Here is a 72,089-nt window from a genome sequence, read left to right as displayed (position 1 = left end):
CTACCTCACAAGAAAGGTTAAAGGATTTCCTCCTGACAGAAACAAAATTTAAATATATTAAAGGCCAGAGTCTGTGACAAGCAGGAAGACCAAATGACCGGTCACCGTGAGGTGCATTGAGCACTTCGCAGTCCCTGCCCTGCACACCACAGGCTTCATTAGCAGCAAGGCAAGCGGTTGCAGGCGGGACAGCAGCATAGCGAGCAGCCACGGGAGGGCAAGTAGGTGGGGCTAGGAGTGCAGCGGGGCAGTGGGCAGGTGGACAGAGCTGCGAGCATGGCCGGTGGGTGGGCGGGGTGGTGAACGCAATGAGCAGCGCTGGGCCGGTGAGCAAGCCTGCAAGCAGCGGCGGGCTACCACACACGATTTCGCACTCTGGGCCTGTAGTATTTTAAATGAAAAAATTAAATTTTCTCTATGAAATGAAGAGCTTGAAAACTAGAATAAGGGAAAGTAAAATAGAATCTTTTTTTTTCTCATTTTAATTGCTCTAAAAGAAGTGACTAAGGCAATGATGGTAATGTTTACAATAAAGGAAAACAGATTGAATAATCTTATTTATTGTTTTGGTCAAGGATGTCTGCCTATACCTGTGTGCCACAGTAAATCAAATCCTGTTTGTGGGAATAAGTCATCGTCCAGAGCCTTTAACACTTGTATAGTTTTGGTTATACAGTAAAAAAGTCACAAGCATACCAAAGGAGTTTCAAATGACAAAAAACCATGAAAATAACAGAAATAGAAAGAGATTCAAGAAGATCTACATGTATTTAGCACAGTCTGTAAAAACAATTAGAACATTATTTCATAAAAGAGGTATATATTAATATCTAAAATAATTGGTATTGAGAATTCAAGAAATATTCATACAATAATTGAAAGAGGAAGAGGGGATTATGTACTGGAAAAATGGTTAGGAGAAATATCCAGAATTATTTTTATAGAAAGTGCACATAATACATATTCTTTACTATGGGACTTAGTAAAATAAAATCAGTCCTAGGACACAAAGAACAGAAAAACATAGGACAAAAGGTTTAGTTGAAAAGATAATTATTAGGAATTTTTAAAACTAATTAAATATATCAGAACATATATATAATAACACAAAATGAAAAATCTAGAATTCAATATTTAAATAAAATATTTATAATAAAATAAAGATGTGTAGCTCAAAAGTATATTGTAAACAGTTTTGTCATTAAAGAAAAATATCAGTTAGAAGGCAGCACAGCGATGCAAGAAGGGCAATTGTGAAAAATTAGATAAAATAAATGAATATTGATTTAATAGTAATGGTGTAAGAAGATAATAGATTCAGGAAGACTTTAAGATATGTAGAATTGAGCCGAGACCGGTTTGGCTCAGTGGATAGAGCATCGGCCTGCAGACTGAAGGGTCCCAGGTTCGATTCCGGTCAAGGGCATGTACCTTGGTTGCGGGCACATCCCCAGTGGGGAGTGTGCAGGAGGCAGCTGATCGATGTTTCTCTCTCATCGATGTTTCTAACTCTATCTCTCTCCTTTCCTCTCTGTAAAAACTCAATAAAATATATTTTAAAAAAAAGATATGTAGAATTGAAATGCACAACAATAATAACATAAGAAGAGATAAATTAAGCTAAAATATTCTAAGGTTTTAATAATCTGAAAACTAAGGTAACGCAGTAGCTGCCCCTGGTGGTCGGTGCACTCCTACTGGGGGAGCGCCGCTCAGCCAAAGGCCAGGCTCACGGCTGGCCGGCACAGGGGTGAGTGCAGCGACAGTGGCAGGAGCTTCTCCCGCTTCCGTTGCAGCACTAAGGATGTCCGACTGAAGGCTTAGGCCCATTGAGGTGGCCTAAGGCATCAGTCGGACATCACCTGAGAGTTCCCAGACTGTGAGAGGGTGCCCCCCCCCCCGCCACCCGAGTGTTAATTTTGTGTACTGGGCCACTAGTTGATACATAAAATTAACCATCTCAAGTCTAGACCTTGTCAATTTGACTCTCATAAACATTTTCTTAAACCTTACTTAGTCTCCAAATAAAGAAAATAACAAAGTCATAATTTCATATAACATAACTAGAGGCCCAGTGCACAAAAATTTGTGCACTCGGCGGGGGGAGAGGGGGTCTCTCAGCCCAGCCTGTGCCCTCTTGCAGTCTGGGACCCCTCGGGAGATAAATACCTGCTGGTTTAGGCCTGCTCCCGGGTGGCAGAGGGCAGGCCCAATCCCTAGGTGCAGCCCCTGGTCAGGCTCAGAGCAGGGCTGATTGGGGAGTTGGGGCGCCACGCCCTGTCATGCACAGAGCAGGGTGGATCGGGAGGTTGCGATGCCACCCGTAGTCACGCTCAGGGTAGGGCCGACTAGGGGGTTGGGGCATCGCCCCCTGTCACACTCAAGGCAGGGCCGATAGGGAGGTTGCGGCACCACCCCCTGTCATGCACAGAGCAGGGCCGATTAGGGGGTTGGGGCGCTGCCCACTATCACGCACAGAGCAGGGCCGATCATTGGGCTTGGTGCTCCGTACCCTGTCACTCACAGAGCAGGGCCGATAGGGGAGTTGGGGCACCGCCCCCTGTCACACACAGAGCCTCAGGGCAGTCAGGGTGTTGGGGCGCCGCCACTGTCACACTCAGGGCAGGGCTGATGGAGGGGGGTTGGAGCACCGCACCCTGTCACACACAGGTCTGCAGGGCGATCAGGGGGTTGAGGAGCTCCCCCCTGTCATGAACAGAGCAGGGCGGATAGGGAGGTTGTGGCCCCACCCCCTGTCACACACAGAGCCACAGGGCGATCAGAAGGTTTGGGCGCTGCCCCCTGTCATGATGATCCCGGTGCCAGGAGGCCTCGCTGCTCCCCTGACCCCAGTGCTGGGAGGTATATTACCCTTCTACTATATAGCCTGGTGCACTTGTGGGGGCTGGCTGGTTTGTCCTGAAGGGTGTCCTGGATCAGGGTGGGGGTCCTGCTTGGGTGCCTCGCCAGCCTGGGTGAGGGGATGATGGCTGTTTGCATCTGGTCACACCCCCTTTAGGGTGGGGGTCCCCACTGGGGTGCCTGGCCAGCCTGGGTGAAGGGCTGAGGGCCCTTTTCAGACTGGCGGGTGACTGAAGCTCCCAACCGCTCCTTTTTTTTTTTTTTTATTCTGGGCCAGCTTTAGCTCTGAGGCTCAACTCCAGCTATGAGACCTCCGCTGCCAAAAGCAGGTTTCTGGCCTTTGTTTACCTTCTGTATTTGAAACAATGTTGTGATCCTGCTGGCTGAAGCTCGGGGTTTTGTTTAGCTTCTATATTTGTTACAATGTTGCTTAGAGTGCAGCTGAGAGGCCAGCAAGGCAGTCGGGGAAGCTTGGCTTCCTCCGTCACTGAAGCAAGCAAGCCTCCCTGTTCGTGTCAGCTGCCTGGCTGCCGGCCGCCATCTTGGATGGCAGTTAATTTGCGTACCTCACTGATTAGCCAATGGGAAGGGTAGCGGCCATACAGCTAATTACCATGTTTCTCTTTTATTAGATAGGATAGTCGATCCTGTATACAATAAAAAACACTCTAACCCCAGCTAGCTCAGTGCATTTCTTCTAAGTGTTTAGAACACAAGTAATCTTAATCAATAAAACTTAATTATCTTAAGTGTCAGCTTAATTATATACATGCTCAGATTTATTATACTATAAACAAATACAGTCATGTGTCTCTTACAGGCAGGATACATTGTGAAAATGTTTTACATGATTTCATCAATATATGAATATCATAGAATGCACTTATACAAACCTAGATAGTATTGCCTATGACACACCTAAGATATATGGTACAGTCTACTGCTCCTAAACTACAAATTTGTACAGGATGTTACTGAACTCTATAGACAATTGTAGCATAATAATAATCTTTTGTGTATTTAAGCATCTAAACATAGAAAAAGTAAAGTAAACATACAGCATAAGAAATAAAACATGGTACACCTGTATATGGCACTTAGTCTGAATGGAACTTACAGGACTGGAAGTTGCTCTGAGTGAGTCAGTGAGTGAGTGAGCAGTGAATGTGAAGGCCTAGGACATGACTATACACTGCTGCAGACTTTATGAACACTGTACACTTAGGCCACACTAAATTTATAAAAATTATTTTTCTTTCTTCAGTAATAAATTAATCTATCTGTAATAGTATCAATAATCCTATGAAAAGCCTAATATGCTAAGTGTCCAGTTGTCAGGCCTTCCGTTCCACCAATCAAAGCGTAATATACTAATGATATGCTAAGGCCGCTCAACCGCTCGCTGTGAAATGCACTGACCACCAGGGGGCAATCAACCAGTTGACCAGTCACTATGATGTCCACTAACCACCATGGGGTAGATGCTCCAATGGGTAGGTTAGCTTGCTGCTGGGATCCAGCCAATCAGAACTGAGCGACATGGGCCAGACATGCCCTGGAACCCAATCAGGGCCCCTCCCTGGCTGGTCAACCTCCCGCATCCCTCCCCGGTCCCAATCGTGCACTGGTGGGGTCCTTCGGACTAGCCTGCACCCTATAGCAATCTGGGCTGAGGGACCTTCCCCCTGAGTGAATGAATTTTGTGCACTGGGCCTCTAGTAAAAATATATTTAAAAATAATGATAAATCTTAGCTTATTGTAATGTTTTTAATTTATAATCTTTTTTATGTTTAAAAAGCTTGTAAGCCAAAGATACACTATGAACATTCCGCCATATTAATGAAAAGCTTTTGGTGTTGTTTGGTTTTTAAATTTTATTAAATGTATTGGGGTGACATTTGTTAATATAATTATATGGGCTTCAAATGTACAATTCTTTGACACATCATATGTATATTTCATTGTGTGTTCACTACCCAAAAACAAATCTCCTTCTGTCACCATACATTTGAATACCTTTACCCTCTTCTTACCTCCATACCACCATTTCCCTCTGGTAAACACCATATTATTGTCTGTCTATAATTTTTGTTTGTTTGTTTGTCTTGTTTGTTCTTTTGTTGCTTTCAATTTTATATTTCACACATGAGTGAAGTCATATGGTTTTTTACTTTTTTCATCTGATTTATTTCTCTTATCATGTTGATGTCAAAATCCATCCATTTTGTCACAACAAATGACAGTATTTCACCTTGTCTAATGGCTAAGTAATATTTCATTGTACATACATACGTCTTTTTAAAAAATTCATTCAGCTTTATTAACAAAAACATATTCAGTTCACACATAGTCTAGTAAATAAAGCATTGCAAACCCCTGTATGATCATTTTTTAAAATACACATTACAAGCATTCAAGCATTCCTGTTGTCCTGATATAATGAGCTGAGAGCAGTGCTATTCTATGATTTTTAAGACTATGGTGAATTATTTGGTAAACATGAATCTACAATAATTTTATGCATTTAGGAATGAGTTGTCCATACTTTCTAAGATATTTCTAAAGATTTCGTTATTCTAACCACATCAGACAATATTCATGGCTTCTATCTGTAACTACTATGAAGATACATCAGGATTTTAATGAACTGCAACCTTATTTTTCATAAAATGTAAAATGTTCCTCTGTCTTACATTAATGCAAGGAACAATGCTCTGAATATCTACTTCATGGTGACTTACATTAACATCCTAAGTCAACCACAAACAGCATACCCATTTAGATTTTCTTCAGAGGTTGCACATCACATTGCCCTTAATCTTCAAGGGAATAGATGTGAGTGAATCCCCCCAACTCCCAAAATACAAGGGATCTCAGATTTCTGAGGCAGCAACAATCAACCCCGTGATTTCACAAATGCCCTATGGATAAAGACGTAGCATCAAGTGATTTCATAGTAAAATCACATTAATATTTTCTTTTAAAATAATTCCAAATAGCGTCAATATAAAAAGGATACATTGTAAGTAATTGCACCTGTCCAGATGACTGTCTAATACTTTGAAGCATACTAAAAATTACATAAGTTTTAAAACTTTGGATTATTCTCTATGTATTCAAATTTAGCATAATATCTGAAAAGTGTTATTGTTTTTAATGTGAATTCTCCCACATTTCAGATTGTATTTTCAATTAAATATTTCCCCACATTTTTTTAAAAAAAAACCTTTAAAGTCACTTCACAGCATGAATTCTATAGTGTTTTTCAAAGTGCATATTTTGGACAAAGATCTTTTATCATGTATTATGAGTATAGAATATCCCCTCAGTATCCATTCTCTGATATTGAGTGAGGCTATAGGTCCAGCAATAGGGTTTCCCATATTCTTTACACTTATAAGGTTTCCCTCCATTATGAATATTCATGTGTCGAGTAAACTGTGAATGGTGAATAAAGGCTTTTCCACATTTTCTATATTTGCAAGGCTTTTTTTTCTGGTATGAATTCTTCCATGTTGAGTAAGATGTGAATTCTAATTAAAGACTGGCCGGTTCTTCACATTTGTAAGGCTTCTCTCCAGTATGGATTTTCTTATATTTATTGTGACTGGATAATTGGGTAAAGACTTTCACACACACTGATTACATTTGTAAGCATCTTCCCTGGTATGAATACTTTTATAACCACTAAGATTTAAAGACTGGTTCAAAGATTTGTCACATTCACTACATTTGTTTGTCTTCTCTGCACTATGACTATTCTGATGTATACTAATACATTTGAGCTTTGACTAAAGACTTCCCACATTTATAATGGTTCTCTGGAAAGTGAGTTCTCAGACATTTATTAGGATTTGACCCTTCACGTTTTTCCAAGATTCATTGAATTGATTACTTCTCTCTCCATTACAAATAGGATGGTAATAAAAAGAAAGGCCATTAATTTCATTTAATGGGGGCTTTAATATCATTAAATGTGTACATGTATTACCAAATAACTATTCTATGATACCTATTGAATCATGATGGTGGTATAAAGACCTTCCCAAGTTTATAAAAATTATAGTCTTTGGAATAAGGAGGGCTTTTTTTTTCAGTAAAACAATAAGGAATCCCCTGTTAATAGATTCTCAAATCGATCACCTTTAGAATTTCTGTCTTTATGTTTAAATCTCTGTTTTTCAGAAATGTTTGACTCTTGTTTAATCTGATACTACATTTTAAGTGGTCAAAATGATTATTTGTAGCACAGACTAGATGACTTTTCAGATTTTCAAATGTTCCTTTAAGAGAATATGTATGTTTAAAAAAAAAAATGTTCTGGGTCTTTGCATTCAGAAACACAGTGTTTTGCTAATGTAACTCTTTTAAATGGATAGTTTCCCTAAAATGTTGTGTATCTTTGATCTCTTTGGCAATAAGGATTTTATTATTAGTAATTTTCCCAGCATGGCTTTGTCCATCATAGGATCTTTCTGTCCTTCAAAATTCCTGGCATTGGCAAATAAGCCCTGTGTTCACACCTTTGTTTCATTCCCACTAACTTGTGTTATTAGTTTGTTTGTTTTGTTTTGTTTTGCTAAATTCAATTCACTCTCCAGAGTTCAGGGAGCTTTCCCTTGCTCCAAAATGGAGATAATAATCAGGTCAGGAGGAGAAATTCCCAGGAAGAGCAGGTTTCTGTAGCTCTCCAGGATCACATCACTGTATAAGGCCCACTGAGCTGTGTCCAGTCTTTTTTACTCTTCCTGAAAAAATTCTATGACCTCATTCTTAAAAAATATATACATGTATTTATTGACTTTTAGAAAGAGAGGGAAGGAGAAGGAGAGAGAGATAGAAACATAACTGAGAGAAAAACAGCGATCAGCCGCTTCCTGCATACCCGCTACCCAAGCCTGTGCCCTGACCATGAAAAAAAACTAGAAATCTCTCAGTGCTTGAGTTGATGCTCAACCACTGAGTCACATTGGCCTGGCTATGACCACATTCTTGATTGTCACTCATCCCTGAGAAAGAGTCATTGTTGAACACTCTTTGCTTTTTCTTTCCCTTCATTCTGGAGAAATACTTGTGAAAGTCAGAGTCCAGGGAGAAAGGCTCACTAAAAGGCCAATATTTAAGTGGAAGATCATAGAATGTTCTTTTATTATAGGAGAAAAATGTTCCTCATCTTCCCCTATTGCTAGTGGGAGGGGAAGTTCTTGGGGCACTTTGGGAAGAGAATTTCTGGAGGCCACCATGGAGGATGAGATAAGATAAAGCTTTATTATTGTGGAATGATACCCCTTAGTTTCCAAAGTCCCATTTCCCTTAGTCCAATCTTAGAAGAAGTATCACTGGGGTTTCAGTAAAGCTAAAATCAGAGCCAGTGTCCAGAGCTTCCTTCATATGTTGGAGCTGGGCCCATTCAGCATCAAGCTAGTTACATTAGTCCATGTGTGTGGGGTCCACATGGCCATGTGCCATGTGAGCTGAACCAGAGAAGCCGGATAAAAAGAGCCCCACAAGCCCAGAGTCACATGAGTCCCAAGGGAGCCAGAGAGTTAACTCTTTTGTTAAGGGGGTTATGTGTCCCAAATCCTCATGCCTTTATAGGGACATTCTCATTCTGGCAAAAATCTCTGTCTCAAGGTATGATTGACAGCAAGCACATTCCAGGTGTCACCCCGATTTACTAGGCATGCATCTATCTTCCCTTTGTCCAGTCCCCTCCCCACAATGTTTTACAGGGAACATGCCTATAATGTCTGGCCTTTTCTCTGCTCCTTTCCTATTATTAATAACTTGCTAATTACAACAGTATCACTCTAACTCCCTCACACGTTACCACCTCACCAACAGAGGATCCAGGATAATAACAGTGAATTATAGTTGAAAGGCTGTAAGACTCAGGCTCTTACAAAAACACAAAGTCAAAAGGGGAAAGAAAAATAAGGACAGTAGAGGACGTAGAAGCCTCTGGCATGTATAGTTACAGAAACATCAAACACAGCTCAAGTCCTAGAGATAATAACATAAACCCTCACACTGAAGGCCTGTTTATCTCCATTCCTATTGTGACACGGAATGTCCAGCTTTTCTCAAAAGGCAAAAGTGCTAGGAGCAGAAATAGAATAGTGGAGACTGGCTATAATTATAAGAAATATTAATCATGCTCTGTGAAATATTAGTTAGGCTCTGTTAACTCTAATTGTTCTGTTCTGATTAGAGAAAGCACATTCTAACCTGGCTTGGGGTTGAATGCCCCTGGAGATGGGAGTTTAGCTCCTTTCCCAAGAACTGCCTATCATCATGGAAAGATGAACAACATTGTTCAAAGGTGCCCTCCCCTTGTGACCACCCAGCCCCCAATCCGTATCGCCTGTGACCATTATACTTTGTCTGCTTCCCCACGCCTGCAGTTCCCACTTTCCCATGTAACCTCTGTCCTTCTACCCAATGTAAGCAGCTGCCTTATGGAGGTGGGGTAGAGTAGATTTTTGTCGATAACTTGCTGCTCTCCCATTCTGCCAGCATTGTTGGAATAAACACTCATGTATAATTCAACCCTGCCTCTACTTAATTGGCTCAAGTCAACTGGTTGTCCAGTTTCATTTTCTGGCGACTCTGTGGGACCACAAAGGGAGGTGGGGTGGACTCCTTTGGGGTGAGTAGCAGAGATCCCATTCGCTGCTTGCACTTGGGGTTCCTGGGGCGGAGGCCTGGACTCTTCTATTCACAGCTTCCAAGAATTTTCCTGTTTTGAGTCACAGGTACAGCCTCAGTAATCCCAGTCATCTCACCTAAGACCTCAGTTGAATTGAGTGTTCTATAATTCTGTAAACAGGAGCATCTGTTATATGTTCCCCTCCACATCTGATGTGAGCCTAACCAGCTCCTGGTTGCCAGAGGCCTGGTCTCCGCATCCAATCCTGATGAGCTTAGGATGGAGACACAGCCCTGCATGGCCAAGGGCATTCTTTTACGTGTGTCTAGAGAATTATAAAGTAACGAGAGGCCTGGTGCATGAAATTTGTGCACCGGGGTGGTAGGGGTTTCCCTCAGCCTGGACTGCACCCTCTCGCATGCCAGAACCACTCAGGAGATGTTCACCTGCTGGTCTAAGCCAACAGTTGGAAATCTCTCTCGCAGTCCGGGATCCCTCGCTCCTTACTGCCCGCCTGCTCACTGCTCCTTTCCACTCAGCTCGCTGCTCCTTAGCGCTGCCATGGAGACAGGAGAGGCTCCCACCACTGCCACTGCCCTCACCAGCCATGAGACCTATCTTTCTGTGTAATTGTCTGTGGGCCAACTGCTCTCTTCCTTCTCACTTAGGGTGAGCAGCATGTGAGGGCAGAGTGCACTGTCGTGGAATGCAGAGAGCTGTCCAGAGCTGAGGGGAGTGGTCAGGCCCACGGAGTGAGTGAGAGGTGGACACAGAGGATGCTGTCTCACCCAATTTTGGGTTGGGCTGGCCGGCCTTCATCTGCCTGACCCCATCGAGGGAGGGACTGAGCAGGGTGTCCTCCTCTCCATTCTCCATCCTTCCATCTGTGACACCTGTCACCCTTGCCAGGCTTCCCCCAAAGTGAGTTCAGCTCAATCCCTGAATGTAAAAGGGCACGGTGGGGGCCTCCACTCCAGTGCCCCCTGATTCCCAGCGACAGGACCTGATCTCAGGACAGTGGCCACAACTGTGGAACATAGATCTGTTTCAAGAAAAGTTGGGAATGCATTTTCGTATGAGCCCCATTCCAAAAGGTGGCAGTTTATTCACATTGTGGCAAAGACACCTTCAAGAGTAAAATAAGTGGGTAAAATCAGGGCCAAACTGGACCATTTCCTCATCTAATCTCTCTGAGGTGCGTGGGCAGAACCAAGTCTCAGCTCTTCGCAGGACACTTCCAGGGTTTTGTTTTTTTTAAGCCTACAGGACAGTAGTCTGTCTCCATTCTTGTTCTTTGGGATTTTTTCATTGTCGGATAAAAGGATACGTACATTCGGGCAAACCTCTCAAGATACAATATTCCAGTTTACCCATGTGACGACAACAGCACCCCTCAGAGAGAGGGAGCCGACAGATGGGGAGCAGGGAATTCTGAAAACCAAAGTGATGACAGAGATGCTAAGTCTTTTCTTAGCATCTGACAACCCTTAGTGTCTGACAACCCTCTTCGGGCGGCCTGCAGGCCGGGCGTTTGAGGGACCTTTACCACTTGATGTCCTGGCAGGCTGCCCTGGGCCCTGCACGGCAGTGTGCAGGGCTGCCTGGGCCCAGGGGGAGTCGCCCCCCATCACCCCAGCCACTCCTGGTACAGCTCCTGCACATGGGCACTGGTCTCCGGGGGCCACACCGGGATGGCAGTGTAGATGCTTTCCATCTGCTGCAGCAGTGCCCTCTGCACAGCCATCGTCCGTCTGGGCCTGGCCCCTGCTGCTTAGGCCTCCCCGCTGCAGGCCAGGACCTCAATGAAGTGGCAGGGGAACTTGCCCCTCTACAGCTTCAGGACCACTTCTGGGTGTTCCGAAAGCCGTAATCAGTCTCAAAGCATAGCAGAACCTCTCCGTCCCTTTCAAGGGTGACCTCCTGGAAGTCTTTGTTCCTCAGGGTGTGGTAGGTGAGCACCCCCACGTCCTTGTTGAACAGCTCCTTGGACATGAAGATGTGTGCCAGGTACCTGTTGGAGCTGGCACCCTCGTGGAGCCTCACGTCCTTCTCCTTCATGTCTCCAAACAGAGTGTCCATGGCGGCGTCATTGGAGGGGACGTCACTTTGCTCCATTATCTGGACAATTTCACCCGAGGTTAACACCCAGTTAGCACCCTAGGGACTATGCAAAGCTGTGGGAACATCTTCTGAAAGGGCCTCCAGTTTCTTGTCACAACAAGGGGCCACAATGACATGGAAAATCTTGTCTGGGGACAGGTTCTGCCATCTGGCAAAGTAATGCTTCAACAGAGAGTCGATGATCTGCTTGGGAGACTTGGCCATGCAGAGGTGGGGGTGATGGGGAGACCCAAGGCACGATCTACATATCGGTCCCAGCCGGGGCAGGCGGAGGTCAGCATGGGCAGCTGGGGCTCTTCCTCACGGTGCTGGCAGTACCGACGCACAGATTCTTTCTGACTCTCCAGGATGCTGAAGTCCGCAGCTATCTTCATGTCAAAGACAGTGCGCCCCATGGCTTTTGAGGAAGCCGCAGAGCCTTCTGGATTCATCAGTGACACTGAGGCTGAATTTCGCAGCAAAATAAGGCAGAGACTGAGGACACACGGACACTGCCAGCACCTTGTGCTGTGAGGTGTCACATTTCTTATTAAGGTTCAGAACCCGGAAGAAGTCCTTGGTGTTCTGCTGAGAAACTTGGACTCCTTCCTCTGCGGTCACACAACTGTCACATGCCAGGCAGTCACTCAGAAATATCTTGGCATCAGCCAACTTATGGAATTCTCCCTTCTCTTTGTTCTCCTGAGCCCGACTCCGGATGTTGACTGCGGCATTCTCTTGGTCATCGTTTTGTTTGTTTGTTTGTTTTGTTTTTTTACTACATTCCTTCCATTTGCAGTGATCACACTTCATCTGGAGTGGGGCGGGCAGGGGCCAGCTCAAGTGGCCTGGAGGAAGCACAGGGAGAGCAGTCAGTCACCGCTGGTCGCCCCTGGCACTGCTGGCAGTATCCTTTCATCCTTGTGGAGCATCTAGGGAGGGGAAGTGGCCGCAGTGCCTGAGGCCAAGTTCCAGGAAGCCTGCAGTGCTGGTCCATTGGTGCCTGGCCTGTCCTCTTTAGATTCAACCTGCAGGACTACTAAGGGAGCCAGTCCAAGGGAGGGGAAGTGGCCTCACTGCTCGAGGTCCAGTTCCAGGAGGCCGGCAGCACTGTCGGGATCGTGCTGGAGGCACTGGTCCATTGGTACCTGTCCTGTCCTCTGGAGATGGAACCTATAGGACTACTAAGGAAGCCAGTCCCCAGTTCCACCCCACTTCCGCCACCGATTGATTGGAGTCTGAGGACCAGGAGGAGAGACCAAAAGGCCGGTCTTCCAGCTGCTCGCCAGTTGCTGCTGTCACGGATTGATTGAAGCCTGAGGAACCCAGGTTTCCCCATTAGCCATCCCCTGATCAATGGATCCTGAGGGCCAGGGGATGGACCTGTTGTCCATTCAATTGTTAAGGACCCTGGGTTTTTATATATTAGGACCAGTGGCCTGGTGCACAAAGTTCGTGCATGGGGGCGGGGGTGTCCCTTAGCCAGGTCTGCACCCTCTCCAATCTGGGAACACTGGAAGGATGTCCTACTACTGGTTTACAGGGATCGGGCCTAAACCCACAGTCAGACATCCCTCTCACAATCCGGGACTGCTGGCTCCTAACCACTCACCTGCCTGCCTGTCTGCCTGATTGCCCCTAACCACTCTGCCTGCCGGCCTGATCACCCCTAACTGTCCCCCTCCACTGGTCTGCTTGCCCCCAAATGCTCCCCCGCCAGCCTGATCACCCCCAACTGCCCCCCGTCCCCCGTGCCAGTGCCCTTGCCCCCAACTGCGCCCCCTGCTGATCTGCTTACCCCCAATGGCCCCTCCCCCAAGAGCCTGATCACCCACAACTGCCCTCCCCTCTTGGCCTCTAACCGCCTATACCTCGGCCGTGCCACCATGGCTTTGTCCAGAAGAACATCAGGAAGGTCTCCTGGAAGGTCTCCCAGTCTAATTAGCATATTACCCTTTTATTAGTTTAGATAGAGGCCTGGTGCATGGGTGGGGGCTGGCTGGTTTGCCCTGAAGGGTGTCCAGGATCCGGGTGGGGGTCCCGCTGGGGTGCCTGGCCAGCCTGGGTGACGGGCTGAGGGCCATTTTCAGTCTGGCCACACACGCCTTCAGGGTGGGGGGGTCCAGCTGGGGTGCCTGGCCAGTCTGGGTGAGGGGCTGATGGCCATTTTCAGGCTGGCCACCCTCCTCCCCCTGTGACCCAAGCTCCAGCCTCTACTTTTTTCTTTCTTTTTGTTTTGTCAGCACCTCCTTGACTGGAGGCCAGGAAGGGCTGGAAGCAGGTATCTGGGGTTTATTTATCTTCTATAATTGAAACTTTGTAGCCTTGAGCAGAGCCCAGGGCTGGCCAGGGCAGGCGGGAAGCTTGGCATCCTCCATTGCCAGGGGCAACCCAAGCCTCCTTCTCACTCCAGCTCCGTGGTCACTGCCATATTAGTTGGGTTAATTTGCATACTCACTCATGATTGGCTGGTGTGCATGGTTTGTGGTTGTAGCGGAGTGGTGGAGTGATGGTTAATTTGCATGTTTCTCTTTTATTAGTATGGTGTACTTAGCTTGAGGCACAATATTTTCTGCCAAGCTAAATTGTCCATCTCATATTCACGCACTTAATTATTAACTAACATAAATTTAACTTTTTCTTTAAAATCTTTATCTGGGATTTTAAGACACAAATGTGTGGTAGGTCACACATATATTAGGAAAATGTATACTGAATTCTCTGGAGACATAATACACATTAATTTTTAAAAATATATATTTATACTTTAGAAGTAATTTAGCGCCTGGGGAGAACACTTCTATGACAACATATAAATTGGTTTGCTTTGGGAAATAGTGTTAAAGACTCCCATATCCACATGAGAATTCTTTGTAATCTAGATAATTTTCCTTTAGAGCACAGAAAGCCTAAATACTACCTGGGATCAAATGTTGATTAATCAGTAATACTTAGAATATTAAACACATGATGGGAAAATTTAATTCACTGCCTAAAAATCTGTAATAAAATAGTTAATCAAACTCTTTCCAAAGTCGGGGCTAAAAAACAATCATAGATTTTAGAATAGAGTGAAATGCATTTAAAAAATGGAACATTGGTGTGTTCTATTCAGCTGATGGTAAGAGATCTAAATATTGAAACAGAGACTTCTTTGTCTGGGGGTCTATCTTATTTTACAAGGTGTTTGAGTGTTTAAGTGTTTTTGGTAGACTCGAAAAAATGAAAACAATATTTCTCAAAAGTAACGACAATGTTTCCTGTTAGATATATTTTATCTCACATTTGTTCTATTTTCACCTTTAACTTTATTTCACCAACCTTTTAAATTTTAACATAGAAAAAATAATGAAGAAGACAAATGAAATATAATGAACATTTAGTATTGAATCCCTTTTTCTTTTTGAAATCTATCTAATATTGACAGTATCTAATACAAAGAAATATACCTGCATTCATAGGCCTGACTTTTAAAGGTTTCATTTTGTCAACTTTGTTGTTGTTTATGTTACAGTGTGTGTTGGGAGATAGTTGGTGAGCACAATTTTTGAAGTTGGACATGAAATGATTTGGCGTGATAAAATTCTTATTTGGGTAATTTAAATATAACTTTTCTATAGTGTTGCCATTATGGTAAGTTGTGTAAATGCGGAAAATTTTGTAACAGGCAGCTTCACAAATATCTGAATGTGGAAGTAATGTCCAGGAAGAAAGACTAGTTTCTTTTCATTCATAAATGTCTATATATTCAACATACAAGATTTTGATAATAAAACTCTAATAATTTCCTTTAATGAAATCACTCTTCACTTTATCTGTGTTCAGGCTGTTTCCTCTCTAAGGAATGAATACTTTCTCTCATGTTTTTCTATTCTAAGACCTAACTTTAAATCCAACTTTTCTCCTGTGAACTCATCTAGATATTATTGGAACCAACATTTACTTGTCATTAAAAGTTTATTTTTATATATGCCTTTTTAATGTTAATACATGTTTTAAATAAGCTAGAAATAATAATTTTTATATACTCAAACAGAAAACATTATTTTATCACAAGACCTTAATCATTTTATGTGTTAGAGGATGAGGATACTGAGGAAAGAAATTTTCCTAAGAGATATTGTTAAACATTTTATTTTAAAGAAATAAGCTGTTTTCTGGCCCATAGTAAGTGATACAAAATGCTGTAGTTTTAAGGAGACAACTTTGGAAATCTTAATGCTGATGTCCAACTTACTAGCTGTGCAAATCTGAACAATCTGTCTCACTAAATATATGCCTCATGTTGAGACTAGCTATCTATAGGTATTTCTTTAACTGTGTGTTTGCAAACATTTGAATATTCTTATGATAAGAAAATATATACCTCTTAAAATTTGTGTCACACTGTTCTGTGATTTATTATGTGTTTGAAATTTTCCAAATAATTCTCTTCTCTTTTAGGCTATGGTGATATCAAAACTGTTTATGTTTCAGTCTGTATTTAAGACGGAGAACAAAAAGGTAAATATAAGAAAGGCAAGCAGATGGAGAGAAGTTGCATTGGTAACTAGTTCCTCTTTACAATTTCTTCTTACTAATTTACATATTTTCAATCTTCTTTTTACTTTTCCTCTCAAATTCACTATCCTATCTCTCAAATACCTTCTTACTGTTCTACGTTTCCATAAAGCTTTATCTTTGTCCTTATCTTTCTCTTTACTCCTTTCATCTCATATGATTTCAAGAATCCATATTTATACACTTCTCTCTGCTTCTTTTTTTAATGAAATTTTTAAAAATTGTTTTGAGAGAAAGAATCATCTACTTGTTGTTCCACTTACTTATGCATTCCTTGGTTAATTCTTCTATGTGCCCTGACTGGGGACTGAACCCTTAACCTTGGTGTATTAAGATAACACTCTAACCAATTAACCTACCCAGCCTGGGCTATTTCTCTCAGCTTTTATATTCCTTATTCTCACAAAACTGCAGTTTTTTCTTACACAGACTGACATTATCAGACTGTGCTTGCTGATTATGTGCAAGGTACTAATTGGTAAGTGCTAGGTTACAATAGAGATGGAAATTTCATTCAGAACAGATTCCCCCCCCGCCCCCCCCAATACCTCCTAATCACTTACCTGGAATTGGATCTCATTAACAATGAAAATAAATGAGATAAGAATCAGGCATTTGAATTTGCTCAGTTGAGTAAAATAGGAAATGTATACTAGCCTTGTTTATTGATGATAGCTAGGATTGGGGTACGTGTGTGTGTTGGGGGGGGGGTAAATTATGAGCTTGTAGTGACATCATTTTGTTTCTAGGATGAAAACTTCTTTATTCAGACAGGAAATGGCAAGCCTCCCTGACTCTTGAATATTAACAAGAGAAAAAAAAAACACATTTTCCTATGCTTTGAAAATCTCTCTGATCCCACTAACTTACCCACATAACAACAATCAATAATTACTATTGCTATATAGGTTATTCACTAGTACAATTTCCAACTACATTTTTAACTATTTTTTCCTGTCAAAAAACCCATATTTAAAACATAAAAGAGCAATGTATTTTTCTATCTGAAACATCACTTTGCTAACTTTACTTTCAACATTAATTATCATGGTTATTTTTTCCATTGGGATCAACATTTTCTTCTTTTTTTTCTATTCAGACATAGCAAGTATAGCAATGGGAAACCATACGAGAGTGACAGTGTTTATCCTAGCAGGTTTGACTGATGACCCACAATGGAAAGTGGTGTTATTCATCTTCCTGCTTCTCATTTACATGCTAAGCATCACTGGCAACCTGATCATCATCACACTCACCCTGCTGGATATTCACCTCAAGACCCCCATGTATTTTTTCCTTCGGAACTTTTCCTTTTTGGAAATTTCCTATACCAGTACATGCATTCCTAAATTTTTGCTTACTGTGGCTACAGGGGACAAAACCATTTCCTATAACTGTTGTTTCACTCAGGTGTTTTTTGCCTTCCTTTTTGGGGCATCTGAATTTTACTTGCTGGCCGCTATGTCCTATGACCGCTATGTTGCCATCTGTAGGCCCCTGCATTACACCGTCATCATGAACCACAAAGTCTGCGCACAGCTGGTCCTCAGTTGTTGGCTGGCTGGTTTTTTTGTCATCTTTCCACCACTCATCTTGAGCCTGGACCTTGACTTCTGTGCCTCCAATACTATTGAGCATTTCTACTGTGACTCTACTCCTCTTATGCAGATCTCCTGCACAGACACATGGATTATTGAGTTGATGGGATTCATCTCTGCATTGGTGACACTTGTGATCACGTTGATAATGGTGATAATATCATACACCTATATTGCTTTGACCATTTTAAAATTCCCTTCAACTAGTCAGAGGAAAAAAGCGTTTTCGACATGTTCTTCTCACATGATTGTGATATCCCTTTCTTATGGCAGCTGTATTTTCATGTATGTTAATCCATCAGTCAAACAAAAGGTATCTTTTTCCAAGGGAATTTCTGTGCTCAATACTTCAGTTGCGCCACTTTTGAACCCTTTTATCTACACTTTACGGAACCAACAGGTGAAAAAAGGCTTCATGATTATGGTCCACAGGGTTATTTTTTTCACCAAGAAATGAATGTCCTATTGCACTGTCTATATAAAAGAAATGAACAAAAGAACACTTAATAATAACAGTATATCTAATAGTATCTTCCAGGGCATAGGTTCTCATTCTTTTCCCGTTCTTTTCTAGGATGTTTACCTTTATCTCTTTGAAGCTTTATTTTCACAGAAATCGTTTTTCTTCATTAATTTTCTTTATTTGCTTCAATAGAGATATTTTTTTCTGATCTCATTTTCTTTTTCTCTGGATATGTAAATTAAATTGAGCTAAATTTTTAATCTGTCTTTTTCTATCTTTCAATTCTAATTAGTCAAGACTATGAAATATTATTTAATTTGAATTATGTTTTATGTAGCATGCAATGCAAAGTTTGTTACTGTACTTTATTTGTGATCATTGGTAACTTATTTAAAACTAATATTTATTTATATTTTCTGTAATACTACTGATTTATTGGTGCCCATTCTATTTAAAATAATGAAAAGGAAAAAGATTTGCAATAGTGTTGATGCTCATCTTTGAAAATGTTTGTTAATTAAATATATGATTGTTATTTTACAGTACATTTTATAAAAACTAGTTATTCATAAGAAATATTTGAAAAATAGCAAAGAAATAAAATGAAACAGGCAGGAAGAAAACCACATATAGTATATAATTCAGTAGACAATTATATAAATTTATGTAGCATTTGTAGAATGAACAGGATCTTAATATATATTTAGGTCATGAATATGATTTCAGGGAAAATGGTTACTCAAACAATTTATTATATTTCTTCATCATAATTTTGTTTTATATCCATTTTGATAAAGTAGATTTAATAATCCTAAAACATTATCAAACTTTTAGAAATTTTAAGAGCAAGGAAATGAGAATAAAATATGTATGCATAATTTGAGCCAAACTAATAAAAATAAAACCTGAGTTTCTCTTACTATTCTGATTAATATTGATTCTGTTATATGTCAATCAGGATGAGTTAAGCGAACTCATCCTGATTGACATATAACAGATAATTCATCACTGAGCTATTCTAAAATACTTTACTTAATATGCATTTAAATGTCTGCCCTCTATAAGTTGTTTACCTTAGAGGATGTTTGTGACTTTTAACACTAGATTGCCCAAGGAAGTCATTTTGACTGCTTTTTAATTTCAATTAGAAAAACAATTATGTATATAAGGACACAATGTCTTAGAATTTTGTGACTTTTTGTACAACATAAAAATGCGTTTATTAATAATTGTAGTTACCTCCCCTCCTTCATTTCCGGTATATATATATGTGTGTTATACCTATATTGCCCAAAAGCAGTCATTTTGACTGCTTGGGGAAATTTTAGACTCTTATTATTGAATTGAGTAAATTTCTTATATGACCAGTTAGGCTCTGTATTGAAATAACAGTTTTCATTATTTTTCGATTACCGTCACATGATAACATACAAGTACATGATAAATTGTCGATACTTGATAAGTTGCAGTTGCTCAATAAGCTAAACTAGTACTTGTTATTCGAATCTTTATGCAGTGATACTTGTTCTAATAAGTTGTTTATTTCTTTTGCGCCCTAAATTCATGAAAGAAATGTCGAATAGAAGTGAGTTATTGGAAAAGCTACGGAACATAAGTGAAGAGTGCTCTGATATTATTCGTTCACAATGCAGTCATTTTGACTGCTTTTGGGCAATATAGGTATATACTAAATTTCAGTCTTTCTAGTGTTAATAAGGATCACCAATATTTTATAAGGTGAAATCACCTTGGCATGTGATTAGAATCTGTGAAACATACCGATAATTCTCACATAAGTGTAAGTTCTAGGCAGAAATGTGGTTTATTTCTGAATATCTCAAATGTAAGTTCCTATGTTTTAGAATATATTGATCATCTTTAGTGCTCTCTGTTTCCCAACATGGCATAATCAGTATAAGCAGACTGTCTAAAAAATCTCTAGTTTTAAGTTAGTCAGTCATAATTTGAAAATTATAGTTATGAGTGTCCTTTTTCTTATTTAATTTACTGGAATTTTTCATTATGCATGATATTATTTACTAAACATTGAAGTCGGTTTTCCATTGTGATCAAAATACCTGAAATATTCCATTCCTAATAAATATATTTTCTTGCTTGTTTAGAAATCTGATTTTGAAAAGTATCATCTTTGCCTACATTTAGCTGTTATTGCCCTCACCACCTTTTACTTCACATTCTCTTCACAGCCATCTTTTACTGGTTTATAAGCCACCAATTCAGTAACCTTTTAAACAGTGCCTTTCAAGATTAGTCATCTTTTTACTGTCATAGTAATGAATATTAGCATTGCTTAGAACAATTGATCACTGCCTTTATAGTTAACTAGAGGCCCGGTGCACGAATTCGTGCATGGGTGGGGTCCCTTGGTGTGGCCTGCAGGAATTGGGCCAAAACTGGCAGTCCAATGCTACCTGCCACTCCTGCCTGCTGCTCCCACTCATCCCGGCCCCGCTATTCCTGCTATGGGCTCGCGCCTAGTCAGTCCTGATTGGGAGAGGCTCTTGCCACTGCAGTGGCTCTTGCCAGCTGTGAGCCCTGGGTCTGGTGCCTGTCCCAAAGGGGAGGAGGTGGCAGGATGCAATCAGCCCTCCAGGCTGGCAATGGGATGCCCTTGCAGGCCCGGAATCCGGATCTGTCTTGCTGAAGTTCACAACCATTGTCAGGAACCACCTGGTGGCCGTTTTTATATCCTTTCTTTCTTGTGGAGCATTTAGGGAGAGGAAGCGTCCGCGGTGCCTGAGGCCAACTTACGTTACAAGAAATGTTAAAGGATTTCCTATGACAGAAACAAAATATTTTAAATAAAAAAATTAAATTTTCTCCATGAAGTAAAGAGCTTCAAAACTGGAATAAGGGGAAGTAAAATATAATCCTTTTTTTCTCATTTTAATTGCTCTAAAAGAAAAGTGACTAAGGCAATGATGGTAATGTTTATTGTAAAGAATAACACATTTGAATAATCTTATTTATTGTTTTGGTCAAGGATGTCTGCCTGTATCTGTGTGCCAGATTAAATCAAATCCTATTTGTGGGAATAAGTCATTATCCAGATCCCATAACATTTGTATAGTTTTGAGTATACAGTAAAAAAGTCACAAGCATACCAAGGGAGTTTCAAATGACAAAAACCATGAAAATAACAGAAATAGAAAGAGACTCAAGAAGATATACATGTATTTAGCACAGTCTGTAAAAACAATTAGAACATCATTTTCATAAAAGAGGTATAAATTAATGATCTTAAATAATTGGTATTGAGAATTCAAGAAATATTCATACAATAATTGACAGCAGAAGAGTGGATTATGTACTGGAAAAATGGTTAGGAGAAATATCCAGAATTACTTTTATAAAAAGTGCACAGAATACATACTCTTTACTATGGGACTTAGTAAAATAAAATAAGTCCTAGGAATCAAAGAACAGAGAAATAGAACAAAAACTTTAGCTGAAAAGATAATTATTAAGAATTTTTAAAACCTATTAAATATATCAGAACACATATGTACTAACACAAAATAAAAAAATCTAGAATTCAAATTTCAAATAAAATATTTATAATAAAATAAAATAAAGATGTGTCGCTTAAAAGTGTATTACAAACAGTTCTGTCATTAAAGAAAAATTTCACAAGGCAGCACAGAGATGCAAGAAGGGAAATTGTAAAAATTAGATAAAATAAATGAATATTGATTTAATAATAATGGTGTAAGAAGATAATAGATTCAGGAAGACTTTGCGATATGTAGAATTGAAATGCACAACAACAATAACAGAAGTTGTAAGAAGAAATAAATTAAGCTGAAATATTCTAAGGTTTAATAATCTGAAAACTAATTAAGGTAAGAATGTATGCTGTTATCTCTAGAGTAATGTCTGAAAAAATAAATATAACGAAGCAATCAATAGAGGTAAAATGGAATCTATACTTATAACAGGGCTAGTGGCCCAGTGCATGAAATTCATGCATGGGAGGGTGTCCCTCAGCCTAGCCTGCACCCTCTCCCATCTGGGACCCCTTGAAGGATGTCCTACTGCTGGTTTACAGGAATTGGGCTTAAACCGGCAGTCAGACATCCCTCTCATAATCCGGGACTGCTGGCTTCTAACCACTCACCTGCCTGCCTGCCTGCTTGATTGCCCTTAACCACTCTGCCTGCTGGCCTGCTCGCCCCCAACTGCCCCCCGTGCCAGTGTGCTTGCCCCCAACTGCCCCCCTGATGGCCTGCTCACTCCAAATTGCACCCCCGCTGTCCTGATCACCTCCAACTGACCCCCACTGATGGCCTGCTCACCCCCAACAGCTCCATCCCCCATCAGCCTGATCATCCACAACTGCCCTCCCCTCTTGGCCTCTAACCGCCTATACCTCAGCCCCACCACCATGGCTTTGTCCAGAAGAACTTTTGGAAGGTCTCCTGGAAGGTCTCCCATCCTAATTAGCATATTACCCTTTTATTAGTATAGATAGAAGCCTGGTGAACGGGTGGGGACTGGCTGGTTTGCCCTGAAGGGTGTCCTGGATCAGGGTGGGGGTCCCACTGGGGTGCCTGACCAGCCTGGGTGAGGGGCTGATGGCCATTTTCAGGCTGGCCACCCTCCTCCCCCTGTGACCCAAGCTCCAGCCTCTACTTTTTTCTTTCTTTTTGTTTTGTCAGCACCTCCTTGACTGGAGGCCAGGGAGGGCTGGAAGCAGGTATATGGGGTTTATTTATCTTCTATAATTGAAACTTTGTAGCCTGGAGCAGAGCCCAGGCCGGCTAGGGCAGGCGGGAAGCTTGGCATCCTTCATTGCCAAGGGTAACCCAAGCCTCCTTCTCACTCCAGCTACGTGGCCACTGCCATATTAGTTGGGTTAATTTTCATACTCACTCCTGATTGGCTGCTGTGCGTGGCTTGTGGTTGTAGCGGAGTGGTGGAGTGATGGTTAATTTGCATATTTCTCTTTTATTAGTATGCTGTACTTAGCTTGAGGTACCATATTTTCTGCCAGGCTAAACTGTCCATCTCATATTCCCACATTTAATTATTAACTAACATAAACTTAACTTTTTCTTTAAAATCTTTATCTGGGATTTTAAGACACAAATGTGTGGTAGGTCACACATATATTAGGAAAATGTATACTGAATTCTCTGGAGACATAATACACACTACTTTTTTAAAATATATATTTATACTTTAGAAGTAATTTAGCACCTGGGGAGAACACTTCTACGACAACATATAAATTGGTTTGCTTTGGGAAATAGTGTTAAAGACTCCCATATCCACATGAGAATTCTTTGTAATCTAGATAATTTTCCTTTAGAGCACAGAAAGCCTAAATACTACATGAGATAAAGTGTGGGTTAATCAGTAATACTTATAAGGACCGCGCGCTAACCGATTGCGCCACGGGAGCTCCAATCAGTAATACTTAGAACATTCAATACATAATGGGAAAATTTAATTCACTGCCTAAAAATCTGTAATAAAATAGTTAATCAAACTCTTTCCAAAGTAGGGACTAAAAAAACAATCATAGATTTTAGAATAGAGTGAAATGCATTTAAAAAATGGAACATTGGTGTGTTCTGTTCAGCTGATGGTAAGAGATCTAAATATTGAAACAGAGACTTCTTTGTCTGGGGGTCTATCTTATTTTAAAAGATATTTGAGTGTTTAAGGGTTTTGGTAGACTCGAAAAGATGAAAACAATATTTCTCAAAAGTAACGACATTGTTTCCTGTTAGATATATTTTGTCTCACATTTGTTCTATTTTCACCTTTAACTTTATTTCACCAACCTTTTAAATTTTAACATAGGGAAAATGGTGAAGACGACAAATGAAATATAATAAACGTTTAGTATTGAAACCCTTTTTCTTTTTGAAATCTATCTAATATTGACAGTATCTAATACAAAGAAATATACCTGCATTCATAGGCCTGACTTTTAAAGGTTTCATTTTGTCAACTTTGTTGTTGTTTATGTTACAGTGTGTGTTGGGAGATAGTTGGTGTGCACAATTGTTGAAGTTGGACAAAGAAATGATTTGGCGTGATAAAATTCTTATTTGGTCTTATTTGGGTGATTTACATATAACTTTTCTATAGTGTTGCCATTATGGTAAGTTGTGTAAATGAGGAAAATTTTATAAGAGGCAGCTTCACAATTATCTGAACGTGGAAAAAAAGTCCAGGAAGATAGACTAGTTTCTTTTCACTCATAAATGTCTATATATTCAACATACATGATTTTGATAATAAAACTCTAATAATTTCCTTTAATGAAATCACTCTTCACTTTATCTGTGTTCAGGCTGTTTCCTCTCTAAGGAATGAATACTTTCTCTCATTTTTTTCTATTCTAGGACCTAACTTTAAATCCAACTTTTCTCCTGTGAACTCATCTAGATATCATTGGAACCAACGTTTATTTGTCATTAAAAGTTTATTTTTATATGTGCCTTTTTAATGATAATACATGTTTTAAATAAGCTAGAAATAATAATTTTTATATTCTCAAACAGAAAACATTATTTTATCACAAGACCTTAATTATTTTATGTGTTAGAGGATGAAGATACTGAGGAAAGAATTTTTCCTTAGAGATATTGTTAAACTTTTTTTATTTTAACGAAATAAGCTGTTCTCTGGCCCATAGTATGTGATACAAAATGCTGTAGTTTTAAGGAAACAACTTGGGAAATCTTAATGCCGATGTCCAACTTACTAGCTGTGCAAATCTGAACAATCTGTCTCACTTAATATATGCCTCATGTTGAGACTAGCTATCTATAGGTATTTCTTTAACTGTGTGTTTGCAAACATTTGAATATTCTTTTTTTTTTTTTTAAATGCATTTTATTGATTTTTTACAGAGAGGAAGGGAGAGAGATAGAGAGTTAGAAACATCGATGAGAGAGAAATATCGATCAGCTGCCTCCTGCACATCTCCCACTGGGGACGTGCCCGCAACCCAGGTACATGCCCTTGACCGGAATCGAACCTGGGACCCTTCAGTCCGTAGGCCGATGCTCTATCCACTGAGCCAAACCAGTTCCGGCTGAATATTCTTATGATAAGAAAATATATACCTCTTAAAATTGTGTCACACTATTCTGTGATTTATTATGTGTTTGAAATTTTCCAAATAATTCTCTTCTCTTTTAGGCTATGATGATCTCAAAACTGTTTATGTTTCAGTCTGTATTTTAGACAGAGAACCAAAAGGTAAGTATAAGAAAGGCAAGCAGATGGAGAGAAGTTTCATTGGTAACTAGCTCCTCTTTACAATTTCTTTTTACTAATTTACATATTTTCAATCTTCTTTTTACTTTTCCCCTCAAATTCACTATCCTATCTCTCAAATACCTTCTTACTGTTCTAGGTTTCCATAAAGCTTTATCTTTGTCCTTATCTTTCTCTTTACTCCTTTTATCTCATATGATTTCATGAATCCATATCTATATACTTCTCTCTGCTTCTTTTTTAAAAGAAATTTTTAAAAATTGTTTTGAGAGAAAGAATCATCTACTTGTTGTTCCACTTACTTATGCATTCCTTGGTTAATTCTTCTATGTGCCCTGACTGGGGACTGAACCCTCAACCTTGGTGTATTAAGATAACACTCTAACCAATTAACCTACCCAACCTGGGCTATTTCTCTCAGCTTTTATATTCCTTATTCTCACAAAACTGCAGTTTTTTCTTACACAGACTGACATTATCAGACTGTGCTTGCTGATTATGTGCAAGGTACTAATTGGTAAGTGCTAGGTTACAATAGAGATGGAAATTTCATTCAGAACAGATTCCCCCCCCGCCCCCCCCAATACCTCCTAATCACTTACCTGGAATTGGATCTCATTAACCATGAAAATAAATGAGATAAGAATCAGGCATTTGAATTTGCTCAGTTGAGTAAAATAGGAAATGTATACTAGCCTTGTTTATTGATGATAGCTAGGTTTGGAGTACGTGTGTGTTGGGGGGGGGGGGTAAATTATGAGCTTGTAGTGACATCATTTTGGTTCTAGGATGAAAACTTTATTCAGACAGAAATGGCAAACCACCCTGACTCCTCAATATTAACAAGAGAAGAAAAAAAAAACACATTTTCCTATGCTTTGAAAATCTCTCTGATCCCACATAACAACAATCAACAATTACTATTGCTATATAGGTTATTCTCTAGTACAATATCCAACAACATTTTTAACTATTTTTTCCTGTCAAAAAACCCATATTTAAAACATAAAAGAGCAATGTATTTTTCTATCTGAAACATCACTTTGCTAACTTTACTTTCAACATTAATTATCATGGTTATTTTTCCACTGGGATCAACATTTTCTTCTTTTATTTCTATTCAGATATAGCAAGTATAGCAATGGGAAATCATACAAGAGTGACAGTGTTTATCCTAGCAGGTTTGACTGATGACCCACAATGGAAAGTGGTGTTATTCATCTTCCTGCTTCTCATTTACATGCTAAGCATCACTGGCAACCTGATCATCATCACACTCACCCTGCTGGATATTCACCTCAAGACCCCCATGTATTTTTTCCTTCGGAACTTTTCCTTTTTGGAAATTTCCTATACCAGTACATGCATTCCTAAATTTTTGCTTACTGTGGCTACAGGGGACAAAACCATTTCCTATAACTGTTGTGTCACTCAGGTGTTTTTTGCCTTCCTTTTTGGAGCATCTGAATTTTACTTGCTGGCCGCTATGTCCTATGACCGCTATGTTGCCATCTGTAGGCCCCTGCATTACACCGTCATCATGAACCACAAAGTCTGCGCACAGCTGGTCCTCAGTTGTTGGCTGGCTGGTTTTTTTGTCATCTTTCCACCACTCATCTTAGGCCTGGACCTTGACTTCTGTGCCTCCAATATTGTTGAGCATTTCTACTGTGACTCTACTCCTCTTATGCAGATCTCCTGCACAGACACATGGATTATTGAGTTGATGGGATTCATCTCTGCATTGGTGACACTTGTGATCACGTTGATAATGGTGATAATATCATACACCTATATTGCTTTGACCATTTTAAAATTCCCTTCAATTAGTCAGAGGAAGAAAGCGTTTTCGACATGTTCTTCTCACATGATTGTGATATCCCTTTCTTATGGCAGTTGTATTTTCATGTATGTTAATCCATCAGTCAAACAAAAGGTATCTTTTTCCAAGGGAATTTCTGTGCTCAATACTTCAGTTGCGCCACTTTTGAACCCTTTTATCTACACTTTACGGAACCAACAGGTGAAAAAAGGCTTCATGATTATGGTCCACAGGGTTATTTTTTTCACCAAGAAATGAATGTCCTATTGCACTGTCTATATAAAAGAAATGAACAAAAGAACACTTAATAATAACAGTATATCTAATAGTATCTTCCAGGGCATAGGTTCTCATTCTTTTCCCGTTCTTTTCTAGGATGTTTACCTTTATCTCTTTGAAGCTTTATTTTCACAGAAATCGTTTTTCTTCATTAATTTTCTTTATTTGCTTCAATAGAGATATTTTTTTCTGATCTCATTTTCTTTTTCTCTGGATATGTAAATTAAATTGAGCTAAATTTTTAATCTGTCTTTTTCTATCTTTCAATTCTAATTAGTCAAGACTATGAAATATTATTTAATTTGAATTATGTTTTATGTAGCATGCAATGCAAAGTTTGTTACTGTACTTTATTTGTGATCATTGGTAACTTATTTAAAACTAATATTTATTTATATTTTCTGTAATACTACTGATTTATTGGTGCCCATTCTATTTAAAATAATGAAAAGGAAAAAGATTTGCAATAGTGTTGATGTTCATCTTTGAAAATGTTTGTTAATTAAATATATGATTGTTATTTTACAGTACATTTTATAAAAACTAGTTATTCATAAGAAATATTTGAAAAATAGCAAAGAAATAAAATGAAACAGGCAGGAAGAACACCACATATAGTATATAATTCAGTAGACAATTATATAAATTTATGTAGCATTTGTAGAATGAACAGGATCTTAATATATATTTAGGTCATGAATATGATTTCAGGGAAAATGGTTACTCAAACAATTTATTATATTTCTTCATCATAATTTTGTTTTATATCCATTTTGATAAAGTAGATTTAATAATCCTAAAACATTATCAAACTTTTAGAAATTTTAAGAGCAAGGAAATGAGAATAAAATATGTATGCATAATTTGAGCCAAACTAATAAAAATAAAACCTGAGTTTCTCTTACTATTCTGATTAATATTGATTCTGTTATATGTCAATCAGGATGAGTTAAGCGAACTCATCCTGATTGACATATAACAGATAATTCATCACTGAGCTATTCTAAAATACTTTACTTAATATGCATTTAAATGTCTGCCCTCTATAAGTTGTTTACCTTAGAGGATGTTTGTGACTTTTAACACTAGATTGCCCAAGGAAGTCATTTTGACTGCTTTTTAATTTCAATTAGAAAAACAATTATGTATATAAGGACACAATGTCTTAGAATTTTGTGACTTTTTGTACAACATATAAATGCGTTTATTAATAATTGTAGTTACCTCCCCCTCCTTCATTTCCGGTATATATATATGTGTGTTATACCTATATTGCTCAAAAGCAGTCATTTTGACTGCTTGGGGAAATTTTAGACTCTTATTATTGAATTGAGTAAATTTCTTATATGACCAGTTAGGCTCTGTATTGAAATAACAGTTTTCATTATTTTTCGATTACCGTCACATGATAACATACAAGTACATGATAAATTGTCGATACTTGATAAGTTGCAGTTGCTCAATAAGCTAAACTAGTACTTGTTATTCGAATCTTTATGCAGTGATACTTGTTCTAATAAGTTGTTTATTTCTTTTGCGCCCTAAATTCATGAAAGAAATGTCGAATAGAAGTGAGTTATTGGAAAAGCTACGGAACATAAGTGAAGAGTGCTCTGATATTATTCGTTCACAATGCAGTCATTTTGACTGCTTTTGGGCAATATAGGTATATACTAAATTTCAGTCTTTCTAGTGTTAATAAGGATCACCAATATTTTATAAGGTGAAATCACCTTGGCATGTGATTAGAATCTGTGAAACATACCGATAATTCTCACATAAGTGTAAGTTCTAGGCAGAAATGTGGTTTATTTCTGAATATCTCAAATGTAAGTTCCTATGTTTTAGAATATATTGATCATCTTTAGTGCTCTCTGTTTCCCAACATGGCATAATCAGTATAAGCAGACTGTCTAAAAAATCTCTAGTTTTAAGTTAGTCAGTCATAATTTGAAAATTATAGTTATGAGTGTCCTTTTTCTTATTTAATTTACTGGAATTTTTCATTATGCATGATATTATTTACTAAACATTGAAGTCGGTTTTCCATTGTGATCAAAATACCTGAAATATTCCATTCCTAATAAATATATTTTCTTGCTTGTTTAGAAATCTGATTTTGAAAAGTATCATCTTTGCCTACATTTAGCTGTTATTGCCCTCACCACCTTTTACTTCACATTCTCTTCACAGCCATCTTTTACTGGTTTATAAGCCACCAATTCAGTAACCTTTTAAACAGTGCCTTTCAAGATTAGTCATCTTTTTACTGTCATAGTAATGAATATTAGCATTGCTTAGAACAATTGATCACTGCCTTTATAGTTAACTAGAGGCCCGGTGCACGAATTTGTGCATGGGTGGGGTCCCTTGGTGTGGCCTGCAGGAATTGGGCCAAAACTGGCAGTCCAATGCTACCTGCCACTCCTGCCTGCTGCTCCCACTCATCCCGGCCCCGCTATTTCTGCTATGGGCTCGCGCCTAGTCAGTCCTGATTGGGAGAGGCTCTTGCCACTGCAGTGGCTCTTGCCAGCTGTGAGCCCTGGGTCTGGTGCCTGTCCCAAGGGGGAGGAGGTGGCAGGATGCAATCAGCCCTCCAGGCTGGCAGTGGGATGCCCTTGCAGGCCCGGAATCCGGATCTGTCTTGCTGAAGTTCGCAACCATTGTCAGGAATCACCTGGTGGCCGCTTTTATATCCTTTCTTTCTTGTGGAGCATTTAGGGAGAGGAAGCGTCCGCGGTGCCTGAGGCCAACTTCCAGGAGGCTGGCGGCACTGTCAGGATTGTGCCAGCAGCACCGGTGGTCCATCAGTGCCTGGTCTGTACTCTGAGATTGGACCTGCAGGACTATTGAGGGAGTGAGTGGCTGCCACTGGGCTGGTGGACCACCAGGACAGGTTGCCAGCTGAGCGGCACTTCTGCTGTGGGAGAGCACTGACCACCAGGGGGCAGCTCTTGCATTGAGCGTCTACCCCCTGGTGGTCCGTGCGCGTCATAACAACCAGTCAACCGGTTGACCTGTTGTTTGGTCATTTGTTCTCTTAGGCTTTTATATATATATATAGATAGAATTTTTTGGATTAAACGAGATATTATTGTGTGATTTTCTGTGATTATATGGAAGGTGTTTTTGTTTGTTTGTTTTGTTAATCCTCACCCAAGTTTATTTTTCCATTGATTTCTTAGAAAGGGTGGAAGAGGTGGGGGCAGAGAGAGAGAGAGAGAGAGAGACAAAAACATCAATGTGAGAGAGACACATTGATTTGTTGCCTCCCCCCGAATGCACCCTGACCAGGACTGGGGATCTACTTGCCACCCAGGTATGTGCCATTGGCCAGAATCTAACCCAGTCCCTTCAGTTCATGGGCCAACGCTCTGTTCACTGAGCCAAACTGTCTAGGGCTGGAGGTTTCTCTCTCTCTCTCTCTCTCTCTCTCTCTCTCCATATATATATATTATATATCTATCTCTATCTCTATCTATCTCTCTTTTTTGCTGATTCCTCCTGTACTTGATTCCTGAATATTAGAATCCCCAATGCTCTTCTCTTTATTATCTTTATAATTCACTGACTTTCCCTAATGATGGATCACATCTAATTCCAATAGTCTGTGTCTGTGTGTGTGTAAAATGGCTGAGAATCTTCTGAAAGTATTGAGAAAGGACAAAACATAAGTTGAAGAAACTGAGAGAACACAAAAAGAGGAAAACAACTAGGCACAACCACTTAAAGCTGAAAAAAAATAACAAGGCAAAAAGAAAATCTTGAAGGCGTGCAAGGGGACAAACATATTTACGACATATAGACATGAACAACAATTAGTTCTGACTTCTCCTCAGAAGCAATACAAGCAAAAAAGGTATGTAGTCACAACCTAGAATTCTACATTCAAAGATGAAAGAGAAGTAAAAACTCATTAAAACCAAGGGAATGCATTGTCAAGAAACCTACCTTACAAGAAATGTTAAAGGCTTTCCTATTGACAGAAACAAAATATTTTAAATTAAAAAATTAAATTTTCTCCATGAAGTAAAGAGCTTCAAAACTGGAATAAGGGGAAGTAAAATATAATCCTTTTTTTCTCATTTTAATTGCTCTAAAAGAAAAGTGACTAAGGCAATGATGGTAATGTTTATTGTAAAGAATAACACATTTGAATAATCTTTTTTTTTTTTTTTTGTATGTAAAAAGGACTTTATTTGCAGGGGAACGAGACTAATCAAACAAGCCAAATCCCATGTCGTAATCCGACTCCTCGGATTCCTCCTTCTTCTCATCTTTCTTCTCCTCAGCTGCAGCTGGGGCAGAACCAGCAGCAGGAGCTGCAGACCCGGGGGCGGCAGAGACCGCCACAGCCCCTCCAGCGGGAACGCTGGCCAGCTTGCCAATCCCCTGGGCGATGACATCTTCGATGTTTTTCCCGTTCAGCTCGCTGATCACCTTGTTGAGCCGGTCGTCGTCCGCCTGGATGCCCACACTGTCCAGGATCTTTTTTTTTTTTTTTTTTAAATATATTTTATTGATTTTTTACAGAGAGGAAGGGAGAGAGATAGAGAGTTAGAAACATCGATGAGAGAGAAACATCGATCAGCTGCCTCCTGCACACCTCCCACTGGGGATGTGCCCGCAACCCAGGTACATGCCCTTGACCGGAATCGAACCTGGGACCTTTCAGTCCGCAGGCCGACGCTCTATCCACTGACCCAAACCGGTCTCGGCCAGGATCTTCTTGATGTCCTCGGCGCTGGGGGAAGCATTGCCCCCGAGGGCGGCCAGCAGGTAGGAGGCAACGTAGCGCATCTCCACGGCGGCGGAGGGGCCTGGCGCGTGCGACCTCAGGCAGGGAAAGCTGAATAATCTTATTTATTGTTTTGGTCAAGGATGTCTGCCTGTACCTGTGTGCCAGATTAAATCAAATCCTATTTGTGGGAATAAGTCATTATCCATAACCCATAACATTTGTATAGTTTTGAGTATACAGTAAAAAAGTCACAAGCATACCAAGGGAGTTTCAAATGACAAAAAACCATGAAAATAACAGAAATAGAAAGAGACTCAAGAAGATATACATGTATTTAGCATAGTCTGTAAAAACAATTAGAACATCATTTTCATAAAAGAGGTATAAATTAATGATCTTAAATAATTGGTATTGAGAATTCAAGAAATATTCATACAATAATTGACAGCAGAAGAGTGGATTATGTACTGGAAAAATGGTTAGGAGAAATATCCAGAATTATTTTTATAAAAAGTGCACAGAATACATATTCTTTACTATGGGACTTAGTAAAATAAAATAAGTCCTAGGAATCAAAGAACAGAGAAATAGAACAAAAACTTTAGCTGAAAAGATAATTATTAAGAATTTTTAAAACCTATTAAATATATCAGAACACATATGTACTAACACAAAATAAAAAAATCTAGAATTCAAATTTCAAATAAAATATTTATAATAAAATAAAATAAAGATGTGTCGCTTAAAAGTGTATTACAAACAGTTCTGTCATTAAAGAAAAATTTCACAAGGCAGCACAGAGATGCAAGAAGGGAAATTGTAAAAATTAGATAAAATAAATGAATATTGATTTAATAATAATGGTGTAAGAAGATAATAGATTCAGGAAGACTTTGCGATATGTAGAATTGAAATGCACAACAACAATAACAGAAGTTGTAAGAAGAAATAAATTAAGCTGAAATATTCTAAGGTTTAATAATCTGAAAACTAATTAAGGTAAGAATGTATGCTGTTATCTCTAGAGTAATGTCTGAAAAAATAAATATAACAAAGCAATCAATAGAGGTAAAATGGAATCTATACTTATAACAGGACTAGTGGCCCAGTGCATGAAATTCATGCATGGTGGGGTGTCCCTCAGCCTAGCCTGCACCCTCTCCCATCTGGGACCCCTTGAAGGATGTCCTACTGCTGGTTTACAGGAATTGGGCTTAAACCGGCAGTCAGACATCCCTCTCATAATCCAGGACTGCTGGCTTCTAACCACTCACCTGCCTGCCTGCCTGCTTGATTGCCCTTAACCACTCTGCCTGCTGGTCTGCTCGCCCCCAACTGCCCCCCGTGCCAGTGTGCTTGCCCCCAACTGCCCCCCTGATGGCCTGCTCACTCCAAATTGCACCCCCACTGTCCTGATCACCTCCAACTGACCCCCACTGATGGCCTGCTCACCCCCAACTGTCCCCCCTGCTGGTCTGCTTAACCCCAACAGCCCCATCCCCCATCAACCTGATTGCCCACAACTGCCATCCCATCCTGGCCTGATCATCCACAACTGCCCTCCCCTCTTGGCCTCTAACCGCCTATACCTCAGCCCCACCACCATGGCTTTGTCCAGAAGAACTTTTGGAAGGTCTCCTGGAAGGTCTCCCATCCTAATTAGCATATTACCCTTTTATTAGCATAGATAGAGGCCTGGTGCATGGGTGGGGGCCAGCTGGTTTGCCCTGAAGGGTGTCCAGGATCAGGGTGGGGGTCCCGCTGGGGTGCCTGGCCAGCCTGGGTGAGGGGCTGATGGCTGTTTGCAAGCTGGCTAAACCCCCCAGTGGGGACTCTCACCCCATGGGGGTGTGGCCAGCCTGGGTGAGGGGCTGAGGGCCATTTTGAGTCTGGCCATGCCCCCCGGCAACCCAAGCTCCCAGCTTCTCCTTCTTTTTTTATTTTTTTTCAGCACCTCCTTGAGTGGAGGCCAGGGGGGGCTGGAAGCAGGTATCTGGGATTTATTTATCTCCTATAATTGAAACTTTGTAGCCTTGAGCGGAGCCCAGGGCTGGCCAGGGCTGGTGGGAAGCTTGGCTTCCTCCATTGCTGGGGGCAACCCAAGCCTCCTGCTCACTCCAGCTCTGTGGCTGCCACCATCTTAGTTGGGTTAATTTGCATACTCACTCCTGATTGGCTGGCGGGTGTGGCTTATGGTTGTAGCAGAGTGGTGGAGTGATGGTTAATTTGCATGTTTCTCTTTTATTAGTGTAGATAATATGCAAATTGGTCAGGACACGGTCACATAATGACCAATCAGCAGGCTGCATGCACAGCAGGCAGGGATGGGCGGGGACTTGCACCATCTGGGACATGAGTCTGGCTCCCACCTGGAGCCCAGCCCGGTATGTGAGGCTGCCTCATTGGCTCCTCATGTGAAAGGTGAGCTTGAATCCTCACTTTTATTCAGTGTAGTGGAAAGTGGGAACTGGTTTATAGGATCCAGTCCCACTTGGGGAAATGTTACTACAGTCTGAGAGTAGTTGTAAAATGGGGATCATATTTATTTGCTCACAGGCTTGCTGTAGAACAGACAGAGTCACCATCCTCACAGAACTCAGGATGCCCCATGTGAAAACCTAGAATGAAAATTCAGCAACACACCACATGGCCAAGAACTAGAAACTGCCCTTTGAAAGGAGCATATGCAACAGAACTGTGAGTCCGGGGAAGGCGAAGAGGAAAGCTGCCGTGTGGTTAATTTACGAGTTTAAGGTGCAAAACTGGCATCAGAAAGTAGTGGCATCACACTGAGGCCAGGCAGTCATATGGCAACACTGAGACCGTGGGACCCTTTGGGACGAGTGGTTTCCGAGCCATGGGAACCCCCTGCCCCCACTTCAGCCTCTGGGTGCCAGTTACAGATGACCACGTGCACAGGGATGAGGGCTCTGGGACTGCAGTGGTGGGGTTAGAGGACAGAGGACCTCCTCCCATAATGTCTCCCCCAACCTGCACAGTGTCAGGTTGTGTGGCATGCGCCCAATGATGGCATCACCAGGTGATGTCACCTAGAGGGTCCTCTCAGGCGGTTTCCCTGAAGAGGGGCGCATGCCCAGTTCAGAGGTGAGGAGGTACAGGCTTGGGGGCCACACGACTCCCCACAACCCCTGCAGCATGGTCGGAGCTGAAGCTGCAGGTCTGTCTGGCTGTTGCAGGGCCTGGACAGTGCAGTGGCCCCGGCATTGGTGGCGAGTGCTGGGCACCTGAGTCCAGGGAGCCTCCCATACCCATGGGCCTTCCCAGCTAGACCGCTTCCCTCCTGCATCCCTCACCAAACTCGGGTCTGACCCTCATCCTCCCCACCAGACCCCAGGGGCCCAACCTCCCAAATGGTGACCTTTGACTGTGCGCCCTCACCCTAACATTTCAGTCTCAGAACCTAACACCTCCCTTAACCCCCCTCACCTCCGATCTAACCTTTAACAGGAGCCATTGCCAACCACATCTGGTCCAGCACCACTCTCCCCACTCAAGCCCCCCACCTTCCTCCATGGAAACTGCTATTGCTTCCCATGAACTCAAACAAAATAGGATTAATCAGCCCTGACTGGTTTGGCTCAGCAGAGAGAGCATCGGCCTGCAGACTGAAGGGCCCCTGGTTCGATTCCAGTCAAGGGCATGTACCTTGGTTGTGGGCACATCCCCAGTGGGGGGCGTGCAGGAGGCAGCTGATCGATGTTTCTCTCTCATCGAAGCTTCTAACGCTCTATCCTTTCCCTTCCTCTCTGTAAAAAATTCAATAAAATATATTTTAAAAAATAGGATTAATCAAAGAAGAATATGTACAAGCAAAGACCTTGAACTAAAGAAAAAATAAAGTAACTAATATACATGAGAAAAGTTAACATCTAAGGTAATCAAGTAACTGCAAAAAAAGATACCAGGAACATTTAAAAAATCACAATATTCAGTACTGGAGAGGGTGTGATGAAACAGACACCTCATAGCACTGCTCTGGAGTATAGGGGAGAGCTTTTCTGGAGAAAGTTTGACAGGATGTAGCAAATATTCAGGCTCCTGGGATGGATGGGCCAGATATCATCCTATATAATAAAGAGGTAATATGCAAATTGACTACCACACCCTCACACAAGATGGCCGGCAAGGGAAGGCAGTTGGGAGCAAACAGATCAGCAGGGGAGGGCAGTTGGGGGTGACCAGGCCGGCAGGGGAGGGCAGTTGGGGGTGATCAGGCTGGCAGGGGAGGGCAGTTGGGGGTGACCAGGCCACCAGGGGAGCAGTTAGGCGTCGGTCAGGCTGTCAGGGGAGTGGTTAGGTGGTGATCAGCCTGGCAGGCAGAAGCGGTTAGGGGCAATCAGGCAGGCAGGCAGGCGAGCGGTTGGGAGCCAGCAGTCCTGGATTGTGAGAGGGATGTCTCAGATTGGAGAGGGTGCAGGCTGGGCTGAGGGACACCCTCCTCTAGTGCACAAATTTCGTGCACCAAGCCTCCAGTAATAAAAATAAAAGGCTAATATGAAAATGGTCATCACACTGTGACACTGTAATGACTGAACAGCAGGAGGTTGTGTGCGAGGCAGGTGTGGGTGACGGGGTCTTGCAGCATCAACAGATGGGGACTTGCACCGACCTGGGATGTGAGGCTCGCTCCCAGCGCGGCGCTTAGCCAGGGATGTGAGGCTGCCTCCCCGCCCAGTGCCAGGCTGGGGGACATGAATAGCAATATTAAAATATTTCCTCTAATTAATTCCCTTTTAATGTGCATGAATTTTGTGCACTAGGCCACTAGTAATAAAATAAAAGTTTATTATCCCAAGTAAAGGCACTTGAAAATGAATATAAGGATCAAAAACAGGTCAATCAAATGGATAAAGGGTAATAAGAAGTTAGATATCAGTAATTATATTGAATTTACATGGATGAAACATTTTTCAAACTAATTTTCATTTGAATTATAAAGTTATATGATGATTAAATTGGATATGCTTTTATTTTATTTTATTTTTAAATAGAGAATAAAAGGTTTATTTTTTCAACAAACATGGACATGTTTAATATATTTCATGCTTGTTTTGGAATCCTTTAAAATATTCATTCATTTGATCTGGTTTTCATCGTCATTTTACAAATGAGGAAACTGAGGCACAGAGGCACCCATCACTCCCGGAATCACACATGTGATAGCAGGGGTAGGGTCTTCCCTGAGCACTCTAGCTGCAGAGTTCCTGCTCCCCAAGCACCTGCTGCCCCCATCATGTCCCTGCAGACAAGCTCTTCCAGGCACAGAACCTTCTGGAAGGTCACACTGACACTGTTGATAGTGTGTTTTTATTTGTTTATTTTTTATTGTTTAAAGTATTTCAAATAGTAGTACATATGTCCCTTTTCCCCACCATTGACCTCCCCCCATCTTCCCCTACCCCGGGCAATGCCCTCATCCCTCTAGTGCAGTGATGGCCAACCTTTTGAACTCGGCGTGTCAGCATTTTGAAAAACCCTAACTTAACTCTGGTGCCGTGTCACATATAGAAATTTTTTGATATTTGCTACCATAGTAAAACAAAGATTTATATTTTTGATACGTATTTTATATATTTAAATGCCATTTAACAAAGAAAAATCAACCAAAAATATGAGTTCGTGTGTCACCTCTGACACCCGTGTCATAGTTCGCCGTCATTGCTCTAGTGTCTGTGTCCATTGGTAATGCTTATATGCATGCGTATAAGTCCTTTGGTTTTAATATAAAAAAAAACAGAATGGAAAATTATGTAACATGAACATATTAATCATAAAACATAAGTTTTAGCTAGACTAATGGCAGATATAGTAGACTTTACTGAAAAGGGAATTAGTATTGATAAAATGGAATCTTTCATACACAGAACTAATCCATATGAAATATCACTATCTGAAATAAGCATACGCTGCCTGTATTAATCAGGGTGCTCCAGAGAACCAGAACCAATATGAAATTTATTATAAGGAATTGTCCCACTTAATGATGGAGGCTAAGAAATCCCACAATCTGCTATGAAAGCTGGATACCCAGAGAAGTATTGATATAATTCTGAGAATCAGGGAACTGATGTTGTAAGTCCCAGTTAAGGGCAGGAACAGAGAGCAAATACCACCCCACCCCTCTGCCATTGTGTTCTATTTGGGTTTTTCAGGGATTGGATGATACCCACCCACATTTGCGTCAGGGCAACCTGTTTTACTCAGGCACAGAATCAAATGATAATCACATCTGGAAACACTCTCACAGAAACAATATATAATGTGCATATCCTATACCCTAGTCAAATTTTTTATATAAAATTAACCATCTCAAGTCTAGTCTGTATCAATTTGACACTCATAAACATTTTCTTAAACCTTACTTAGTCTCCAAATAAAGACAATAACAAAGTCATAATTTCATATAACATGACTAGAAGCCTGATGCACAAAATTCATGCAAGAGTAGGCCTTCCTTCCCCCGGCTGCTGGCACCTGCTTCCCTGCGGCACCAGGGATGGGACCAGGCTTCCCTCCAGCTGCCGGCCTCCTGGGATCTGGTCTTCCCTTGCAGAGGGAGGCCTCATCCACCTACCATAGCCCGCTTGTCAGTGGCCTGGGCCTCCCTCTGTGGGGCAATGGCTGGGCCCGACCAATCGTATTGCACTCCGCTTGGCTGGCCTGGCACCAGTGGGGGTCATAGCATGGTCTGGGATGGGCGTCTGGATGGATGATCGTCCAGATGGTCATTCTGCTGTTAGCCGTTTGGTCGATTTGCATATTACGCTTTTATATAGGATAGTCAATTCTGCATACAATAAAAAACACACTAACCCCAGCTAGCTCAGTGCATTTATTCTAAGTGTTTGGAACACAAGTAATCTTAATAAAAAAAAAAAAAAGAAACACCAAACACCTAATTATCCTAAATGCCAGCTTAATTATAGACATGCTCAGATTTATTATGCTATATCCAAATACAGTCATGTGCCACTTACAGGCATGATACATTGTGAAAATGCATTACATGATTTCACCAATATATGAACATCATAGAATGCACTTATACAAACCTTAATAGTATAGCATATGACACACCTAGGATAAATGGTAAAGTCTACTGCTCCTAAACTATAAATTTGTACAGCATGTTACTGAATCCCATAGGCAATTGTAGCATAATAGTAATTTTTTATGTATTAGACATCTAAACACAGCAAAAGTACAGTAAGCATACAGCATAAAAAATAAAACATGGTACACCTGTATATAGCACTTAGTCTGAATGGAGCTTGCAGGACTGGAAGTTGCTCTGAGTCAGTGAGTGAGTGAAGAGTGAATGTGAAGGCCTGGGACATGACTGTACACTGCTGCAGACTTTATGAACACTGTACACTTAGACCACACTAAATCTATAAAAATTATTTTTCTTTCTTTAGTAATAAATTAATCTATCTGTAATAGAATCAATAATAAGAATATATTTAAAAATAATAAATTAATCTTAGCTTATTGAAATGTTTTTAATTTATAAACTTTTTATTTTTAAAAAGCTTGTAAGCCAAAAATACACTATGAACATACCTCTGTATTAATGAAAAGCTTTTACTGTTGTTCATTTTTTTAAATTTTATTAAATATATTGGGCTAACATTGGTTAATAAAATTATATGAATTTCAAGTGTATAATTCTATGACGCATCACATGTATATTGCATTGTGTGGTCACTACCCAAAGATAAGATTCTTTCTGTCACCATGTATTTGAACACATTTACCCTCTTCTTACCTCTGTACCACCATTTCCCTCTGGTAACCACCATATTGTTGTCTGTGTCTATAGTTTTTGTTTGTTTCTTTGTTCTTTTGTTGCTTTCAGTTTTATATTTCACACATGAGTGAAATCATATGTTTTTTTTACTTTTTTCATCTGATTTATTTCTCTTAGCATGTTCATGACAAGATCCATCCATTTTTTCACTTATAAGCAAATGGCAGTATTTCACCTTGTCTGATGGCTAAGCAGTATTTCATTGTACATACATATATCTATTTAAAAAATTCATTCAGCTTTATTAACAAAAATATATTCAGTTCACACATAGTCTAGTAAATAAAGCATTGCAAACCCAGGTTTGACCATTTCTTAAAATACACATTACAAGCATTCAAGCATTCCTGTTCTGATACAATGAGCTGAGAGCAGTGCTTTTCTATAATTTTTAAGACTGAAGTGCATTATTTGGTAAACATGTATATACAATAATTTTATGCATTTAGGGATGAGTTGCCCATACTTTCTAAGATATTTATAAAGATTTATTTATTCTAACCACATAAGACAATACTCATGACTTCTATCTGTAACTACTATGAAGATACATCAGGATTTTAATGAACTGCCATCTTATTTTTCTGAAAATGTAAACTGTTCCTCTATCTTACATTAATGCAAGGAACAATGCTCTGAATATCTACTTCATGGTGACTTACATTAACATCCTAAGTCAACCACAAACAGCATACCCATTTAGATTTTCTTCAGAGGTTGCACATCACATTGCCCTTAATCTTCAAGTGAATAGATGTGAGTAAACCCCCCGCCCCCAATACACAAGGTCTCTCAGATCTCTGAGGCAGCAGCAATAAACCCCATGATTTCACAAATGCACTAGGGATAAAGATGTAGCATCAAGTGATTTCATAGTAAAATCACATTAATATATTCTTTTAAAATAATCCCAAATAGTGTCAATATACAAAGGATACATTGTAAGTAATTACACCTATCCAGACATCTGTCTTCCTAATACTTTGAAGCATACCAAAAATTATTATCTAAGTTTTAAAACTTTGGATTAATCTCTATGTATTCTAATTTAGCATAATATCTGAAAACTGTTATTGACTTACTACTTTTTACTGTAAATTCTCCAACATTTCAGATTTTATTTCCCCACATTTTTTAAAAACCTTTAAAGTCACTTCGCAGCATGAATTCTATGGGGTTTTTCAAAGTATATATTTTGGACAAAGATCTTTTGTCATGTATTATGAGTGAAGAATCCCCCCTCCCCCCCGCCAATATGCATTCTCTGATATAGATTGAGGCTATAGGTCCAGCTATAGGGTTTCCCATATTTGTTACATTTATAAGGTTTCCCTCCATTATGAATATTCATGTGTCGATTAAACTGTGAATGGTGAATAAAGGCTTTTACACATTTTCTATATTTGCAAGGCTTTGTTTTTTTCTGGTATGAATTCTTCCAGGTTGAGTAAGAGTCAATTCTGATTAAAGACTTTGATACCTTCTTTACATATGTACAGATTTTCTCTAGTATGGATTTTCTTATATATATTGAGCCTGGATAACTGCGTAAAGACTTTCACAACCTTATTACATTTGTAAGCGTTTTCCCTGGTATGAATATTATCATAATCACTAAGATTTAAAGATTGGTTCAAAGATCTGTCACATTCACTACTTTTGTTTGTCTTATCTGCACTATGACTATTCTGATGTGTACTAATACATTTGAGCTTTGACTAAAACTTTGCACATTTATAATGGCTCTCTGGAAAGTGAGTTCTCAGACATTTATTAGGATTTAACCCTTAAAGTTTTTCCAAGATTCATTGAATTGATTACTTCTCTCTCCATTACACATAGGATGGTAATAATTGATAAAAGGCCATTAATTTCATTTAATGTGGACTTTAATTTCATTAAACGTGTACATTTATTACCAAATAACTATTTTATGATACCTATTGAATCATGATGGTGGTATAAAGACCATCCCAATTTTATGAAAATTACTAGAGACCTGGTGCACGAAATTCGTGCACGGGGCAGGGGGGTCCCCTCAGCCCAGCCTGCACCCTCTCCAATCCGGGACCCCTCAGGGAATGTCTGACTGCCGGCCTAAACTGGCAGTCAGATATCCCTCTCACAATCCTGGACTGCTGCCCTTAATCGCTCACCTGCCTCCCTGCCTGGTGGCCCCTAACTGCCCCCCACCTCGCCAGCTTGGTCACTCCCAACTCCTCCTCCCTCACCCACCTGGGCACCTCTTACTGCCCCCCCTGCTGGCCTGGTTGCCCCCAACTGCCATCCCTGCCAGCGTGGTCGTCCCTCATGGCCCCCCTGCCAGCCTGGTCACCCCACACAGCCTGCTGCCCAGTCATTTGGTCGTCCCTCACTAACCCCCTTGCCAGCCTGGTCGCCCCATGCAGCCTGCTGCTCAGTCATTTGGTTGGCCCTCACTAACCCTCCTGCTGGCCTGGTCGCCCCATGTTCAGTCCTTTGGTCAACCGTCACTAACCCTCCTGCAGGCTTGGTTGTAGGCAGTTATCTTGTGAGGGTGTGAGGTTTAATTTGCATATTCCTCTTTATTATATAGGATAGTCTTTGGAATAAGGAGGGCATTTTTCTCAGTAAAAGAATAAGGAGTCCCTTGTTAATAGATTCTCAAGTTGATCACCTTTAGAATTTCTGTCTTTATTTTTAAATCTCTGATTTTCAAAAATGTTTGAACCTTGTTTAATCTGATTCTACATTTTAAGTGGTCAAATGATTATTTGTAGCACAGACTAGATAACTTTTCAGATTTTCAAAATTCCCTTTAAGAGAATATGTGTGTTTAAAAAAAAAATTATTCTGAGTTTTTGCATTCAGAAACACAGTATTTTGCTAATGTAACTGTTTTACAGGGATAGTTTCCCTAAAATGTTGTGTATCTTTGATCACTTTTGGGAACAAGGATTTTATTATTAGTAATTCTCCAAGCATGGCTATGTCCATCATAGGATCTTTCTGCCCTTCACAATTCCACCAATTCCCAGTCTTTCATTAAGTATACATTCTCAGGCCACAGCTTTCATATCTTACCAGTAGCATTTTGTGTAATGAATCTTCTATGCCTGGCATTGGCAAATAAGCCCTGTGTTCACACCTTTGTTTCATTCCCACTAACTTGTGTTATTAGTTTGTTTGTTTTGTTTTGCTATATTCAACTCACTCTCCAGAGTTCAGGGAGCTCTCCCGTGCTCCAAAATGGAGATAATATTCAGGTCAGGAGGAGAAATTCTCAGGAAGAGCAGGTTTCTGTAGCTCTCCAGAATCACATCTCTGTACCAGGCCCTCTGAGCTGTGTCGAGTCCTTTTTACTCTTCCTGAGAGAATTCTATGATCTCATTCTTAAAAAATATATACATGTATTTATTGATTTTTAGAGAGAGAGAGGGAAGGAGAAGGAGAAAGAGATAGAAACATAACTGAGAGAGAAACACCGATCAGCTGCCTCCTGCATACTCGCTACCCAGGCCTGTGCCCTTACCATGAATAGAACTAGAAATCTCTCAGTGCTTAAGTTGATGCTCTACCACTGAGTCACATTGGCCTGGCTATGACCACATTCTTGATTGTCACTCATCCATGAGAAAGAGTCATTGTTGAACACTCTTTGCTTTTTCTTTCTCTTTTTCTGGACTTTTCCTCAGGCAAAAAGGTTCTTCATAAGTAAATTCTCTGGAGTGTGACATTGACTCCCAGTGCTCTGATTCCCTATGTATATCTTTATCCAATTTTCTAATGAAGGACACTTAAGTTGTTTTTATGTCTTGGCCATTATTAATAATACGGCAACAAACAAAGAATTTAATTTAAATTCTTTATTGTTTAAAGTATTACATAAGTCTCCTTTTTTCCCCATTGACCTCACCATGGCTGCTCCCACCCCCCCCCCCAGCACATGCATGCATTGCCCTACTGTCTGTGTCCATTAGTCATGCTCATATGCGTACAAGTGCTTTGGTTGATCTCTTATCCCACCCCCACCCCACCTTCCTTCTTAGGTTGGATGGTCTCTCTGATGCTTCTATGTCTCTTGATCTATTTTTGTACATCATATATTTTGTTTATGTTCTTCATTATATTCAACAAATGGGTGAGATCATGTGATATTTATCTTTCTCCGAAGGGCTTATTTCACTTAACATAATGCTCTCCAGGTCCATCCATGCTGTTTCAAATGGTAAGAATCCCTTCTTTTTTATAGCAGTATAGTGTTTCATTGTGTAGATGTACCACAGCTTTTTAGTCCACTCATCTGCTGATGGGCACTTAGGCTGTTTCCAAATCTTAGCTATTGTAAATTGTGCTGCTATGAACATAGGGGTACATATAGCCTTTCCTATTGGTATTTCTGATTTTTTGGGATATATATTCCTGGAAGTGGGATTACTGAGATACAAATGTGTCATAAGAGAAGAAAAATTATATGTTAATGCACTGGAATACAAAATGTCAATTTAGGACTATTTTTATAAATGCATTTTTCTCTGTTGCATGGGAATTCCAACGAATAACAATAACCCAACAGGAAGGAGCCCACCAAGCATTCAGATCTTGGGCTGTAGGTAACATTTTGGGGCTAAAACATAACCTCTGCGAACTAGAAAAATGGCCGATAGATATGTAAAAAGGTGTTCAACATCACTAATCATCAGGGGAATGCAATCAAAACCACAGTGAAATATTACCTCACACAGTCAGAGTGACTATCATAAAAAACTCAACAAAGAACATGTTGGCTGGATGAAAGAAGGTGAAGGGATTAACCAAAGAACATATAGGCATAACTCATAGACAAACACAATAATATGGTGATGGCCAGAGGGAAGGAGGAAGGAGGCTGGGTGAAGGTGGGTAAAGAACAGGGAGAATTGGGGACATAAGTTATAGTGACAACAATAAAAATGTTAAAAAGCACATGTAGGTGAGGATGTAGAGAAAAGAGAGACCTTGTGCACTGTGGTGGGATTGGAAGTTGATGCTGCCACTATGGAATCCAGTATGGAGATTTCTCAAAACACTAAAAATAGGTCTTTCATATGACCCAGCAATCCCACATCTGGGTATTTAACCAAAGGAAAAACCCCCCACTAATTTGAAAAGATATACGCACCCCTATGTTCATTGAAGTATTATTTACAATAGCCAAGATATGTAAGCAATCTAGATATCCACTAACAGATGAATGAATAAAGTACATGTGGGATATTACTCAGCATAGAAAAGAATGACATCTTGCCATTTGCAACAACATGTATGAACCTCAGGGGCATTATGCTAAGTGAAATACCTCAGACAGAGAAATGCAAATACTGTATGGTTTTACTTATATGTGGAATCTAAAAAAAAAACCCAAACAAATAAACAAACAAAACAAAACAAAAACACACTCATAGAAACAGAGACCAAAGAGAATGGTTACCAGATGGGCGGGGTGGGGGGTGGCAAAAAAGGTGAGGGGGAATATGGTCAATAATACTGTGATAAGTTTGCATGGTTTTCAGAGAAGTCTTAAAATATTTGGATCCTTTACCCACTCTGATTTAATAGATTTTGTTTTTGGATTTTGAACATGCTATGGCAAAATATTATTTGTAATTTAATTTCTTCCTCCATTTTCTGTGAGGAGTTAAACCTGGTAGTTGTACTATGTATTTCTTTTTAAATCCTTCCCAGAGGACATGCTTAGAAAGAGGAAGAGATGGAGAGAGAGAGAGAGAAGCATAGATCAGTTGTCTTTCACATGTGCCCTGACTGTGAATCACAACCACAACCTTTCAGTGCAGGACACTCCACCCAACTGAGCTACTCCTGCTGGGCTGAACTGTTTCATTGGTTTAAAACCTAGTCAATTATAAACCAGCGGTTCACAGTTCAATTCCCTGTCAGAGCACATGTCCAGGTTGCAGTCAGGGCATGCAGGAGGCAGCCAATCAGTGATTCTCTCTCATCATTGATAATTCTATCTCTCCCTCCCTCTCCTTTTCTCTCTGAAATCAATAAAAATATACTTAAAAAATAAAACCTGGCCACTAATCAACCTGATAATTACTTGCACATAACTGGATACAATATTAAAAAGCAGATGTCCTTCTAGAGTGTGGACAGAAGGGTAATGGGTATAAGTTAGTCTAAAGCTAGAAAGCTATTAGGAACTAGTAATAAATAATAAAAATAGAAAATAAGGGAGTGAGAGAGTGATCAAGAAAGAGAGACCGGCAACTCAGCATCTAGGAGACTGAGAAAATATATTATGAAAAATAAACATGTCTAATAAGAATTTCCAAATGAAATGCAGTGCTTTGTGAGATAGAAACTCACTCTCCTTTTCTCTAAGAAAATCAATTAAGGCTGCATTACTCACAAATATGAATGTGGTGAAGGTAAGATACTTAACTTCTACCTGTGTCTGACTCAATATAAAAAATAATAATACCTCAAAGCTTATTTGTTGTCTGTTTGGTAGGGAAATGAGATAATTTAAGTGTATAATCAAGGCCTGGTAATCAATAAAATCTTTAAAAAATATCGCTACAGGTATTCTTATTAAAGAGTTTAAGATACAAAATATAAATAGATTCAGTATTTGGATACAATAAAGGCAAATGAAAAGAATTTCCGTAAGTAGACAATTTGCTTCACTATTTCTACTGAAATATCCTATATAATAAAAACCTAGGTGGAGTCACGCCCTTGTGCGGCACCCTCGCATGATGACGTCACAAGATGGCCATGCACATAGTTGTGGCCGCTTTGTGCTGTGAGGCCCAGGGGTCCTGCAGCTCTGTGTGGTGCAGAGGAGGCCAGTCCTGGTGTCTCCACCACCTTGTGTGGAGGAGGTGGGTCCCAGTGGAGGAGGCAGTTTGCGGCAGGGGAGGGCGGTTGTGGTTGATCAGGTTGGCAGGGGAGGGCAGTTGTGGTTGACCAGGTCATCAGGGGAGGGGAGTTCAGGGTGATCAGGTTGTAGAAGAGGGCAGGTGGGGGTGATCAGCCTGGCAGGGGAGCGGTTAGGGGGTGATCAGGCTGACAGACAAAAGCAGTTAGGGGCAATCTGGCAGGCAGGCAGGCGAGCAGTTAGGAGCTAGCGGTCCCAGATTGTGAGAGGGATGTCTGACTGCCGGATTGTGAGAGGGATTTCCTAAACCAGCAGTTGGACATCCCCTGAGGGGTCCCAGATTGGAGAGGGTGCAGGCCAGGTTGGGGCCCCCCCCCCCCGCCCCCATCCACGAATATCATGCACTGGGATGCACCGGGCGTCTATAATAATTTTAATGACTATTTTAATGTATATCAATTATAAATTCAACACATCTTGATGTCTACATATTGTCCTATGTTGTAACTAGTACTTTGTTCATTCTTTCTTTTTCCTTCTACCCCAATTTCATATATTCTCATCTTTTACTCCTGGCATTAAATGCACACATAGTTTATGTCCCTATTTATAATTGTGAATAAATAAGACTAACTTGATAAATGTAAAGTTCATATTATACATGTGTATATATAGTATGTGAATATTATATCCTAGTTATAAAATTTATATCTCTCATTGCAGAAAATGTGACAATAAACAAGTTAAAAATATCCAATTCCTGATTTCCAAGTATTTATTTTCTTGGTTTATAAATATTCTCACAACAAAAAGATGTCATATTCACAAATATAGGCAAAAGAATTTAGTAATATTAGGATTTCATGAAAGATTTTTTTTTTATTGATTTCAGAGAGGAAGGAGAGGGAGAAAAAGATAGAAACATCAATGATGAGAGAGAACCATTGATTGGCTGCCTCTTGTAGGCCCCACACTGGGGATCAAGCCCCCAACCCAAGCATGTACCCTAACTGGGAATCAAACCGTGACCTCCTGGTTCATAGGTCAATGCTCAACCACTGAGCCACTCCGGCTGGGCATGAAAATAAATGATATGGTGAAGGAAAGTAGTCAAAAGCAATAAAAGCAACTCATAGCAAATATTGCTATGATATTAGTAGCAATGGGCCATGGGAAGGGTTTCTGTCAATTCAGAGTCAATATTGGGATAAAACTCCTCATCAGTCTTTAACATATTGTTCATTTCAGAAGACAATCAAGTCATACTAGAAATCCAATGCAGTGTTTTGTAGCATTTCATTCTGGGACAGTAAAGAACTCTTCTCTAGTTTGCCAAAATTCAGGACCTGTAAGCACATGAACCTTCCTGCAGTTTAAGTCCAGAATCTTTATGAGAAAAAAATGGACAATGATAGAAGAGTCATATTATAAATCAAACTTTCACACACTCGATATACATCTTGTTTATGTATTTGCCTCATTTACCTCAACCATTTTGTTTTTTAATCTTTATCAATATTTATAAAAATGAATCATCTGTATCTGTTAATGATGCCTCTCTTTGCCACTCTGCTTACTTAATGAACTCCCCTGAGCCAACAGGAAAGACACAGATAAAATAAGTCCAGTTCCACTCGTGTGACATATATAAAGAAGAACATTCCTATTTCCTATTTCTTAAAATAGCATTCGCAGGAAAATATCACAGTCTCTGAAGTACAAGGAAAATATATTTAGGTTTTATAGGTGTGTAATCATAGAATTACAAAATATTTATTTGAAATGTTTCCATAAATACAAAGAAAATCTTTAATAAATGTTTTTATTTATTTATTTACTTGTCCACCCAGGTGTAATTGGATCTCAGGTGAGAGACAAAAAGCAGAAATGAGTTGTATGATAATATGTTCCAAAAATTTTACAGTGCCAGGAATAAAGGATATTGTCAACTATCACTAGTCTAAAAAAAAAAAGAGAGAGAACTATGATCCCTGAGAGTCATGAAAATTTAAGTTTCCACACTTGTTCTGACCATACAATAAAAATAAAATAAATTGCTAACTCAATTTATCAACTTTGAAATTATGTAAATATTTAAGCCTATTAGACAGTTAAATTTGAGACTAAATCAAGAAGAACCAAGAAGTAAGTAAATTTATTATTCTTCAATATAATATTCTATTTCATTCAAATGTTTAAAAATATTATTTGTATTTGTGGATTTACATCCCTTTTTATATTAAAAGTTAAGTAATTGTTTAATATCAAGAAGACTATTAATGGAGTCCTAAAGCAGGAATTCAGAAATAATTTTTGTGTTGTTCAATTACTTTTTCTAAGTTTAATGGTACTCTGTTATAGAAATCAGATTATAAAAAGTGATTCCATATTAGAATACCTCCTAACGATCTGTTAGAATATTTTTAAAGGAGCTGAATATTTTAATAAATACTTGCAAGCTTAATTTTAAAGAAACATTAGAAAAATAGCTTTTGTTTAAATATTAGCACAAGATTTTTTCCATGGTCTATGTGTTTTCAAAGAAAAGAGATTATATTTAATTTCAGTTAATATTCATTACTTCAATGTAAGGTTGATGGAAATTGGAGAGAGTGGCTGAAGGAAAACGTGTTTTTGAATTTCATAGATTATTTATCATCATAGATATTTTTAAAATTCCATACTCAATTCTCAAACCTGTTTTAACTTTTTTATGGTCTGTAGGGGAAATATTCTGTTGTAAAGCAGGGGGAAGGATCCGCAATGAGAAATCGCACAGTACCCTCAGAATTCATTCTTCTAGGACTGTCAGATGATCCAGAGCTTCAGATTGTGATTTTTCTCTTTTTAGTTATCACATATATATTAAGTGTCTCTGGAAACTTCACCATCATCACTCTCACCTTGGTGGATTCTCATCTACAGACCCCTATGTATTTCTTCCTCAGGAACTTCTCTGTATTAGAAATATCCTTTACAACTGTCTGTATTCCTAGATTTTTAGGCACAATTATCACCAGAGACAAAACTATTTCATACAATACTTGCACAGCTCAATTGTTTTTCTTCATCTTCATGGGTATAACTGAATTTTACCTTCTAACTGCCATGTCCTATGACCGCTATGTAGCCATCTGCAAGCCCCTGCATTATACAACCATTATGAACAAAAGAGTCTGCATATTGCTTGTCTTTTGTGCTTGGCTGGCAGGATTCTTAAATATCTTCCCACCAGTTATTCTTTTTCTCCAGTTAGATTACTGTGGCTCCAATGTCATCGATCACTTTGCTTGTGACTATTTCCCCCTCTTGCAATTATCCTGCTCAGACACCTGGCTCCTGGAAGTGATTGGTTTTTACTCTGCAATAGTGATTCTGCTTTTCACTTTGGCGTTAATAATTCTATCCTACACGTTCATCATTAGGACGATTCTAAGACTGCCTTCTGCCAGCCAGAGAAAAAAGGCATTTTCTACATGCTCCTCTCACATGATTGTCATTTCCATCTCTTACGGAAGCTGCATATTCATGTATGCCAACCCTTCAGCAAAAGAAAAGGCATCATTGACCAAAGGAGTAGCTATTCTGAATACTTCGGTTGCTCCTATGATGAATCCGTTTATATATACCCTGAGGAACCAGCAAGTAAAGCAAGCTTTTAAAGATGCTTTTCAAAAGGTTATGTTTTTCTCTGGTAAGTGAATGTACTAGTAACATTAAATGGATAAAGTTCTTATCAATGACTTATATTATTCATACTCTCTCAAAACACTCTTTGCTTCATTACAGTTATTTTCCCTTTGTTATTTCCATATTAAAATTTCTCAAATGTTCTACTCAATAAATTTGAAAAAGCTAGATATTGTTTCAGAGTATTCTGCCAAATATTTTATTCAAATGTACTTTGGTGAAGTAAAAAAAAAAAAAATCTAATGATTATGATTTAAGTAAAAGCCTCTTTTGAAGATGTATAGGGCATTTAATTGGCAAGAATGTCAAGGTAGATGTGAAATTCTGAACTTACCATTCTTAGCAGGTAATAAAAGTGAATGCTATTAGAAACTTTTGATTTTATTTGGCATTTGCATGAAATCAAATGGTCACCATCACCAGGAGGTTGGGAGCAAAATATAAACATCTATATAAATATATTAAATAATTGTAACTCATATATATTAAAATTCTTATCCTATATAATAAAAGCATAGTATGCAAATTGTCCCCTCGATTGGGAATTGTCTGGGAGTTCGACCAGGGGGCAGGGTGGGCCGGGGGAAGGGAGGGAGGCCCTGGCCAGCAGCTGGCAGCCGGAAGCCACCAGGACCTCTAGTTAATAATAATTATAATATAATGAGAAGGAGAAGAAAGAGAGATAGAAAAAAAAAAATTTTCAGCAATTACCAGATGCTAGAGTTATTGTTTTCTTTATATTGGCTCATTTAATCCTGCCAATAACTTTATGAGGCACCTACAATTATTATCATCTTTTAGTCAGAGGTATTTTTCTTCAGTTAGATTAACTACCTCCCAAAATTAAAATGTATGTAAACAATGTATGTAGAGAACAGAATGTAAAATATATCAAGTAAAATGCATGAAACTATAATAAACTAGTAAGAGTTCAACTTTCTGGAGAACTGCACTTTAGTTGGAAGATCTACAACTGACAGGGATTTTGGAATTAAGGAAAGAGACATTTTAAACATCTGTTTAAAATATTCTGCACACTCTACTTCAATTAGGCAAACTGTGAGCAATATTTATTTTAAAAAACCTCTTAGAAAGTGAGTATTATTATTTCTAATTTACAGGTGAATGAACAGCAGGAAACTGAGGCCCAGAGTTCTTTGTCACAGAGATTGAAGCTTTCAAACTGGGATTTAAGTCACTTTTCTTTAATCTCAAAATCCAGACTAATAGGATTGCTTTCATTTTTGTACTGGCTTTCACTAGTAGTAATTACGTGTAGAAGTTCATGTTAAATATTAGAATAGTTGAAGGACTTTTGAATGTGTGATTAACTCACTTAGGTTTTACTTACTGATGACAGGTGTTGGGGAGATAGTGATGACAAATAATGACTCTTGCCCTAGATCAGTGGTTCTCAACCTTGGCTGCACATTAGAATCACCTGGGAATCTTTTTAAAATTCTGATTTCGAATTTTAAAAAGATTCCCAGGTGATTCTAATGTGCAGCCAAAGTTGAGAACCACTGCCCTAGATGGTTTTGCTTAGTCACGCAGTGGTTCTCAACCTGTGGGTCGCGACCCCTTTGGCAGTCGAATGACCCTTTCACAGGGGTCGCCTAAGACCATCCTGCATATCAGATATATACATTACGATTCATAACAGTAGCAAGATTACAGTTATGAAGTAGCAACAAAAATAATTTTATGGTTGGGTCACAACATGAGGAACTGTATTTAAAGGGCCAGAAGGTTGAGAACCACTGGTAGTGGATAGAGCATCCGCCTGCAGACTGAAGGTCCTTGGTTCGATTCCAGTCAAGGGCATGTACCTCGGTTGTGGGCTCCTCCTGGGCCCAAGTCCTGGTCAGGACTTGAGCAGGAGGCAACTAATCAATGTGTTTCTCTCACATCTATGTTTCTCTCTGTTCTACTCTCTCTTCTACTCTCTTTCTAAAAATCAATGGAAAAATATCCTCAGGTGAGGATTAGAAATAAATTTAAAAATAATGATTCTTGCTCTAAATAATCTCAAATTCTAACAGGAAGCAAAATATAACATAATTAAAATTTAATTTGATAAATGCAACAAGTCAGGTCTAAGTTGCCTATAGCCTGATAATATTATCATTGACAAAAAATTTCAATTTTACTGCCTCTTCTAGCAGAATTATGGTCGATTGCACAATAATTGCTAATTATTTGATCATTTTAACCCTTGAGTCACAAATATTTGATAAACCTTGTCTGCTTTGGCTGTCATCTTAGTTTTCACTTCTATTTTCTCTGTTGGTCATTATCTTGTGTAGTATTAAACAATCACATTATTTCCTGAGTAAAAAAGGTTACTGGAAATTGAATTATAGAAAAAGTTTCTCCAATACAGCTCCCTCTAGCCCCAACTTGTATTGTGAATCATGAATTAATCATCAATTCAGTTTTACCTGTGTACCACTTTTTATCTGGTATTCTCTCAGATCTATTGCAGGCATATACTAGTCTTTTGGATTAATATAATATACCATTCCATCCTATAGGCTTTCAGGTAACAGATAAAATGTAAACATTTATGAGTTAATCTTTTTTAAAGCATATCAAGTACTATCTATACTAATAAAAGAGTAGTATGCTATTACACCAGACATCTTCCAAACTATGGGGAAGTCCTTCCTGACAAAGCCAGCCAGGTGAAGCCCCCTGCCAGTGGCCCCGGGCGCCAGAGCCTGGGGCTGGCTGTAGCCTGGGAGATGGACAAGCCACCTGCCCCATGGTCCCGGAGGAGATGGAGAAGCCACCTGTCTCGCAGTCCTGGGCCACAGCCAGCCTGAGTAGCCACCCGCACCGTGTGTGTGTGTGTGTATGTGTGTATGTGTGTGTGTGTGTGTGTGTGTGTGTGTGTGTATGGGGGGTAGGTGCGGGGTGGGGGGGTGAGACAGAGAAGCCGCCCACCCTGAGGTCCCAGGCTCAGGCAGCTGGAGAAGCCGCCAGAGCTGTGGTCCAGGGCACCAGTGCCTGCAGCTCGGGAGGTAGGTTCCTTCTTCTTCCACTGCAGTCATTACTCCAATATTCCCCTTCTGAATTTCTCTCTGCTGCTCCAACCCAACTCCACTTTTCATCTGAAGGATAGGGAACAGAGAGAGCAATGTTAAAAGCTTACATTTTTAAGCAGGTAAGGTTGGTACTTATATAAATGGAAAACTAGAGTCCTTAAGGTAACAAAGGCTAGAAGGGAGGGGACAGGGAGAGGGCAAGACATATTATATCCAGCAATCCATGTGGGTACTGAAAACTTTTCAGTGATGACAATCAGTGAAGATATGAATCAACAAAAATAGTTGACAGAGACAATTCTTCCATCTTTGAAAGTATCTATATCAAGTCTGTTTAAATAGATTTTCATCTGAATAATATAACATACTAGAGGACCAGTGCACAAAATTTGTGCATGGGGGAAGGTGTCCCTCAGCCCAGCCTTCACCCTCTCCAATCTGGGACCCCTCGAGGGATGTCCTACTGCCTGTTTAGGCCAGATCTCACAACCCAGGACTGTTGGCTCCCATCTGCTCACCTGCCTGATTGCCCCTAACTGCTTCTGCCTGCCAGCATGATCACCCCCTAACAACTATTCTGCCAGCCTGATCAACACCTAACTGCTCCCCTAACAGCCTGATTGCCCCCAACTGCCCTACCTGCCAGCCTGGTCACCCCCAACTGCCCTCCCCTGCTGGCCTGGTAGCCCCCAACTGCCCTCTCATTCAGGACTGATCACCCACAACTGCCCTCCCCTGCAGGCCATCTTGTGGCGGCCATCTTTGACCACATGGGGGAGGCCATCTTGTGTGTTGGAGTGATGGTCAATTTGCATATTACTCTTTTATTAGATAGGATTCTGACAAGACCACCACCACCAATGTGGTCAGTGTTGTGCTGGTAAATGTTTAACAACTGGCTCTCAATCAAATAAAACAAAACGCTGATTTATAATATTGGCCAATTTCTGTGGCATAAATACTCCATCAATGGCTGATTTCGGCTGCTAATGTGATGCCACTAAATGCAGAGCTGAGGAGAAACATGCAGTAAAACACTATTATATTCCACCAGAAAGATCCAAAAGATATAAATAATGTCACGAGTTAGAACAGTAAAGTGTAGTAAATAATTGAGGGGTGATGAATTTAGAGTATGTATTACCTTTGGTTTTCATGTAATTTATTCAATTTTAAGATTATATAATTTAATTTTTAATAATGACCATGTTTAACAATCAGCTTGCAAAATTCCTGAAAATTTGTGAGCCAGGAAGAGCAGGCTTTAGCACAATACTGAGTGGAGTATAATGGTTAAAGGGCATGGTTCATGGATTTGAAATGAGACTCAGCCACTTTCAGGCTTTACTGGTCAAGTTACCTGATCTCTCTATACCTCAGTGTTTTCATCTGTGTAATTATAGTACATACTATATAGAGTTGTTGCAAAGATAAAATGAAATTTGTGTATGACACAGCACAGTACCTGAAATAATAATTCACTCAATTTGTTATAAACTGTTACTACCTCAATATGTTATTGACAAAATTACTCTACTCATGCTATAAGAATGAAATTTTATTGATGAGAAAAATATCTTATTTTGAGATTTACATGGAGACAGTCAATTTTGCTTCCTAGGCAGTAGATGGTATTCTACCACTAGGAACTAAAAAGGGAAAAAATGACCTCAATCAACATGATTGAGGCAATGTATTATTAGCTGGATCATAAAGCAAAGAGAATGCCATACATTCTGGGATACATCTGCAGTAAGAAGCTTCACCTCCGGTATTAATTCTGGTCAACTAAGCATCAGACTTAAGATGAATGGTGAGAAGGAGTCTGAGCCTGCTTCTAGACTTAGCAGGAATAGAACTTTAATACATAAGTAACAGTTACTATGGTTAATGATGATGACAAAAACACACCATGATCTATACCAGTGATGGCGAACCTTTTGAGCTCGGCGTGTCAGCATTTTGAAAAACTCTAACTTAACTCTGGTGCTGTGTCACATATAGAAATTTTTTGATATTTGCAACCATGGTAAAACAAAGATTTATATTTTTGATATTTATTTTATGTATTTAAATGCCATTTAAAGAAGAAAAATCAACCAAAAAAATGAGTTCGTGTGTCACCTCTGACACGCATGTCACAGTTTCGCCATCACTGATCTATACTAATAAAAAGGTAATATGCTAATTAGACCAGATGTCTTCCGGACGACTATCCACATGTCCTTCCTCACAAAGCCGGGCCCAGGCGAAGCTGCCTGCCGGCGGTCCCAGGCACCAGCTCCTGTGGCTGGCTGCGGCCTGGGAGACAGAGAAGCCACCCTCCCCGCAGTCCTGGGAGCCAGTGCCTGTGGCCCAGGCAACACCACCTACCCACCATCCCCTGCGGCTGCAGCCAGCCTGGACAAAGCTGGCCTGGGTTCCAGGTGCCAGAGGCCAGCCAGAAGGAGGGAATCTGGGTCCTGGGTGCAGGGCCAAGGCAGAGGTGTTTAGGGGCAATTGAGCCAGTAGGGGAGCAGTTAGGGGCGATCAGACTGGCCGGCAGAAGCAGTTAGGGGCAATCAGGCAGGCAGGCAAGTGGTTAGGAGCCAGCGGTCCCAGATTGTGAGGGGGATGTCTGATTGCTGGTTTAGGCCACAGGGATCAGGCCTAAACCGGCAATCAGACATCCCCCAAGGGGTTCCAGATTGAAGAGGGTGCAGGCCAGGCTGAGGGACACACACCCCCGTGCACAAATTTTGTGCACTGGGCCACTAGTCTATATATATATAAAAGGCTAAGGGTTCGTCCTTCCCTCCAACCAGTAGCTATGATGCACAATGACCTCCAGGGAGCAGATGCTTAACCCAGGAGCAGCCATGATGCACACTGGCCATTTAAAAATAAATGGTGCCCTGACCAGTTTGGCTCAGTGGCTAGAGCATCGGTCTTTGGACTGAAGAGTCCCAGGTTCGATTCCGGTCAAGGGCATGTACCTTGGTTGTGGGCCCATCCCCAGTAGGGGGTGTGCAGGAGGTAGCTGATAGATGTTTCTCTCTCATGGATGTTTCTAACTCTCTATCCCTCTCCCTTCCTCTCTGTAAAAAATCAATAAAATATATTTAAAAAAAATAATTGGCACCATGGGCCTGGCATTGACAAACCAACACTCGGCTTCCCCCAAGTGGGACACAGGCTCCACCACAACCCTAGAGCAACACCCCACCAAATCACAGTCAACGTTGCCAAGACCCCATGGTGCAAATTGCGGCCCACAGCCCAACCCAGCTCAGCCCAAAAACGTTTGTGCCGGGGTTCTTGTCCCAACATCAAGAAGGGTTCAGGAATCTGGAAAAGGCTGTGCATAGATGACATAGAAATCCAAAGACTAATAAAGAGTCCAGAGACGAAAGATAATTTTGAAAGGCATTGGGGGTCAGAGGAGCTTTGCTAAAGGAGCTAAGATCTAAGGTCTTAAGTCTAAGGTCTTAGGTTCTCTCCGTTTCCAGGACCCCATGCTTTTTATTAATACAATTTGTCCTAAGGCAAGGCAGAGATATACACTTCAAAGGTTTGGTACAGAGTCCATTGTCAGAATGGGGGAATTAGCCTACGGCTGTTCAGGTGTTTGGACTGTAGGAGGCAATAGCATGTAGATTAAGGTGCTCTTTTAACTGTCTGGCAGCCAGCAATCAGTTTAATGTATCCTATTCAGGTTTGGGGAAATGCCTTTAGCCATTCCCAACAGGTGACCACATGTGTGACTCAACCCTGTTGAGTCCCCAAGTCTCATCAACTTTTTGATAAAACTCTTGAAATTATGACATGCTGTAATTGGTGCCGGAGTCCATTCATTGTTTTCACTAGCTGAGTTTAGACAGAGACCCCCAAAAGCTAGTAACCTTTGAAGTCCTAGCAAAGGTCAGGACTGCACACCACCCAGTTAATCTAGGAACCACCCAGTTAATTTAGATAATAATAGTTGAAGCATCATCCCCACCTTAGTTCCCTTAATTCCTTAGATACTTATGTAGATCCTTGTTGATTATTGTTGATCAGATACTCTGCCTATTCCTGGAAATCATCTATTGATGAGCTAATCAGATACTTTGTCTGTTCCTGGAAATTGTTTGCTGATCTGTGTGTCATTGAAACCTCCTTACCCTAAGGGCTACTCCAGATCAATAAAAGATTGGAGCGGCCAGAGCATCCAGAGCATCCGTGGAAGTCCTTCGGGACTTGCCCACCTGGTCCCCCGGTATTGCAAAATTATCTTGTGTCTTTTTCTCTCATTTTTTGTGCGGCTCCTCTTTCAGATACCGAACCCTACTCCATGCAGAACGTGGAGGGAGTCTTACTCGACAAATTGGTTCCCGGCACGTTTGCTGTGGACGCCAGGTAACAACGTGAAATAGCAATGCCAAGCTTCCTCTCCCTAGCAACTAGCCTCCTTGGAGTTTCTTCAGCCCAGGAACCTGACTTGCTTTATAGCCAGGTGCAAACATTATACACTTTAACTAAATGTCTATGAAGCGTTTTCCCATGCCTCATCTCATTTGATCCTCACAGAAGTCCTGGAGTAGGTAGAGAGGAGACTCAGTAGAATCCTTTTTTTTTTTTTTTTTCATTAGCAAGACAATGGAGATTTAGAAAGTTTAGAAACTTGACCTGACTGAAAAGAGGTAAGAAATGGTGGAACTGGAAAATGACTTCAGGTTTTCTCACTGCACAGAATATATAGTCCAACACTGCTACAGTTAAATATTTTACCCTTTTTTCTCCCTTCATGATCTATAATAATAATCTGCTTCATGTTGATGTTAACTACTATGTTGCTGACAATTACCTGAAAGAGAAGTCGGGGTGCTTCACTGGGCTGGAAAAAGTTTAGCTAAATCAGAAAGCAGGTCTAATTAAGCAAGTTTCTCTCTCTCTCTATATATATATATAAAAGGTTAAGTTGACTCGTGCATGCACCATACATATAAAGCTCTCCCTGGCACCAATCACATGCATGTGTTTTGATATGTCAATGTTGATCATGAATGTGGTTGACACTTCTATTATAGAGAAAGGGCAAATAGCGATATTAAAATATTTCTTCTAATTTCCTTTCAATGTGCACAAATCTGTGCACCAGGACACTAGTATCAATATAAAAGATGGGTTTGCCCACAACATTTGCAGTAATCCAGTAAGATTTCCAGGTAAAATAATAAATATAATTAAATGGATATTCTGGACAAAGAGAATCATGATGGCAAATAACAGTTGTTGAAATTAGAGAAGTATGGGGTGCGGCTACAGTGTTTTGGACAGGTTCAAGCCTCAGACTAATGAGAGGGCACAGTCCTCTCATGGCCACGTGCAAGTCCCAGATGGAGGGCAGGGCCCTCCCAGCACAATTATAGCCAACAGCTATAGTTGTAAGCTTGAACCTATTGTCCGAACACGTGGCCCCACGTGCCTTGTGATAGAGTTTAGGTGCATGTAGTTGAGTAGGGTTGAAACTCACGAGAATGCTGTAAACAACTTGATCATGCCCCTACTTTGCTTTGTGGCATCTGCTATAAAATTAAGACACGGCTTGTGGGTGCTGGCGCTGTCTCCTCATCAGGGAGCAGCGTCCCACCGGGACTCAGCTTTCATTCTCTTGTCTGTCTTTTCTCAATCCTTTCATCACCCCCACTCAGGATAACCCTTGGCTGTGCTGGTGCAGCCCAGAGAAGTGTATGTTGAGTCATGTGGAAAGAAACAGAAAAGTAACAATTATTTCCTTTCTATGAAAGAGCTATTTCATTGATTCCATTTATTATGCAAAGAATAATAATTCTGCTCAACTGGTATGGCTAAGTAGTTGAGCTTCAACCCAGGAATCAGGACATCAAGGTTTGATTCCCTGTCAGGGCACATGGGCCCAGTCGAAGGCTCAATCCCCAGTAAGAGGCATGCAGGAAGCAGCCAAGCAATGATTCTCTCTCATCATTGATGTTTCTATCTCTCTCTCCCTCTCCCTTCCTCTCTCTGAAATCAATAAAAACATAATCTATAATAATAAAAACATAATATGCTAATTATACTGGAAATCCTTCTGGATGACCTTCTGGATGAAGTCAGGGCTGCAAGGGAGCCCGGGTCCTGGGTGCCAGAAGGAAGCCGGTGCCAGCAGCTGGGGGAAGGAGGGAATACTCTTGCATTAATTTTGTGCATCGGGCATCTAGTAAAGAAATAATTCTATGAAACCAATACTCACTTCCCACTTGTGAATATTGTTTTAAAGTATCATAAATATTTTACCTATACCTCTAAGATTGTAACAGTCTCTTTAAGTCAATATATTTTTTTCTTCCATTTAAAGAATGAGACATAAAAATTCATAGGAACTTATATGTGGCAAATAAACATTGGAACAGTGATTCAAATCAGGATTATGCTCCCCAAATAAACCATTGTACCCACTCTCTGGGGAGGGGAAAAACCTTACAAAATAAACAAATACAAAGGAATCTTAGAAATTCAGAATAAAATGCTATTTAGGTTATTTATTCTTTCACAAAAGTGCTAAATGAGCCTATCCACAGTGCAAGGTTTGGTTTATGACAATTTCATATCCCCCAAAATTAAACATTTAGAGGACAATTGCTCTTTTTGAATTAAAACTCATAGACACAGACAGTAGCATGGTGGTTGCCAGAGGGAAGGGGGCTGGAGGGTCGTAAAGAGTAAGGGGGTAAAATATATGAAGATGGAGAAGATTTGACTTTGGGTAGTGGGCACACAATGCAATGAGTGACATAGAATTGTACATTTGAAACCTATATAATCTTGTTAACCAATGTCACCCCAATAAATTTAATTTTAAAAAACTTATATCTCTAAACTTAAATACAGAAAATCACTTTAGCAAAGAAACTCAGAATCCCCCAGCTCTTCTATTGGTAACTCAGATGTAATATATACCTGCATGATAAATTAGTCTCTCATGGGCAAGACTCTCTGTCATATTTGGATTGAGCACTGACTTATCCATACCACTAATCTCAGTCACAGCTGTAGAATATGTGGTTGGTAAATCTCACTCATTCATATTACTTAGTCATTCTCCATCAGTCTGATTTGAGTAACAGCAAACTTTTGTATTCTTAAGCAATCAAAGCTCTTTCATGTTCATCAGGCCCTGCATCTGTTTCTAATGTTAGGTCTCCTGGGCTAAAATTCTCAAACTCAAATTGCCCTTTTTGCTTCATCTCTATAATTGGACCTGTATTGCTATATTTTACAGTCCATATAAGATTACATGAGCATCAGGAAACAGTGTGGTATGTTTACCATATGACAGAAAATTTCACAATTCACTGGAATTTCATTTTTCTTGACTGTCTTAATGGACTATAAGCATTTCTCAAGCAAAGAGGACAGTTTGTTCATTATTGTCTACCAAAGGGCTTACGTAATGTAGTATTGACTAAAAATTATTAATCAACAAAATCAATGGTAGTCTCTAAATGCCTACTTCCTAATTAAACTATTAAGATATCTTGCCTTGAAATTATCATTGTTTTGCTCTGAACATCTGATTTGAATGAGCTTATATGTTTGGGTTTTTCTAGGACTTCTTGTTTTTCGGAACCATAGATAAAAATTTCTGTAACCCTTAAACAATACTAATCACTACTTAAACTCCTTATTCAACAGACAGAACCACTCTTTCCTTTTCAGTTCTGCCTCCTAAGGTCTGTACTGTGGACATATTTAGAACAAAATCCTATGTTTTAATCATTAAGATAACAGATGCACCCCTATGATTACATTCCTAGGGCTATCACACTTTTAATGTGTTTTTTTAGTTAAGATGTTTTTGTATAGATAGTAGTAAAATATCACAATGATACCCAACAATATCATTAATTTAAGAAAGATCTCGCCATTACTCCCCAGGGCTTCCTTGAGGTGGGTTTCCTCAAGTCTGAATAGCAGCTCTTCTACCCTCTCATCTACTCCATATAATCTCAGAAGCATAAATCTATTTGAATGACCTTGGGGAAATAGCTGGACTCTTAATAAGTCAGTTTCCTAACATAAAAATTAGGAGGATTAATAGTAATTTCTTCAGTAGCAGTTGTCAATATTTATTTAGATAAAGCTTAAAAGGGACTTACAAACAAGTGTGGTTCTTTCCAAGTGCTTAATAAATTATAACTATTAGTATTATCTTAAATAGTAACAGTTTTAATGTAATGGCATACAGCTATCCACATACAATTCACACAAAATAATTCATCTTTATGCATCACAATAGTATCAAGAGGACAACTGGCCTTGTTTAATATATTATGTGTACCCACTGATCTGTATATAAATTGGGGATTACAATAATGTTTACTTAATTCATTTATGGAAATAATTCAGACTTCTTTTTTGGATATTACTATTCTGAAACCATTTTATTATAAATGTACTCATTTTGCATCTTCCAAATTCCTTCAAATGTGTGTATCCATGTGCAGGGATTGCAAGGACCACATTTTCAGTTGTCTTCAGTAGGATTCTAAATGTGATTTTAGTTCTGCCAATCAGGTACATTCATAAAAGATATGAACTTTAAACTTAGTTGTCAAATATGTATATATATATATATATATGATCATATCAGAATCAGATGATCCTAAACCTTATAGAAATAGAGTACTAGTTTCCTGAAGACTAGAACTAACATAGAACTATATTTCCTTTCTCACAAAAATGAAGACTCAATTTTGTGAATTTGCTTTGAGACCATTCTAGCAAGTTCATCTTAACATTTGCCTTCAGCTCTCTTGATAATTCCTTAAGCCATTCATTACTCTATTAAATAGATATATGTTTAAATAGCTAGGGTGGACTCTGCTCTCAGAAACTTCACTTGATATACAAAGAGCATTTCCAGGTAACAGACTCTGAAAGCAGTAACAATCTGGGGTCAATTTATTAACCTGGTTAGATGTGAAGTCAACAAAAATTCCATTAGGCAATTAAATGCTGGTAGTCTACATTCACACATTAGGAAGTTAGAGCTTCCCTAGAATTAAATGCCTACTAAAAGCAAGTTTGAATAAACTTAAATAATAAATGCAAAGCTAATACAGTAGCCTGGCTGCTTCCATATGCATTAGAGAGCTTAAAGAAAGAAAATGTAACTTTAATGTTTCAATCATCTTACAACAGAAGAGGTGACTTAGTTAGTTATTAAATCTTGATTCTACAGATTCCTTAATTATAAAGTTGATTTAATTCACAAGCTCTCCATATGTCTTCTGTGAATGAATGTTAGGGTGTTGATTGGGAAAGAGTGATGACTGAGAATTAGAATGAGTCCTGAATTTGAAAGCACAACCTGACTGTCTTGTCAACAGGAGGATCCATCTTCCTCTGCCTCATGAAGTGGTTCAGGCATTGTTTAGAAACTCTGTAATTACCTCATAGAAAGGAGTTAACTTTAAATTTCTCCTTGTGTTTGCATTCACCACTACTAGGCTATCTTCGGACCTATAGCATGTATCAGAATAACTGGGCATTAACCAGAAGATGACAAGCATGCATAAACGAAGAAACAAAAAGTTTACATATTAAGAGTTTTACAAGATTTTGCTTGTTTGTTTATTTATTTATTTAAATACATTTTAATTAATTTCAGAGAGGAAAGGAGAGGGAGAGAAGGCTAGAAACATCAATGATGAGAGAGAATCATTGATTGACTGCCTCCTGCATGCCCCCTACTGGGGATGGAGCCTGCAACCAAGGCATGTGCCCTAACTGGAAATCTAATTGTAACCTCCTGGTTCATGGGTTGATGCTCAACCACTGAACCACACTGTCTGAGTTTTGCTCATTTATTTGAACAGAAATATGAAAACTTATGTTTGGATGAATTCTAATATCCCATGTCTAGAGCAGACATTAATTTTATATTGAGCTGAAATTATTGAATTTAGTGCATCTATCAGAAATTGTGGATTCTCTATGCATCTTTGAGTAGATGGGAGGCAATCCACTAGTTCCTCAGGTAATTAATAAATGAATGATTCAAAGTTATCCTATAATAAAAAGTTGAAATATTAGTTAATATAGAGGTTTAAATCAATAATACATTGATGAGATAAATAGGTTGGAATGCATTCAACATTTTCAAGCTATTTATTAATCTCCAAACTATATTCCCTAAAATATCCAGAAATAAATACATTTTCTTTTGTTATAACTGAGGAAAAGAGGAATTGGGGTTGATGATGAAAGTGGGACATGCTGCTATTGAAGCTTCCCTGAAGCTTCCCTGATAGTGTCTTCCTTAAGTCTTGGAATGATGGAACCAAGTTATTGTATAGCTTCCAGAAGCCTATGTAAAGTGGTAATAAAAATGGTAATTCACGGAGATGCACCTTTATTATAGGAGATTAATCATGAAAGTGTAGAACAAAAATAAATGGGAAACCTACTGAGGTAATTTTTACTCAATAATAATAGCAATAACACTAATAATAATAACAACAAATCTTATTAATGGAAGCCTGATTTGAACCAAAAAACTTTCATACAATCCAGATTTGAATCAGTTTCTGGAAAAAGAACACTTTCTGTGAAGTAAAGTGTCCTGTTGCAATTTATGAAAGACCCTGCAGTTTCACCCCACACATGCAATGAATCTCATGATCAGTTTACAGTGGCTAATTACTTAAAAGAGCAGCCAATGGCCAATGCTGAAGAATATGAAAAACAAAATAAATAATGCAGTAGCTATAATAATAAAAGCATAATATGCTAATTAGACCAGACAGCCTAACAACCTTCCAGATATCCTTCTGGACAAACTTCTGGACAAAGACAGAGCTGGGAGGGCTGAGGCAAGCCACCATGGCTCTGAGGGCCAAGGCCCTTGCATGAATTTTGTGCATCAGGCCTCTAGTTGAATTATAACCCCCAAAATAAAATTAATAATCATTAGTGCATACTGTTATAAATAATTGAATAATTAATTAAAGTGGGAAGGATTAACTATTTTTAAATATATTTTATTGACTTGAGAGAGAGAGGGAGAGAGAAATAGAGGAAGAGAGGAAGGGAGAGGGAGAGAGATACATCTACCAGCTGTTTCATGCACGCCCCGGACTGGGGATCAAGCTGGTAACTCAGGCGTGAGCCCTGACTGGAAATTGAACTGCAACCACTTGATGCATGGGTCGATGCTCAACCAAATAGCCACACTGACCAGGACAATAATTAACTTTCTTGCAGAAGAGCACTAATTAATACATTCAAAAGAAATGAAGAAAGTAGATAAGCACAATCTCAAAAACAGAAAAAAAGGGGTGAGGGAGGTTGAAGTAGGTAAAGGTGGGATAAATGGAGATGGAAGGAGGCTTTGGGTAGCAAACACACAATGCAATATTCATGTGATGTATTACAGAATTGTACACTTGAAACCTATATAATTTATATAATGCCGTTCACCCCAATAAATTCAATAAAATTTTTAAAAATAATGTATTGAAACATTAAATCACATTTTATTCATTTAGTTATTCTTAATTTAATAAATGTAATTATTCACCAAAAAGCTTCCAGCAAACAAAACCCCAGGGCCAGACAGCTTCACAGGGGAGTTTTATCAAACATTCAAAGAAGAACTAAAACCTATCCTCCTCAGACTACGCCAAAAAAATTCAAGAGGAAGGAACACTTCCAAGCTCATTCTATGAAGCCAGCATCATCCTCATACAAAAACCAGATAAAGACAACACAATGAAAGAGAATTACAGGTCAATATCCCTCATGAACATAGATGCCAAAATCCTCAACAAAATTCTAGCAAATCAGATCCAGCATTACATAAGAAAAATCATACACCATGATGAAGTAGGATTTATCCCAGGGATGCAAGGATGGTACAATATCCACAAATCAATAAACATGATACATCACATAAACAAATACAGTGATAAAAATCACATAGTCATATCAATTGATGCAGAAAAAGCATTTGACAAAATCCAACACCCTTTCTTGATAAAAACCCTCAGCAAAATGGGAATAGAAGGATGATACCTCAACATAATAAAAGCCTTATATGACAAACCTACAGCCAACATCATACTCAATGGGCAAAATCTAAAACCATTTCCCCTAAGAACAGGAACAAGACAGGGATGCCCACTTTCAACACTACTGTTCAACATAGTACTGGAAGTGCTAGCCATAATGATCAGACAAGAAGAAGAAATAAAAGGCATCCAAATTGGAAAAGAAGACGTAAAATTGTTCTTATTCACAGATGACATGATACTGTACATAGAAAACCCTAAAGACTCAATCAAAAATTATTAGACTTAATAAATGAATTCGGCAATGTACCAGGATACAAAATTAACACCAAGAAATCGATGGCATTTTTATACACCAATAGTGAACTTACAGATAGAGAGATTTAAAAAACAATCCCATTTACCATCTCATCAAAAAAATTAAGATACCTTGGAATAAACTTCACTAAGGAGGTAAAAGACCCGTACTCAGAAAACTACATTTCAGGACACTGAGAAAATAGGTTAGAGGAAGACATAAACAGATGGAAGAATATACCGTGTTCATGGAGAGGTAGAATCAACATCATTAAAATGTCCATACTATGCAAAGCAATCTATCGATTCAATGCACTCCCATTAAAACACCAATGGCATATTTCACAGACCTAGAACAAACTTTCCAAAAATTCATCTGGAATAAAAAAAGACCCTGAATAGCTGCAGCAATCCTGAGAAAGAAGAACAAAGTAGGTGGAATCTCAATACAAGATTACAAAGCCACTGTTGTCAAAACTGGCTGGTACTGGCAAAAGAACAAACATATAGACAAATAGAATAGAATAGAGAACCCAGAAATTGACCCAAATCACTATGTCACTATGCTCAATTAATATTTGACAAGGGAGGCAAGAACATACAATGGCATCAAGACAGTCTCTTCAATAAATGGTGTTGGGAAAATTGGACAGATACATGCAAAAAAATGAAACTAGACCACCAACTTACACCATACACAAAAATAAACTCAAAATGGAAAAAGGACTTAAACGTAAGACGGGAAACCATAAAAATATCAGAGGGATCCACAGGTGCAAAATCTCAGACATATACTGAAGCAATATCTTCACTGATATAGCTCCTAGGGCAATGAAAACTGAGGAGAAAATAAATAAACAGGACCATATCAAAACAAAAAGCTTCTGTACAGCAAAAGAAACCATCAATAAAACAACTAGAAAGCCCACTGCATGGGAGAACATATGGCCAATGTTATTTCCAATAAGGGTTTAATCTCCAACATTTAGAGGGAACTCATAGAGCTTAACAAAAGAAAGATAAATAACCCAATCAAAAAATGGGCAATGGACCTAAATAGGTACTTTTCGAAAGAGGACATAAGGAAGGCTAATGACAACATGCTCAAAGTCACCAATCATCTGAGAGATGCAAATCAAAATAACAATCTCACACCTGTCAGAATGGCTATCATTAACAAATCAACAAATAACAAGTGCTGGCGAGGATGCGGAGAAAAGGAACCCTTGTACATTGTTGGTGGGAATGCAGACTGGTGCAGCCACTGTGGAGAACAGTATGGAGTTTCCTCAAAAAACTAAAAGTGAAACTCCCATTTGACCCAGTGATCCCACTTCTGGGAATATATCCCAAGAAACTAGAAACACCAATGAGAAAGGATATATGCACCCCTATGTTCACAGCAGCACAATTCACCATAGCTAAGATCTGGAAACAGCCTAAGTGCCCATCAGCAAATGAGTGGATTAGAAAGCTGTGGTACATCTACACAATGGAATACAATGCTGCTATGAAAAAGAATGAACTCTTACCATTTGCAACAGTGTGGATGGAACTGGAGAGCATTATGATAAGTGAACTAAGCCAGTCAGAGAAAGATAAATATCACATGATCTCAATCATTTGTGGAATATAATGAACAACATAAACTGGTGAACAAAAGCAGATCCAGAGACAGACAGCATGGATCAGACCATCAAACCTCAGAGGGAAGATAGGGGAGGGTGGTGGTAAGGGGGAGAGATCGACCGAAGGACTTGAATGCATGCATATAAACCTAACCAATGGACATAGACACCTGGCGGGTGAGGGCATGAAGGCGGGGGGGCGGGCAATGGAGTGATAAGTACACCTATATAATACCTTAATCAATAAAGAAAAAAGAAATTCCAAAATAAAATAAAAATAAATTAATTAATGTAATTATTTATATTCTGGTGATCTTTATGCATGTTCCTATAATCCATTATTGAAAATATTGATATAAAAACTAATTGTGTAAAAATTTTGAAAGCATACAATTTGCCATGCTCAATGGAGATATATTTTATTCTTTAAAATTGCTATTAAACATATTTGTTTGTCAAATATATGTTGACAGAATGTGATTAGATTTGGTGTGGTGAGGACACAGTGAAATAGAAAGATGATTAATTATAAAATTATACATATGGAACTTACATAATGTTATTAACTAATGATACCACAATAAATTTAATTTAAAAAGAAGAATGTATTTTGGGTACTGCACAGGTTTGTATAGTTCCCTTCAAAAATTCATGTTCACCTGGAATCTGTAGATAAGACCTTATTTGTAAGGTCTTTGCAGATGTCTTCAAGTTCAGATGATTTCTCATATATTAAAGCAATTTATTTAAAGTTAAATAAATTAAAATTAAAGCATGTATCTTTATTTTATAATAGGTTCTCTATAATGTATAATTTTAAATAATATCAAGTCCTACAGATAAACATATAAACACTATTGTGACAATGTTTGTAATTCAACCTCATGCTTATGGCACATTATTCAAGTTCTAGATTTTGATTTTTAGTAAAACAATATATTTTGAGTTTAAACAGCCATTATGCTTTAACTAGAGGCTCAATGCATGGTATTTGTGCACAGGCTGGGGGGTCCCCTAAGCCCAGCCTGCACCCTCTCCAACCTGGGACCCCTCAGGGGATGTCCAACTGACGGCTTAGGACCAATACCAGGGATTGCTCCTAAACCAGCAGTCAGACATTCCTCTCACAATCCGGAACCGCTGGCTCCTAACTGCTCACCTGCCTGCCTGCTTGATCGCCCCTAACTGCATGTATATAAGCCTAACCAATGGACACAGACCCCTGCCAGCCTGATCACCACTAACCGCCTCTGCCTACCTGCCAGATCACCCCTAACTGACTCCCCTGCAGGCCTGGTTGCCCCCTCCCCCCCACCCCCGCCAGTCTGGTCACACTTAACTTCCACACCCGCCAGTCTGGTCTCCCTTTACTGTCCCCCCCTCACAAGCCTGGTTGCCTCCAACTGCCCCCCTCTGCCAGCCTGGTCGACTCTAACTGCCCCCCCCTCTGGCTTGGTCTCCCCATGCTGGCCTGGTCTCCCCTAACTGCCCCCTGCAAGCTTTGTCACCCCTTACTGCCCCTCTTGCTGGCCTGGTCTCCCCTAACTACCCTTCCGCTGGCCTGATCACCCTGAACTGCACCCCCATTGGCCTGGTCACCCCTAACTGCCCCCCCTGCCAGCCTGGTCACCCCCAACTTCCCCTCCTGCTGGCCTGGACATCCCACACAGCCTGTTGTTCAGTCATTTGGTCGTCCCTCACTAACCCCCCTGCTGGCCTTGTTGCCCCACACAGCCTGCTCTTCATTACTTTTACTGTGACAGTGTCCCAGACAATTTGCATATTCCCATATTATTAGCATAGATAGTCTCTACTTCAGTATGAATTCTGTATTGCTTAACCATATACATTGAATAACTTCGTTTGTCTCCCAAAGAAACAGTAAAAATAACCTTAAAACCTTTGTTCAGAGAGTTTCTAGCATTTAAGATCATTAAATAACCACAATTTCTATTTATTTTAAACTATTTCATGAAACAAAATGTTTTATGAAACTCACAGAGTAAGTAAAATCTAGCTATGTCTCAAATAATGAATGTACCATAAATGAGATATTACAAATGTCTTCCAAGATCAAAGCAGTGAAAAATAAGATGATGCCGAGGGAGAATATACATCATATTACACAGGAAAAAGGAAATCTGGGATTTTGAAAATACTATAAAGTAGAATTCTCACACTTTTCTGTAAGAATTAAAAATTATGCAAAGAGGTCAATTGGGGGAAAAGAAGACACATGTAATACTTTCAACAATAAAGAATTTTTTTAAATGAAAAAAATAAATTATGCAAAGAGCTGTCTTTATCATCTCTGAATTCTCAGAAACTAAGCTTGAGGGAAACACATAAAAAAGATCCAACAAATAATTTTTAATGAATATATGATCATGATTCTAATAATGATCAGGTTTTATATGTTATCATTCAGTGGAAAGTTGTAAAACGTTAAAGACAATCTGACACCTCTGATGGTGAAGAATAATGGAAACCTCAGCCTCTTTCTAAAACATCAAAGTGACTGATTAATATTTTCCCTAAAATTAGAGAAAATCCCGCTTGTTCACATTCTAGGTGTTGCCATTTAGAAATTGCTAATGTCCATTTCATTGTTATTAAGTTTTTTCTTGTGAAATTATCGGTCATTAAGGAAATACAAATCCTTCTATATATATATTTGCTCTGATTTGAGGCTACCAGCACTTAAATATTCTATTCTAAATTGTGTAGCAATTCAGACTACTGCTTAATGCTTGGTGTCTTGAGACATCATCTCTGTGGTGTCTTTTGTTTATTCATCAACCGATCCCCTGTGTCCATTGTAAGGGGAGCCGATAAAATATGGACAGCCCAAATAACATTATTTCTGTACAAAAGATCACATCATCTTGGAAGATGCCCACCAAGCTTGGAAGAAAATGACATAAGTACTCACTGCAACTACAGCTTATTTCACGTATCAAGATCATACTTCTCTAAGTGGTGTAGGTAGAAAATTCTGGCACCCTAGATCCTTAGAGAAATTTGGATTTGTATATAGAAATGGGTTGATGTATGCCCTCTTTTGTTAATATTGTAGGGGAGCTCTTGGAATTATTTTTTATTATCAACATTTTGGATATTTGGTTAGAAACCAAATGACAGAGATGAAGCATCACAAAGGCTTTTGGAAAATCCCAGCACAGTGATGTTTAAACAAGTCAGAGAGGCGTGTAAAGGGCACTGACACATATCAGTCATATTCACCAAAAACGTAAGTGCGCCTTTGATAGTTTCTTTCAGGAATATATTTTTGCCTCAAAAGTGTATACTAGTATTTATGCTTTTTAAAAGTAATCTGAAGTTTGTACAACACTATGTAAAAAGAAACTCAACCTCTCAAATTTTACAAAATATATAAATGAAGCAAATTTTAAAATACTATAATTTACTTATTACATGCAACATTATTATTCATTGTGACAAATATTTTGTTATTAATAACACTACATGATTTTTGTGTTCTTATCTAGATATCTTCTAATACCATTTTAAAAATAAATCCAAGCCCACTGATGTGGCTCAGTGGTTGAGCATCGACCTGTGAACCAGGACGTCATGGTTTAATTTTGGTCAGGGCACATGCCCGGGTGGGGGTTCAACCTCCAGTGGGGGGGTTCAGGGGCAGCCTATCAGTGATTCTCTTTCATCATTGATGTTTCTATCTGAAATAAATAAAATAAGTAAAAATATATTTAGAAAATAATGATACATTCAAGAACACCATGTAATCATTTTTGTACAAGATTCCAGAAACTTTATTTAATGTGCTTAAAGAGAAGCATATAAAGGGAAAAGACAGAAACGATGCACAAAGAGAATTAATGTTTGAAAGTGGGAATGTATCCATCCCTAAATTTTATAGATAAAATTTTGAATAAGTTCATTAACATATTAAGTTAAATGGCTAAGCCTGAGAAAATATTATTCCTTTTAAAACCTCTGAAACCCACGAAGAACATAGAAAACAAACAAGTCATACAGACTTAGGCAGACTGTCTAAACATTTAAGTATTTTTAAAAATGATCTTAGATAACAACACATCTAAAGCTTTTATGGAAAATAATAACTTCAAACAGGAAAAATAATTAAGCAAATCTTGTATAAGATCAAGAATTATCACTTGTTCCACTCTTCCTCAGTTACCTGTAAACTGCCCATTCTCACTTCTGAAATCTAAAACCCTATTCCCCACCTTTCTCCTTTGTCCAAAAATGTCTTATATATCTATTGTTGCCTCATTGTCTTGGGAATTTTTATGGAATTATCAATGTCTATGCACATGTATTAAAATATAATTAAACATAATTAT

General features: G+C 39.3%; 4 protein-coding genes and 1 pseudogene across 5 annotated transcripts; 3 read left to right on the top strand and 2 right to left on the bottom strand.

Moving 5' to 3' along the window:
- Positions 1-11,139: 11,139 nt before the first annotated feature.
- LOC308513917 (nuclear prelamin A recognition factor-like) lies at positions 11,140-12,425 on the bottom strand (annotated as a pseudogene). Its single transcript has one exon. The product of its transcript is annotated as a nuclear prelamin A recognition factor-like (transcript).
- Positions 12,426-17,288: 4,863 nt separating this feature from the next.
- Positions 17,289-18,227, top strand: LOC308513083 (olfactory receptor 6C74-like; the record flags this gene model as incomplete). Its single annotated transcript, XM_081082880.1, has 1 exon — positions 17,289-18,227. One exon carries the CDS (start codon positions 17,289-17,291, stop codon positions 18,225-18,227), a length of 939 nt encoding a protein of 312 aa, XP_080939006.1.
- An 8,404-nt stretch (positions 18,228-26,631) lies between these two features.
- On the top strand, positions 26,632-27,570 carry LOC308513081 (olfactory receptor 6C75-like; the record flags this gene model as incomplete). The annotated part of the gene is made up of 1 exon (XM_081082878.1): positions 26,632-27,570. The coding sequence occupies one exon, from the start codon at positions 26,632-26,634 to the stop codon at positions 27,568-27,570; it is 939 nt and encodes a 312-aa protein (XP_080939004.1).
- Positions 27,571-31,743: 4,173 nt separating this feature from the next.
- LOC308513094 (large ribosomal subunit protein P2-like) lies at positions 31,744-32,422 on the bottom strand. The gene is made up of 2 exons (XM_081082890.1): positions 32,291-32,422; positions 31,744-32,068 (listed from the first exon to the last, which is right to left on the bottom strand). The coding sequence occupies exons 1-2, from the start codon at positions 32,389-32,391 to the stop codon at positions 31,807-31,809; spliced, it is 363 nt and encodes a 120-aa protein (XP_080939016.1). The 5' UTR covers positions 32,392-32,422; the 3' UTR covers positions 31,744-31,806.
- Positions 32,423-49,788: 17,366 nt separating this feature from the next.
- Positions 49,789-50,727, top strand: LOC308513077 (olfactory receptor 6C3-like; the record flags this gene model as incomplete). The annotated part of the gene is made up of 1 exon (XM_081082874.1): positions 49,789-50,727. One exon carries the CDS (start codon positions 49,789-49,791, stop codon positions 50,725-50,727), a length of 939 nt encoding a protein of 312 aa, XP_080939000.1.
- Between the last annotated feature and the right edge of the window lie 21,362 nt (positions 50,728-72,089).

This window comes from Myotis nattereri (genome assembly GCF_964212035.1).
Source record: "Myotis nattereri genome assembly, chromosome: 2".
Lineage (NCBI taxonomy): Eukaryota > Metazoa > Chordata > Mammalia > Chiroptera > Vespertilionidae > Myotis > Myotis nattereri.
Note: the sequence above shows the minus strand (reverse complement) of the source record. Positions and strands in the feature narration are given on the sequence as shown.

Excerpts from the sequence above, each read along its gene's own strand:
- LOC308513094 (XM_081082890.1), bottom strand. The coding sequence starts at position 32,391 with ATGCGCTACGTTGCCTCCTACCTGCTGGCCGCCCTCGGGGGCAATGCT. Across the intron at positions 32,069-32,290 it reads GCCGAGACCGGTTTGGGTCA|TGTGGGCATCCAGGCGGACG; the intron begins GTGGATAGAGCG and ends GATCCTGGACAG.